Source organism: Coregonus lavaretus (assembly GCF_964263955.1).
Source record: "Coregonus lavaretus genome assembly, chromosome: 12".
Taxonomy (NCBI): Eukaryota; Metazoa; Chordata; class Actinopteri; order Salmoniformes; family Salmonidae; genus Coregonus; species Coregonus lavaretus.
Genome location: NC_139999.1, coordinates 22,622,183 through 22,694,271, shown reverse-complemented (window position 1 = coordinate 22,694,271; position 72,089 = coordinate 22,622,183). Strand labels below are relative to the sequence as shown.

The following is a 72,089-nucleotide window of genomic DNA, read 5'->3' as shown; positions in this document are numbered from 1 at the left end:
GGTCTAACTCTGTCTGACAGGCAGGCACCCCACACCAGCACCCCCCAGCACAGTCCAGCACTCCCAGGCCTGTGAGTTCAGTGGGGCTGTTGGGTTCGGGTTGGGTAATCAAAGCATCTCAGAGTGTGAGCTCAGGGGCATTTAAGCCCTGAACAGCGCCTAACAGGCAGTCCTGTCTCCCAGGCTGTGTGCCGCCCAGAAGACCAGAGCCAATCGCATGCAAGGAACAACGAGTCATCAAGTCACATTCAAACAGAGCCAGAAAGCTGAGGCCTAGAGGAAAAAAGGTAATATAGCTAGCACCTTTCAAAATTAAGGCAACTTTATACTGATATTAAATAAGACTGATTTGTTGTAGATAAGCAATATTTTTGTGTTTGTTAGCTTGCTTGCTAGCAGGGCTGCTTAGCAAGCTCACTTGGCTAGCTAGTCTTGTGAGTTAGCTAACTAGTCCGCTAGGTAGTCTTGTTAGCTAGCAAGCTAGCTACCCAGCAAATAGGGGACGTCCTGAGGACATTCAGCAATGTTCCCATTAGGTCCCTTAAGGGTTTCGGCGCAACGTTATCCCACTGACGTTTGGAGAACGCTCTAAGAACATTGCGTGATGGTCACAAGGAAATGTTCTCTCTGGGGGACTTTTGTGTAGTTCCCTGTAACTTACCAGGGTGTCACTGAGGCCATGTCAGGACCTTTTTAGGATGTTCTCAGGACTTATTTTACTAGTCCTTAGGACATTGTGTGATGGTCCCAAGGGAACGTTCTCTGGGGGACCTATTTATAGTTCCCGGTTTGTCCCGGGGATTTTTTAGGATGTCCTTGGGACATTGTGTCATGGTTCCCTGAAGTTCCCTTATATGTTCTTGGGATGTTGGTCCCCTGGAGGTCTTGTCCAGTTCACGGTTGGTCCTGGGGACGTCCCGCCCTGGTGCTGCAGACGGATATATCCGCTATTACAGGACTATTAAAGGCCCAGTGCACTACTTTTGTGAGAGAAAAAAATAGTTTTCATGGGGTGCTGCAGCACCCATACTTCCCATGGCTATGACTCCTGAATCACTGGGTGAAAAGGGTCCATATCAGGGGATATCTTTACATTACATGTTTTTGATATTCTAGAGAATACAGCCCATTTCCAATGCATATTTTGAGTTTTTGGATATGCACTATATCCTGACAAATTCTGAATCCAGATGTGTCTTTTAGACATATATGATATTTTGAGATTACTTCGAATATCACACATGGACATTTCCTCTGGTCGGATATGGACTCATTCAATATCCTGAGATATGTGACATCCTATTTTCTCTATTCATGTTGACATCGCATATCTGTGTTTTCTCAGCACATTCAAGATATTACGCTATATCGATTCCAGATATACTTCTCTTGTCTGAGGTCCATATCAGGACCTTGATATGCTTTTATCTGATTTCTGCACAAATCATTTTTGGATTCCCTCCTGAAATCATACATGGTATGGCCGGATATTGACTCATTAAATATCCTGAGATAGGCCTATGTGGACATCTTATTTTCTCTATATGATGACAAATACTGATAGTAGACATATTTTCTCAGCACATACAATGCATATGCTCTTGATTGAGGTCCATATCAGGATATCTTGATGTGCATAAATAAGGACAATCTCTGATGCTTATTTTAGTTTTTAAGGACATGCTCAATAATTTGACAAATATTAAATCCATATCATTCTTTCAGACACTACCTATAATTGTTGTATTCCCTCTGCATAAAGGCATGGTCAAACTGCAAGCTAAAAGCACTGTAACTGGTAGCCTAGCAACAAGAATAACTTATTTTCTGCTGCGCAGTTCCAACTGTAATTTTTGAATGTGAGCGCCACAAATGAGTATTTAAATGGTGTGTGGTCGAACTGACAACTGGAGAAAAAAAGAAGTGAGACGCTGTTCAGAAAATACCTGTCACGCTCTGGCTCCGGGACTTTGTATTATTGAGCCAGGGTGTGTTCATTTTTTGTGTTTGGGGATTAGTTGGGTTGTCTATGTGGTTGTTTCCTTGTTTGGTCGTGTGACTCCCAATCAGTGGTAACGAGTGTCAGCTGTCGGCTCGTTATCTCTGATTGGGAGCCATATTTAAACTGTGTGTTTTCACCTTGTGTTTGTGGGTTTTTGTTCTATGTTCAGTCGTTGTCACTGAGGACTTCATGATCGTGTTTTGTTTTGTATTTTCGTGTATTACATTAAAATCAATATGTTCGCTACCAACGCTGCGCTTTGGTCCTCCTCTCTCGTAGACGATCGTGACAGAAAAACCCACCAAGATGGGACCAAGCAGCGTGTCCAGGAGCCGTCGCCAGGGAGATCCCTCACAGATCTCCTTCGCCTCCTGGACTGGGTCAAGCCGAGTGAGGAGGAGAAGGGCTTGACACTATGGCAGAAGGGCGAGAGGCTGGCGAGGGATATGGAGACCTGGTTCACGGGTAGGAGAGACGCCCCGAAAATTTTTAGGGGGGGGGCTCACGACGTCGGACCAGCAGGAGGCCGCGATAGAGCGGCCCAGTGGGTTGCTGGAGAAGGCCGCCGGGTTACGGGGGCCACTGGTCGAAGAGGGGATGGAGGAAGTAGAGGCACGGCGAGAGGTACTGGCGTGTGTTGCCAGTCCGGTCCGGCCCGTTCCAGATCCCGGTGTAGGGCCAGTGGTGTGTGTCCCTAGTACAGTCCGGTCCATCCAAGCTTCCCGCACCAAGCCAGTGGTGTGCGTCGTCAGTCCGGCACGGCCCGTGCCTGCTCTCCGCATCAAGCCTGTGGTGCGTCTCGTCAGCCCGGCTCTGCCCGTTCCTGCTCTACGCACCAAGCCAAAGGGGTGCGTCGCCAGCCCAGCCCGGCCTGTCCCTGCTCTACGCACCAAGCCAAAGGGGTGCGTCGCCAGCCCAGCCCGGCCTGTCCCTGCTCTACGCACCAAGCCAAAGGGGTGCGTCGCCAGCCCAGCCCGGCCGGTTCCTGCTCCGCGCATCAAAACTACGGTGTGCGTCGCCGGCCCAACCCGGACTGTTCCTGCCACTCGCACCAGGCTAAGGGTGCGAGTCGTCAACCTGGGTCAGCTCGTTCCGGCTACTCGCACCAAACCAAGGGGGCGAGTCGTCAACATGGTTCAGCCTGTGCCTGCTACGCGCACCAAGCCAGGGAGGCGAGTCGTCAGCCTGAGGAGGTCCGTTCCGGCTCCACGCACCAAGCCGAGGATGCGTATCGTCAGCCAGGTCCGGTCCGTCCCTGCCTCACGCGCCAAGTTAGGGGTGCGCGTCATCAGTCCGGATCCAGCCAGCTGGGTTGGATCGGACCGGGACCATTACGGGGGGATGGATGTAGGATGGTGGTCAAGCCCGGAGCCAGAGCCGGAGCCGCCTCCGAGGAGCAACACCCACCCAGCCCTCCCCTATTTGGGTTCTTTGAGGCGCGGTCGCAGTCCGCGCCTTTAGGGGGGGGTACTGTCACGCTCTGGCTCCGGGACTTTGTATTATTGAGCCAGGGTGTGTTCATTTTTTGTGTTTGGGGATTAGTTGGGTTGTCTATGTGGTTGTTTCCTTGTTTGGTCGTGTGACTCCCAATCAGTGGTAACGAGTGTCAGCTGTCGGCTCGTTATCTCTGATTGGGAGCCATATTTAAACTGTGTGTTTTCACCTTGTGTTTGTGGGTTTTTGTTCTATGTTCAGTCGTTGTCACTGAGGACTTCATGATCGTGTTTTGTTTTGTATTTTCGTGTATTACATTAAAATCAATATGTTCGCTACCAACGCTGCGCTTTGGTCCTCCTCTCTCGTAGACGATCGTGACAATACCTCAGGTGAGTAGCTAATTTGAGATGTTTTATTTATCCTAGTAACTAGAACGTTAGCTAATTTGTCCAGCAGCCATTAGGGCCATTAGGGTTTTTACCATTCAGGTAAAAACATTTTTACAACCAATCAAGCCTTAAGGTGACAGTTAACGTTTTAAAACGTTTAGGCTTATTTTGTATTACTGGTTAATATAAGCTAGCTAGATAATTATCAACTTGGCTAGTGTTAAGTTGCGTCAATTCAAATCTGGTATAGGAACAAAAAGAGGTCAATACACGTCTTCTAAAATAGACTAGTATTTTATTTAATGCAAACACTTGAATTGGTAAATATGATGTTCGTATATACGGGCCCACTGAAAAACCACGCAGGGCAGACAGAGAACTAACTGTCCCAACCCAAAATTATTATTTTAATACTCTGACAGAGATAGTTCCTGCTCCAAGCAGGCCTATCAGAGTAGAGACTGAGCGTGGTTTAGACTTACTCAGCCTATCGTTGGCGCACAGGCTGGTCCCAGCCCCTTGGCGCTTCACTGTTGCCAGGCATTAGTTGTTATCTCCACAACTTGTCTCGAGTCAGCAACCTCAGACATAGTCTGTCCTTTAACAAAGAGGCTGTGTTTGTGTAAGTGAGTCACAAGCCTTATCTCACCCTACCCCCTAATGGTTCCTCACATTAATCACAGCTTGTTATGTTAAACAGTCTATATCAGTACAGCACAAACCTATTATATTTAATCATTAATGTATTCTTTCTAAGCTAGGCATCACATCTAGTTATAAGAAAACAGATCCCCACAATCCCCCTTTTCACACCCGCTGGGTGTGAACCCAAAATAAGAAATTTCAGGGAAATTTAGAATTCCCCCTTTTGACACCCACTAGGGTGTCACTCATTAAAATACAATACAAACAAAAATAATCACACTTTTATTAATAGGCAATAATGATAATAAAAAATAAAAACCCTCAGTCCTTCCATCTACACCTAACTTGTACTACAAACCTTCATATAAGGAAAGACAAACATTCACAATGGTTAACTTGATTAATAAAGCATTAAACATAAACAGGGAAGTACATTTTGGCCCCCTTTAGACACCCTCTAGGGTGTCACTCCACCACCTCACCAATAGCAAACCAAGGGTCATCCTTTGTCAACCCCATCTCAGTGTCTGCATCCCCTTCTTGAGCCCCTAGGAGGGGCATCATTCCAGCCGTATGCACGACATCTGCAACAGACTTTCTCAGACAAGGAATTACACAGGCAGCACAGCACATTAATATTAGAAACACAACTACTAGGGTCAGAAATCCAGTAACCACCAGTGCAGCATACTTACCAAACCACTCCCCCAACCAGGAGAACAGTCCGTTTCCCTCCATTCCAGCCATGCTCTTCATTTCAGCTGATAGTTTATCTAAACCAACTAGGGCTTTAGAGATACTCCCGTCAGGACTGGTATTGTTAGGGATAAACGTACAACAATGGCTTACCATTCTATAGACACCACCCCTTTCTGCCTGATCTAGAGCCAACCTCTTTTTACTAAGTCATAAGAGTGAGATGGCAGATAATTGTTCAAAAGATCCCTTCTGTTGCATCCCTAGTCCAGCCAATAAATCGTTGTTGGTCGTAATAGATATAATTAATCCAATTCACAATTTTGTTTATTGTCACCCACCAAAAGAACGTGGTAGTAAACCCTTCCCCTAATTGTTTCATAGCTCGGTATCCATCCGATACCCCCCTTGGTATCCCAATCACATCCATCTAAATAGGGCTATTCTCCTTCTTGTTAAAACTCCTCCTACATCTGTTTAATCCTTGGTTCCTGGTGACTAATTCTAACTAGCTGAACCAGTAGAACCAGGGTGCATGTATCTAGCCACCCTTTTTGGAATTCTCTGCCTTATACTGCCTTTACTGGCACACGCCCACCACACATCGGTTACAGGGGCTGTAAGGTTTAGAATTCTCTCCTGTGCTTCCGAACTTAAGTCTGTCACATTACTACTATCTCCAATTGATAATTGGTGATGTCTTTGTTTCTCTTTACCCCCCATCTGGATGTTCAGTCCCACCCGGTCTCATATCCCCATCCCCAAGTGTGTTTAAACACCTGAGTCTAGGAACAATCCGCCGTGGGGGCCGAACACGAATATAATGGGATTTTATAATCCCAAGCTGCTTATTGACATGTACCCCACCCATTGGCTACGTCCCTAACCCTTATTTTGAATCTGACAGTCTGCCCTTCTCTGACTCCCATTTTGTAGGCCACTTTGATGCAACTCAAGTTATCCATATTCCCAAAAAACGCCAATCCTCTCCTGTCCTCAGTCTTTCTGCTTGGTACTACCCCATACTCACACCCTGAGAACACACTACAGTGATGATAGGTCGGGATAGGAGATCTTCGTTAACAGAGGTGATCCCCAGACCCTATTGGGCCAGTTCTTCTCTCTAACTCTGCATGTGTTCAGTGGTGCTTGCATGTGTTCTTACCTTTTTGCAGTGGGTAACGTGGACCCAGGTTGCTCTTTCTGCTATTCTAATGGCAAAGGCAGTGACCAATATAACCTGATAGGGCCCTTCCCAACAGGCCTGCTTCCAGTTTTTCTTCTTTAGGGACTGGATGCTCACCAGTCACCTGGTTAGATAGAGTGGGTCACCTTCTCCTTTAGTTCACCTGTGGGGCACAAAACCTCTGACACACGGGTGTGGTTAATAAACTATCTTCACACATGTTCAGCTCTCAATTTCTATTTCTGACTGCATTCTCTTTCTAGATTGTATAAACATTTTTTTTACAAGTATTTTGTCCTCTCCTTCGTATATATTTATTATTTAATCCTACCATCTCCTATCCCCCTTTTGACACATGTTTTGCTCATGTGTCAATATTACCACCTACCTAAACAATCACTTAGGTAATATTGGTAATTTATCATCCAATTGCCATCCCTTATTTTTAAATACTGCCTAATTTTAACATAACAACCCTTTATAACCATCATACTAGGTGTGTTGTTTTTTATTTGAAAAACCCAATTTGAAAAACAACAACCACAAATAGCCAGACCCCACTTGATTTGGTAGCTCACTGCCTAACTTCACTACTGCTCCCCCTCGCTCTGGGCAACATTCCAATGAGATAAGCTAATCTCTTTCTCCTTGTTATACATTTTGTTAACCTTCAATTACCATCAGTAATCTAAAGATGGTAGTACACACACAACATGATACAGATATCCCCAGTCCTAACCCATCAATAATTGTTTGTATCAATCTAATTCCTCATTACTAATCCATAAAACCACTCAAAATTCCTCGAGTATACAATGATTATTCAATTGATTACCCTAAATCTGCTACATGTGATCTCATCTCAAATGATCCATTATCAATTATTTGATCAACCCCCTAGGAAAATCTGTCTCCCCTTTTATTGTTCCTGTCCCCCCTGTAAATGTCATATTTCATTTTTTAGCCAATACAATCACGGTTACATCAAATGTTCCCTCCTTTGGCCATTTAGTTAATATCTTTCTGGTCCTTTTTCTCATTTGTTAGAGATATTACCAATATCTTCACTATTTTCTGGGAACCTTCTCTTCATGATTGCTACTGGTGATCCTGCCATCTCTACTTCTGGTGTGGTCTAATGTCTATATTAGGGTGTAAGGTAAATTATTCCTGTTGTCTTTTTCAGCTAAACGTTTTATATCCCTCAGTTAATGGTATTTACTCCCTAATATATCTTCATACTCTGCTTCTTTCCCTAAATGAGATTTAATCCCTTGCCTTTCCTCTACTATCCTTCTATCATTACTGGATCAACGATAATAACTGTAATAACTATTAATAATAATTGTAATAACTATTTCACATTCAATTGTGCCTTTTTCTGATAATGTTATAATTGTAGCCTATTGTATTACTTTAGTTTAAAATATAAGTTTGTTTATTTAACAAATCTAGAACCCACTATAGGTTGGTGCTATTCCCTCAGCATATTAGCTAAAGCTACTCTTATCCCCTGGTCCCCGTAACGAAAATAAATTATCGTTCTAGAATTCACCAACTATTTGCATACACCACTGGTGTTAAGCAACCTATCGAATAAAGTAATAACAATTAGAATTTATTAAAGCACTGCCTTCCTGTCAAGTATTTAGACCTCTACTTGAAATCTTACAGCTCAATCTAACTCGCTTGACTGTCTCTATTTTTTTCGCTAACCAGAGCCATAAATTATTCTCCTTTGTCCTCAACTCAATTTTCACAGCTCTATCGCCATTTCAGTTCGCAATTCAATTTATTTAACTGTTCTCTCTCATTAGGCCCTAATTAATAAAACAAATACTTGCTATCGTTGATAAGCATACATTTAATGATATTCCTATCATTTAAACTATCTCTCACCCCTCCCCTTGCTCCTTCCTACACAACGGGGAAGACGCGGGGACCTTGTAACATATTTTCATAGACCTTTCTAGAATACTTCTATTTAAGCTATCTAATTCAACCTTAATCCACGTAGTAATCTAGGTCTATAGCCCCAATGTGAAAGCTTTACCCACTGTCCCTACCTGGGTTCGAACCAGGGACCCTCTACATACATTGCCAGTCACCCCACACATTCCGCGATGCTTTCAAAGTATATACTTCCAGTTCATAGAGCAAGTGATGTCACCAAATGAAAACCGCACTAGCTCTCACCTCATTCAGCAACACAAAAACTCTCTCTCTCTGCACCCATTCCCTATTGAATAAGTGAGTCTTTCTATTTAACCCCAACCATGCTACAAATCTTCCATTCAACATCAACAAACCAAATACTCAGTAGTATCCAGTCACCACCCATACCAGCCGCCGAATTCACTCATACACACAGATTTCACCTTATGCCATAGAAATGCCAAATAAACCATAATAGTTCAATGGAACCCTCTGTTGGATCTCTACTATATTATACATTACTTCTATAACCACACCAGTCATGGTCCGATCACCCATCAAACCCCATCACATGATCAAACAACGGCACAACCTTAAACTCATATGGGGCGGCAGGTAGCCCAGTAACCAAGAGCACCGTGCCAGCAACCGAGAGGTCGCCGGTTCCAATCCCCGAGCCGACCAGGCGAAAAATCTGCCGATGTGCCCCCTGAGCAAGGCACCCAACCCCAATTGCTCCTGCAAGTCGCTCTGGACAAGAGCGTCTGCTAAATGACCAAAAATGCAAATGTAAATATTCTCTACTTTCTCACCCATGATGTACATCTACGTTCGGGTGAGCAAGTTCATACGTCAATATTCTTTCCGCTTCTCCACTGGTAGTCATGTTTTTGGTTTTAATTTGTAATATTCATCCGTTATTTAATTATTTAAAGTATGTCTTTCTATTTATTTAAATCAAATTATTCCCACCTAATTAGTTAAAGTCGGTGCATATTTATATTTAAACGATAAACCTAATTATTTCAGTCTAATTATTTTACCAGTATTTTTGCAGGGTCAAACATCAAACGTTAAATTAAATAATAAACCAAATTGCTTCAACTTAATTATTTAAAACCAGTATTATGCTATGTCAAACATCAAACGTTAAATCAAATAATAAACCAAATTGCTTCAACATAATTATTTAAAACCAGTATTATGCTATGTCAAACATCAAACGTTACAGTTCAATTATATCAGTTCAAACGTTTCAGTTTAGTCATACTAGTTATTCATTATTTGTACCTTTATTTTAGAAATACAATTTTTTTAGGCTATGATTCTATGTCTCACTTTTAATATATATTTTATTTTAATTTCTCTACCCTAGTATATCTATTCCCAATTGTTATTAACGGGTTATACGGTTTAAGCAACCACAGACTTCTTTAACTCCTAATTAGTTTTCTATCAAGGTATACAGGTTTATTATTTTAATAACCCGCATTCACTCTTTTATTACACTGGGATCATTTGCACTCTCATTCATACAACACCCTATACTTTAAAGTGCTCCTCCGATCTGGGTCGTACCCCCAAGTACAACTCCCTGCCGAAGCGTAACACTATAGTGTACTTTAAAGTGCTCCTACGATCCTAGCCATACTAGTTACGGACCTTGCCGATAGCGCAACACTATCTAAAATTGTAAGTGTCCCTCTGATCCTAGCCGTACCCTCGTAGTTACGATCCTTGCCAGTAGCGCAACACTTTTAATCCAATAATTCCCTATATCCCACAGTTCCCACCCCTGGTGGTCCTAGCCTGGGGATTTCAGTATTTTCCCCGATCCTAGCCGTACCTAGCCCTCTGGTACGTGTCGGTGGAACAATACTCTATGGTACCAAGGTTTAACATCACATTCACCACAGGTTTGCATGTCACAATATGGTGCTTATCTACTCATAATAATTCGTATAATAATTCATAATTTAGTTCACTTACATCAAACAGGTGTTTCACAAAATTAATTTGGATAAAGCCAATGTGCAGAACTTTAGTTATATAACAATAGGTGTCTGCTTACCTGTTTTTAGTAGTCCGGACTCTTTGTGAAACACACCGTCCAATGACAGAGATGTCCAATGGGCCGGACAATACCCAGCGAAGTCTCTCTACCAGATCACGTTGATGGTCACCAATTGTTAAGTTGCGTCAATTCAAATCTGGTATAGGAACAAAAAGAGGTCAATACACGTCTTCTAAAATAGACTAGTATTTTATTTAATGCAAACACTTGAATTGGTAAATATGATGTTCGTATATACGGGCCCACTGAAAAACCACGCAGGGCAGACAGAGAACTAACTGTCCCAACCCAAAATTATTATTTTAATACTCTGACAGAGATAGTTCCTCCTCCATGCAGGCCTATCAGAGTAGAGACTGAGCGTGGTTTAGACTTACTCAGCCTATCTCCACAACTTGTCTCGAGTCAGCAACCTCAGACATAGTCTGTCCTTGAGCGGTTTAACAAAGAGGCTGTGTTTGTGTAAGTGAGTCACAAGCTTTATCTCACCCTACTCCCTAATGGTTCCTCACATTAATCACAGCTTGTTATGTTAAACAGTCTATATCAGTACAGCACAAACCTATTATGTTTAATCATTAATGTATTCTTTCTAAGCTAGGCATCACATCTAGTTATAAGAAAATAGATCCCACACTAGTTAGCTAGCTTGTTCCAGTTAGTTGTCTCGTCATGAATGAAGCAGGTAGAGTAGCTACTGTACCTTGGTATGGTTATGTGAAATTACAATATGTTCTTGCAATATCAACACAATTTTGATGAATTATTTATGCATTGACAGTTTGGAGTGGATCACAGACCAACACTACTGCCACGTTGGGTCTAAACTGCGAGGGACCGCCGCTGATGACCCAATCTGTACCCATTGCATCCATCGTCCATAACAAACAGGGCAGTCAGGGGTATTGAGGGTGTGCAACTTTTATCTTCTGTTAAATAAATAAAATATTTTTTTTAGCGAAGATTGGCCTACGTTGCTGATGCATATGATCCAGTGGGTGAACTCTACTCCTGCCAGGCTGATCAGATTCAATAGCAGCCTCAGAGGCTCATAAGTCAGGATGCTACCTTGTAGTCTGTTTCATGAACACATTTTTTGGCTATCCATTTGAACTGGGTCAAAACAATGTGGCATGTATTTGTGTTAAAGTTGATGTATTTATATTCTTGTTCATACGGTGCATTCGGAAAGTATTCAGACCCCTTGACTTTTTCCACATTTTGTTACGTTACAGCCTTATTCTAAAATTGATTAAATAAAAAATTTTCCTCATCAATCTACACACAATACCCCATAATGACAAAGTGAAAACAGGTTTTTGGAAATGTTTGCAAATGTATTACAAAAAAAAAACAGAACAACACCTTATTTACATAAGTATTCAGACCCTTTGCTATGAGACTCGAAATTGAGCTCAAGTGCATCCTGTTTCCATTGATCATCCTTGAGATGTTTCTACAACTTGATTGGAGTCAACCTGTGGTAAATTCAATTAATTGGATATGATTTGGTAAGGAACACATCTGTCTATATAAGGTCCCACAGTTGACAGTGCATGTCAGAGCAAAAACCAAGCCATGAGGTCGAAGGAATTGTCTGTAGAGCTCCGAGACAGGATTGTGTTGAGGCACAGATCTGGGGAAGGGTACCAAAACATTTTTGCAGCATTGAAGGTCCCCAAGAACACAGTGGCCTCCATCATTCTTAAATGGAAGAAGTTTGGAACCACCAAGACTCTTCCTAGAGCTGGCTGCCCGGCAAAACTGAGCAATCGGGGGAGAAGGGCCTTGGTCAGAGACGTGACCAAGAACCCGATGGTCACTCTGACAGAGCTCCGGAGTTCCTCTGTGGAGATGGGAGAACCTTTCAGAAGGCCAACCATCTCTGCAGCGCTCCACCAATCAGGTCTTTATGGTAGAGTGGCCAGACGAAAGCCACTCCTCAGTAAAAGGCACATTATAGCCTGCTTGGAGTTTGCCAAAAGGCACCTAAAGGACTCTCAGACCATGAGAAGCAAAATTCTCTGGTCTGATGAAATCAAGATTGAACTCTTTGGCCTGAATGCCAAGCGTCACGTCTGGAGGAAACCTGGCATCATCCCTACGGTGAAGCATGGTGGTGGCAGAATCATGCTGTGGGGATGTTTTTCAGCGGCAGGGACTGGGAGACTAGTCAGGATCGAAGGAAAGATGAACGGAGCAAAGTACAGAGAGATCCTTGATGAAAACCTGCTTCAGAGCACTCAGGACCTCAGACTGGGGCGAAGGTCCACCTTCCAACAGGACAATGACCCTAGGCACACAGCCAAGACAAAGCAGGCGTGGCTTCAGGACAAGTCTCTGAATGTCCTTGAGTGGCCCAGCCAGAGCCCAGACTTGAATCCAATCGAACATCTCTGGAGAGACCTGAAAATAGCTGTGCAGCGATGCTACCCATTCAACCTGACAGAGCTTGAGAGGATCTGCAGAGAAGAATGGAAGAAACTCCCCAAATACAGGTGTGCCAAGCTTGTAGTGTCATACCCAAGAAGACTCGAGGCTGTAATCGCTGCCAAAGGTGCTTCAAGAAAGTACTGAGTAAAGTGTCTGAATACTTATGTAAATGTGATATTTCAGAAAAAATAATAATCTAAAAACCTGTTTTTGCTTTGTCATTATGGGGTATTGTGTGTAGATTGATGAGGGGAAAAACAATTTAATCAATTTGAGAATAAGGCTGTAACATAACAACATGTGGAAAAAGTCAAGGGGTCTGAATACTTTCCGAATGCACTGTATTTGGCATTTCATCCACTAGAATGCGAAGGCGGAGTCTATGGAGAAAGAGGACAGCCACTTCTCCAGTCTGTGCAGGTCTGCCAATAACATCACTTCCCCATCTGGAGTTCAATTTTGGCAGCCTGCAGCGCCCCAGTCAACGGGACGAGGCAGTGGGGAGAGAAGGGGGAACAACTAGTCGCCCTGAGAGAGCAGAGAAGACTCAGAGGGTAGGTATCCTCTCCTTTAGACAAGATGCTGGAAACCAACTACTGTACATTAGGGCAGAGGGTTTTATATTTGTTTAATACAGAGCATAGCAGTTTTATTTTTAAGTGAACATGGCGGGCAACGGTTTTTGACAATTTTATTTGTTATTATGAAACGAAATACAGAGAAGACAATAATGACAATGACAAGACAACCATAAAAAAAAATATGTCAACTTTGTGAAGTGATGCAACCTCTCTTTCTAGAAACATGAAGAAAATCTGTATTAGAATCCTATCCTATCCCCTAACACCACTTACTGTATATTCATATGTCCTGTTGTGCTTCTCTCCAGGTTTATGTCATAGCCCCAAACCCATACCACCCTGAGGACTTCCCTGCCTTAGCTGTGGGGAGATGAGTTCTCTAACCAAGACTACAAAGGATTCCCCCTGTTTACATTTGCCTCCTGGTGAAAAGGGTTGTACCTTAACTCTTATTTAAGCACTGTTGTTTGTTTTTTTGCTATTCCAACTGGTGCTGGTGTACATTTTGGTGTTATTTCTCCTTCCGGCTTGTGTTCGGATAGAAGCACTCTGGAGGCAATGTTGAATTCGACCTGTGACAATAAATGCACTGTTGAAGATGGCTTGTCTCATTAAACTTTGTTCCCTATAAAGGACACGACAGACCAACACTAACGTCGGTCTTGCACAGCCTCAGAATATTGGCAGCCATTTTCTGATAATTTCCCAATGATTATACATGTTGAATGGCCACCATTCGTCGACACCCAGCAGGTGATCTACTGCGTTTGTGTTGGTCTGTTTTGTCCTTTACATACTTGAGTTACAGTTAAGGGGTATTCTACATTATGTACCTCAGTGGTGACATCACAGATGTACAGCTGCAGACTCTGAATATTCAGATCACTCACCACAGCACACAATAGGGCTGTGTTTAAACAGGCAGCCTAATTCTGATCTTTTGACCAATCAGATCAGATCTTTTGCCAATAATTGGGCAAAAAAATCTAAATTGGGATGCCTGTGTAAAGCCTAAGAACATGAAAAATGTACTCTCCTGTAATCAGCAACCACTATCCAGCTCCTGTTCTCAGTTGCTCTAATCTGGCACAATCAAGTGTAAAAGAAAATCATGAGTAGTGAATAGTTATAGTGAGGGGTGTCCATGAACAGAAAAGTATATTGTTTTTTGTGTAGCACATGCACAGGACATCGCCATGTTCTATACATGACAAAACGTCATAATCTGGTCCCAAGTAAATAACTGTCAAAGCAAACGGTGAGTATAAGTGGTGGTATTTTATTTTAAAAGGCTGCTCTATTCCATGTGCTCTGAGCAGATATTTAGTGCATGATAATCATAAATGAGATGAGGCCCTTTTAGGACCATTTTGTATGTAAGACTGATTACTATCTGATAGTATGGTTCATCAAAAAACGTACAAAAATATTTACAAAGTACAAATTAATTGTTTTCAGTAGATCAAATTACTTATTTACAGTTTAAGTACAGTAGCTCAATTAAAAAAGACAACTGACTAGAAGCTTCACAGGAGAATGAAAGAAAAATGAAAGAAAGCTGGGGCATATTAAGTGAAACAACATGCAGAATGTACAACGTGGACAAACCATCTATTATTCAAGAGGGTGGTATCGTATAAGTTATTCTATGCATGACATTTCTATTGGTAACATTCTGAAAGATGCTCTCAAAAGAGCATACCCTCTAGAGAAGACATTGTGCTTCTTCTAGAGGTCCGACTTGAGCTAGGCTTTTCACAAATTATTTAATCTACAAAATACCTAAACTCCCAAACTGGGCATAAATTGATTCATATCATTCAAGGGTTAAGACATCTGAACGGTGCCTAGCTCAGAAGGACCTTCATCAACAAGCAGATTGACATGTTAGTCTTACAGTTCAGGATCATTCTCGGTTGCTATGGCATCTTTCTACTAGTACGTAAACAAGCAGGCAATGAGCATCTACATCTGAAATGGCACTTTATTCCCACTACCTATGGCCAGGACTAGTTGTGCACTATACAGGGTATAGAGTGTCATTTTAAGACACACACCCTTTATGTTACACTTTTGTTCCATGATATAAACAGTGAAATATAAAAAAGTGCCTTGTGATAAAAAGGGTTGGCAAATTAATTCCAAACTAACCTAACATGGTTTACATCTTAATCATATCTGATAACTCATTCTTCCCATTCCCAGAGACATCAGATTTCCACAACATTACTTAATAAACAATTGACTGGACTGGTTCAGGTAAAATAAATCCAGTCCCTCTTAAGAAATTAAAACAAAATCTCAATTTGCTGGAGCTGTAGGTAGACTGGACTCCTGTAGAACTCCTTTAGCATTCCGGAACACCAGGCTCAGCATAGTAGAGCTCTAGCTTTGGGTATGGAGTGACTGAAGAGACAAAATGCACACAGATACACCCAGGCAGAGAGGAATGGGACATACAGATCATACACTGCATAACCTCAATAATACTACATTGTCTTCTTTTCATTAAAGACCCTAAAGAGGGATTAAGAATGACACAATATGCAAGCATTTACTATGCATGTAGTCTGTCCATTTAATCTTAATAAGAGGTTGAACCCAGAGAAAGGAGTTGAGGCAATAGATCTGCTATTGAATCTGATCAGCCTGGCTGGAATAGCGCGCACCCACTGGATCATATGCATCAGCCTATAAGGCACTTTGACTGCTAATATGCCTGCAAGGAGCTTTATTCATAAAACTGTCTACAAGGCATCCTGATTTATCAGCCTCCGAGACTGCTATGGAATCTGATCAAGCTCTGAGGCTGAAAGCTAATCTAATCAGCCTGTCAGTAATGGAGTACTGTAAAGGTAAATATTATCCACAAAATATGAAGTGTCCCTTATAATTATACACATATTAGTTATGCAAGCTAACAACCAGCATAGACAACTAGCTAGCTTGTTAGCTAGTTAGCTAATAAGACTACCTAGCTAACTAGCTAGCTCACAAGACTAGTTAGCCAAATGAGCTTGCTGGCAGCCTTGCTAGCAAGTTAGCTAACAAACACAAAAAGATTGCTCATCTACAAAAAATCTGTCTAATATAATGTTAGTGATATATCAGTATAAAGTTGCCTTAATTTTGAAAGATACAAGCTATATTATCTTTTATCCTCTAGTCTTTAGCTTTCTGTCTCTGTTTGAATGTGTCTTGATTGCTCGTTGTTCCTTGCATGCGATTGGCTTTGGTCTTGGGGGTGGCACACAGTCTGGGAGACAGGACTGCCTGTCAGGCGCTGTTCAGAGCTTAAATGCCCCACGAGCAGTGTAGAGTTGGAAGTACAGATAGGATGCGACAGGCCCTGGGTTGAACGAGTACGTATCCCAGCATGGCGCACTGCACTGCCCAGTGAGGGACCGCGCCGGACAGGAACCCACGACGACCTTTCACCTCATTTAGGAGAGGGAGCGCGGGGCTAAATGTCCCCAGGATCCAGAGGACAACAACTGGCTCAATTAAGAGGAAGTTACTTCCCACCGGAAATGACTGTAGAAGTGAGCACGTTGTGAATGGATCTGTTTTATATGCATTATACACTAGTATGGGCATTTCATGTTATATTAACAAATGAAAACAAAAGCACAAAATGAAAAGGAATGACAAATATTAAGTTACTAAAATAATTTCATTTAAAACTGCAATATGTAACTTTTTGGGACCACCAAATTCACATAGAAATTTGAGTTATAGATCTGTCATTCTTTTTGAAAGCAAGTCTAAGAAGCGGTAGATTTATTCTGTTTTGTTCGGTTTTGTACACAGACTTCAAACAGCTGAAAATACAATATTTGTGGTTATTGAAAATATATTTCACAGCGGTTTAGCTGGTACAATGATTCTCTACACATTGCTTGTTTTATCACATAAACTGAAATGAGGCGACCTATTAGAATTTTAGCATATTGCACCTTTAAGGGATTGATAGTGTACAGTGATGAATCACAGATTATTTGCGATAATAACCACATAGACACCAATTTCAAATAATAAACCTGATTAAGAATTACATGATCAAACACCCGACTATAATCCGACAAATCCTATGCAGCTGTGTTAAAGTTGATGCAGCCGCGTTACAAGTTCAAATACTTGAATTAGACCGATAGGCATAAATCCCCCCATCCAAATTAACATGAAACATGCATTAGCCTAACATCAATGGTTTGACATTTGAGAGTAGTTATTTCTAACATGGATAGAGCCTACACTTTCTAGCTCCATTTTGAGCTTCTAACACAGAAGGGATAATAAGGAAGGGAGTGGTTTGTTACACACAAGAACAGCCTCTCACCGATATCTCAGCACATACCGCAGTTACACCTCTAACACCGCCAAAACATCTGCTATGCGGATGTCGGCCAACGTTGGTTAACGCTCAATCTGATTTAATCTAGGCTTTAGTCTCCAGATGTTCCCCACATGCATACATCTGGAAGAGGCTGTTATTGGGCCCAGCATTGTGAGGGTCTGTTACCAGTTACAGTTAGCCCTCCTTTATAAGTACCACTTGAGGCCAGCCATCAGTCTGCATGAGGACTCTCAGAGCGTGCAGGACACTTCTACTTTTAAGGTGCCCTTATTGCCCATCTATGGTGTTTTAGGTAACATTCAAAATGAGATACTATTGTTTCACCCACTGGTCTACGAGCAGGCATTACAGTGGTGTTTGGAATTAGGATTGAGGTAAAAATGTATGCACACATGACTGTAAGTCGCTTTGGATAAAAGCGTCTGCTAAATGGCATATTATAGGTAGACACAGAGAGCAGACACAGGATAGGATCATGGTAGTGGAGGGCCGTTTAGGATAAATATAATTTTAAATCATTTAATAAAAGGCATTTACAACAAAGGGCAGGCAGCCAGACTGTGCTGCTTTTCAAATGCCAAACCATTCCTCAAGGTTTTATATACTCTTTAAATGAGCTTTCCAGCCATTGTACTCTGCTCCAATAACTTGCTATTAGCTTGGATATCAATCATTACAACAGTCACTAAACACCAGTTAGTGAACACAAGTAAATCACCCACCAATTCTCTATATCCACAAATGATGTGGATGTCCACTAGACACCTTTATTACATGTAGTTAGTTAATGTGTTTCATGCAGAAATTTACCCAACAACCATTACATAAACTAGACTCTATAGCCTTGCTTATACCTGGCACTACCAAGCATAATGTGTCTTGATCTTGTCCACATTCTGATTGTGCCCACATCTTCAGAAATGTGTGTATACATGGTATTAAAGTGTGTGTTTTGTCTGTCCACTGTTTCTGCATTGTGACCAGATTTTCTGGTCTCTCCCTATGCAAATTATTTGACAGATTTTAGAGGATGGGATAATGATGATTTAAATGGTTTCACTGTCCATATCCGTCTACACTTGTAAGATTTCCAGACAAGTGTGCCTGACAACCTCCAGAGGTGGTCAGGAAGATCAGATCATAATCAGATCACGATGCGTCTTTAAATTGTCTACACCTGTCTAAAAATGTGGGCACAATCAGAATCTGGATAAGATCAGGACAAAGGGTGCATTATGGGAACCAGGTATAAACGGGGCTTATATTTTAGCATATTCTGAGTGAAATTGATATTTTGATGTCAATGTAAAGTGTAATCATCACAAAACTACCTTTTATCTACAATACTATTTTCAACTATCACACTATTTTCAACTATCATGCATTCAGACGCAATTCGATTGTATCATTCAAATCAGATGCTTTTATTTACAGTGTCAAATATAACATTTCCCCGGACAGACCACAACTTGTGCCTAAAATACACCACATTCCAAAGCCCGCATTCTGTCCCGGAATCAAAGGTGACTGGGCCTTCTGGGCCCCCACAGACAACAGGGCTATCCCAACTTTTTTCCCTTGGATCACAGCCCTGTCCCAGAAGTCCATCCATGCTGATTAGATGTACAGGGAACGGGCCCCTTCCAGATCAAACGTGACCCTTGTCTTTCAGACCGGCTTTCATTTGAGTCACAGTCACCAGCCCCCCACCATCGGAACAATGTCATCAACCCGCATTGAGCGAGGGGGGAACGGCGAGGGGCGGATGAGGGGGCGACGTAGTTCAATAGCATGTGTCGCCAGGCACACAAAAAAAACATGCCAGGCATGAGGAGTGAAAAAAACAACATGTATGCACTCACTAACTGTAAGTCGCTCTGGATAAGAGCGTCTGCTAAATGACTAAAATGTAAATGTAAAATGAGTGAATAAGCACAGTAAGTGGGGGTCCATCTTGTCAGTGTCACAGAAAATAAAGATTTCCCTTGGTACAAAAGTCTTTGAACTCTGGCTGACAGAAAAATCATTATTGCTCAAATAGGTCACAGGTGCCCCGACCTCATAAGACAAGATATTGCTCAGTGATTTGTGCATTTTTATTCACTGGCAACGCCCTTTTCCGAACACCAGTTGGTGAGCTTGAGTAATGCTCTCTGTAGAGATTATTTCCTATCTAATCTATAGTAGGTGATTTGGTTAATTATAATGACCACTTCCACGTTCCTAGTGTAATTAGTGTAAAGTCAAAACCGGTAATCTGAAGGTAATCGTCTTAATTTAAGCACAGACATGTTGATGAGATTTTTAACAGGACTACAAGCTTGCCTGTGGTAGTGTAAGTGAAATGTTCACTTCACTATTAGTGTTTCCTCACAGCAATTATCTCATTTAATTAAACTATTTTTAGAAACCAGTGTCCCACAGTTTACGTTTTTTTAAGTTTTCCCCATAGGCACTAGTCCTACTGTAACTAAGATAAGCTCAAGAGTGCAGATGTTTGGCCTCTCTTCTCCATAGAGGTGCATAGAGTTCGCAACATTGTATCTGTGCCATTATGGCATCTGCATCTCCATTTTAAAGTAGTCCATTTTCTTCTGCTTTTGATGTTTGAAAAAAGTGTAAAGCTAATATTGGTAATTTACCGCCACCTGCAGTGCTGGATTCTTGAAACAAATCTTGTGTGTCATTTATTTATTGTGGCTACTAGATGGCAGTTGTATAGCTTAAAGTCATTTACAAACTAGGCTAACCAATTTGAAGAAGACAATGCTCTGATCATTGGCTGATCACTCCAAACCCATAGGAATCCCCACCCAGTTGACTACATAAAAATGGTGGAAGCCCTCAATGTCTATGCTCTTCTCTCATATGAGCTCCATTTTTCACTTTAGACAGTCATGCAATAAAACTACCTAGCTTTATGATACATAAACTAGACGATTGACTTGAAAGAAAATCAATATAAATTGATGTTTTGGAACTTAATTTGAACATAAGCACTCGTTCGTGATGGTTCATGAACATGATCTTTTACAGTAAATAATATAAATGAAAGAAACTTTTTAAGAGTACCTCTACTTCATTTTAATCGTTACCTTTCTGTGAGCTAACATAAATTCAGCAAGTTCATATAAAATTAAATATTGACATGACATTATAATGAAGTAGAAATAAATACAGATCATTACATAAATATACACAAATGTCTTTGAAACCAAAACTAATACTGCCATATAGAATGAGAGGCATAGAGTACTTTATTTCTAGAGTCCGTTGGTATCAAACACATTGTAAATGCATCATCATGCATTTTTAACTGTGTTTTGCAAGTTATTCTACAAATCAAATTATCAACATTTCCACAGTGCAATGAGACTTATGTGCATGTGGAGTTGTTTCAAGTAGTGTAAAAAGTTACTCAGTCTCTTGTTGGATTCATCATAATCAACCCAAACCTTATGCTACCTTTTCATTACTCGTATTAGAGATTGTTAAAAATTATAGTTTTCTTTAGTGAACAAGGTGTGGTGAGAAATACACTCACTGCCCGCTTGAGAGCTGTGTTAACAGGCCCTTAAAATAAGGTGTGATGTCTGCAACTTATGCACAGACATTAATGACCAGGAGGTTATAGTTAGCCTTAGGAATGACTGGGTGGGCTCCAGGCAGAGGTTGCACCTAAACCACAGATCTGGGATCAGCTTTCACTACCCCGATTTCACTCGTAGCCATTGAGGTAGAACAAAACACAGACCCTAGATCATGATGAATGTGAATGAGGATGCAGCCCTCCAGCAGGAGAGAGAAGGTGGGTGAGGAGTGATGTTAGAAGAGAATGAGGTAGAAACATACGACTGGCTCAGAGGATGAGCTCCAGGTATATAGAACACTATAAACTCTCCCTGTGGTCGCAGGCACTGACTGTGTGTTCACAAAGCTAGGACAAGGGGCATTCTCTTTGAGCTCCAACAGACAGAGGTTTGGTGGTGAATAAATGGAACACACTTAAACAATTATCTTTACCTTTTTAAAAACTACAACACATTTTCACCTAACATTACAAAAAAAATGTTTGACATAATCAATAATCAACTCTTCATGAAAAAAATGAAAAAGAATAAACATAAAAATGAATATAAACAACTACTCAAAAAACATAGTTTACATACGTGCATCTCTCTATGTCACAATAAACAGTTTATGACCTTAAGTATGAAAAAAAAACATAGTGATTCGTTGATGTTTATATCTCATTTCTCCCTTGTTTTGCAAAAGCACCATTGTAAGTATAAGTTAATGGCTAGTTGAGTTGTGTTTGTTCCAAGTGAGGTATGGTTGAGCATAGCATATTTTCACGTGTATTGAGCACTGGTGATCGCACCAAAATAAACTATTTACAAAAGCGAATATTTAGACATATCTAACATTACATAAATACACTCATATCAAGCACCTTTTGAGCAGTGGGCCTTGGACCTACTGGTTGGGCTGGGTTCTTATGTCTGTGCTAGTTAAAAGGAGGGAATCTGGGTCAGGACTTCAAACTGTGGTAAAATGACTATTACCCCGAAGAATCACATAATTGATCAAATAATACAGCTGTCACTTTATTCTACAGTTCTATTTCAGCTGGTGTTGACTTAGTCTTTACTTAAAGACTATTGTTTCTTTTTAAGAATTTAGCATAATTGGTAACTACCCGGCATTTACATTATTAAAAAGTAATTATTAGGTAATTATCATGTAATTACCATTTACAATGACATTTCTGAGTAAATACCAGGTAAATAGTGGACTGTAAAATAAGGCGTAAACATACGATGATTAGTAACTTCTCTATAAAAACTGCATGTGCCTTAAAGGGGCAATCTGCGATTGCTACATCCATCTTTTAAAAATGTTTATTCATTATATATAGCTATTGATTCTTGAAGAATATAACTTATATTAATTTAGAAGCTTAGTTTAACTGTCTAACCCAATCAGAACCCAAAATATAACCTTTATTTACTTCTTTGTTCGTAAACAATGTAATTGTAAACAAAACACTGTATAGCCTCAAAACATGGTTCAAACTATAATTTTCATTTCATGGATGGTCAGTCCTTGCATCCATAGCTCTGTCTATGCATTTAAGAGTGGTTACATTTATCCAGCTCCACCCCTTAGCTGTTTACCGAAAATGTGGTGGGGTGACGCTTTGTTATTGTTTGAACTGCATATTACACCCTTTAAGACACATTTAATTTTTACAGTTATGATGGCCAATAAAGCTTTAGCATCAGAATGATGTATCCATCTCTAGAGTACATAAAAACTATTTCCAGGTCATTTTCTTTGCCACATGTATGAATAGCAACAACACCCGAGTGTATGTCCATTATTTGGGTGTTAACAAAAAAGAAACAAGGCATTTTAAACTCCTGATATACAGAAACATTAATCAATATTTGCATATGAACAACGATTGACTAAGTGTGCGAATACAAAGAGCTATAACAGAAACGTTGGAGGTTTGTATATACATAGGAAACAAAGAAGAAAATCTCTTAAGTAATAAATTATCTTTTAAAACAATATTTTACAAACTAGCTTTGATTCTGATACAAACTGATCCTGAATTTTGAACACTAAGACTGATAACAGAGAAAGTGTTCTTATGGTCACAACTGTCAATGAAGCTTTTCATATGTTGTACTTTTTGGTTTGTTGTGTGTATCCTGTCTCTTAAGTGCAACATAAATCAATTCCCAACTGTCTCTAGAAGGATGACCAGTCTCAGGCACCAAGGGAAGGGTAAAGGTGAAATGGAAAGTGGAGTTTCCAGCATTTAAGCGCCACAGAAACACCCTGCTCTCTCAAGTTTGATTGTTTGTTTGTCAAACTCTGTGTGGTGAAATGAGAGGACTGTTAAAAAAGATGGGGGAAGAAAACGTTTATATTTACGAGCGTACCGAGCTCCATGGGTCTGTGCTCCAGTGGGGGTTAGACGGGCACGACTGAGTATTGCACTGCTCACGGTCGGGCGGTTTGTCTAGAATCTCACAGCTCAGATCGTTAAAGCGCTCTCCGTTGGGCCTCTGACACGCCACCAGCCGCGTCTTTATTCCTCCCCCACACGGCTTGGTGCACTGCAGGACAGAGCAGAGGAAAGAAGAGTGTGTACACAGAGTCAGGACAGTTGATTCATTCCATTGTTTATCCAACCTATGTCATCCCCATACAAAATACAGTTATCGATGACCTCTGGCCCCTAATCTCTAACCTTTAACCCCTCACCCCCAGCACAACCCAGGAGGTACATGACGACATACAGCCCAGCAAAGCAATTTCAGAAGAATGGAATTGCAGAATAATAACCTCTGTGATAACAATGAGGTGATGTCATCAAAGTGCGACTAAACCCCCACAGTGTATCAGTGCTGTAGGGCGGCTTGGGTTCTCTCACCTCTCCCCAGTTCCCGTAGACCCACTGTGGACAGGGTCCGGACTCACAGGAGCGCTGCTCGATGGGTTTGGAGCGATCTTCACAGTTGTTGGCAGCATAACCATTCTCATCCTGGCACACCACCACACGCCTCTGGAAGCCACCCGCACATGTGCTCGAGCACTGACGTCACAGGGAGGAGAACACAGTGAGATAGATGGGTCACACACTCTCACACGTACAGGTATGTATGCACTAACTCAGAGACAGGCAAGTAGACATTCAAACACTAATACACATACATGTATGAGCATGTATGGACACAATGACAAAAACATGATCAAACACGTCCATGCAAATGTATGGTGCTCATCTATGCACACACACCTCACTCAAACAAGGGGTTACAGCAATAATACATTTACCAAGAATCACAGTGTCACATATTGTAGACCTTTGCAAATACACACATCAGCTACAATGAAACAAGTGCACATATAAACACCATTAATAAATACAAACACTAACACACTAACCTACAGTATGTGCAAAAAGGCACCCATTGACAGACAAATATAAAAAAGCACACATACATCATTCTGGCAAGAGTCCGATTGACCGCAGAGACTATGTGCTTTAGGAAACTGGATCGATATATTAAAACACATATCCTCAGGAAGAGATCCCGAAAATAACCCTTGCTATTTCCCATGTTCCTTTAAATAACACCAGCTATTTGGGGACACAGACTGTTGTGCAACCGTTTTTAATAACAGCTGTACAATAGGCTAATAACCGCCAAAACCATCAGCACAACTCATTGACCTAAGTCAGGGGTAGGCAATTAGATTCAGCCGCGGGCCGTTTTTTGTTGGAGCGGATGGTTGGGGGCCCGGAACATAATTATAATAATTTGTACAAAGGGATTATATTTGAAAATAACAATCATTTCATACCTTGATTACATTGAGACATGATCATATATGTGAATACTTGGGAACAGATTTCCTAAATTAAACACATTTTAAAGTATATTCCTGGTGATTTTACTGTCTTTTTTGACCAAAAACGAATATCTCTCCCCTCCCAGAAAATCAGTGAGGGACAGTTTTGGCCCACGGGCCGCCTGTTGCCAACCCCTGATATAGGTTGTATGCATTAATTCAATGTTAAGGACCCTAGGACTGCAAGATGATTGTAAATGGTGTATAAGATATTTACCGCTCCCCAGGGTCCTGTCCTCCATTGGTGGGCCTGGGTTCGTCCTCCGCTACGTCCGTCGGCAGCCGTGGGCAGGTTGTTGCGGACGCCCCCGCTGGGCGAGGGGAAGGGTCGAGGATCACTGGAGCGGACAAAAGGGCACTGGGACATGGCACACTCCTGCTCTGTGGCTGGACGGTCGTCAGGGTCACACTCCACCACGTCCACTATCTGGTCACTGAGGTTCAAACACACCACCTGGCGAGTGGTAGTCCCCTGCCCGCAGGATACAGAGCACTGTGCACACACACACACACACACACACACACACACACACACACACACACACACACACACACACACACACACACACAAACACAGGCACACACAGTAAGACACACAGCATACAAACACAAACAAAACATGCTGTAGCAGCTCAGGTCAGTGTCTTGTCTCTTTAAACATGGCTGACACAAACAGATAGTGTAGTTACAGTACTTTAAGGGACCCAGTTTGTCAGATCAGTGGAACTTTTAACAGGCCCTGTATAGGCCTACAGTGGCTTGCGAAAGTATTCACCCCCTTTGGCATTTTTCCTATTTTGTTGCCTTACAACCTGGAATTAAAATTGATTTTTTGGCGAACACCAAAAGTGTTTGCTTATTTTTTTGGGGCGGCCCTCTCTTGGCAGGTTTGTTGTGGTGACATATTCTTTAAATTTTTTAATAATGGATTTAATTGTGCTCCGTGGGATGTTCAAAGTTTTGGATATTTTTTTAGAACCCAACCCAACCCTGTTCTGTACTTCTTCACAACTTTTTCCCTGACCTGTTTGGAGAGCTCCTTGGTCTTCTGGGGCCTTTCAGAACAGGTGTATATATACTGAGATCATGTGACAGATCATGTGACACTTAGATTGCACACAGGTGGACTTTATTTAGCTAATTATGTGACTTCTGAAGGTAATTGGTTGCACCAGATCTTATTTAGGGGCTTCATAGCAAAGGGGTTGAATACCTATGCACGCACCACTTTTCCGTTATTTATTGTTTAGAATGATTTGAAACAAGTAATTTCTTTCATTTCACTTCACCAATTTGGACTACTTTGTGTATGTCCATTACATGAAATCCCCCTGTATTTAAATTACAGGTTGTAATGCAACAAAATAGGAAAAACACCAAGGGGGATGAATAATTTTGCAAGGCACTGTAAATAAACCTCAGATATTATAGGCCACTGAGTTGGTTAATGAACAGTGCAGAGAGAGAGCATATAATGGTAGTCAGATTTCCCTCTAGAAGAACTGTTCACAATGGAACTGTTCACAAAGGTTAAAGACATTAGCAATGGAGGAAAACAACATATACTTAGCCACAAGACCCTCTAGTAATGTCAAATATTAAGTAGATATTGTATATATTCAATATATTTTAAGTATACACAGAGCATTTAACATGGTGGTTGATTGAAAGACAGTAGTTACTTACTGATGTCCATTCTAGGACCTTCCACTGTCCGCAGTGCACTACAGTGCACCCGTCCCTGGCCGGGGGCTTGGCCAGGTGGGAGCAGGCAGAATCCTCCGCAACCCCACCCTGGTTGTCACGGCAACTAACGTAGCGCATCCGTGTCCCTTTGCCGCAGGTGGCGCTACACTGTGGTGAAGAAGGAAGCAATCAGTACAGTACAGCAAAGTACAGTACAGTGTAACACACACAGTATTTGATTGCTACAGCGAGTGGTAGCGCAACCAATAAAACCAACCTGTGTCCAAGAGCCGAACCTCCACTGGGTTTTGTGTGAGAGGTGTGAGGGCACTTTGGTCCCAGGGGGAACCGGGTGGCTGACAGGACACTGGGCCAGTTCACAGTCCTACAGGGACAAACATACACATCCATCAAACCAATCACACTGACAGAAACACACCATACAGTACTACACTTTCATCTACTTACTGGACAACCTGTACAGCACTGACAGAAGTGTACCCACCAGACTAAAAGTAACAGTTACTCTGACAGATCCCAGAAACACACAACGTTAAGCCCCTCCACATGAGGCCAACCTTCTGAATAACCTGATGCCTGTCATAACGTGTCACAGTGGAGTTGTATCCCAGTCTCCAATGCCAACACAGGCATGTTACTGGGCTCCTTCCCCACCTTCCGCCCTGCTCTACTCCCCGGGTGCCCTCTCATGACCTTTGAACCCAGGTTAACTCAGGTTTAGCAGGGCCATAGAGGGCTCCACATTCCACACTCTGAGTCCTCTGAGTGGAAACAAACAGGACCCTGGCAGACAGCCAGGCAGACAGCCAGCCAGGCAGGCAGGCAGGGGGAACACAGCCTCCACAGCCTCACACTCAAGCAGTAAAACACACTGTAAAACATGGTTGTGGTGGTGGTGGGAGAAATAGAAGAGAAAGAAAGAAGGAGGTGAAACATGAAAAGGTACTCTGGTTCTAAAGGCAGCCAAGGCCTGTCTATGACGCTGTGGGTGTGTGTTGATGTATGTTGTGTACACGTCTGTGGGTAGGTGTGTAGGAGGCAAGTGTTAAGTCGTCGTTATGTATTTTTTGGTTTTCTCTTCTCCTTCTCGCTGGTCAACTCAGGTAGAGATAGGCGTCCTGAAACATAAGCTCCGTTCTTTTCTCTTTCCCCCTTTTCCAGCCCTGGAGTAGTTTAGGGTGGGCGATCTCAGAGCAGACTTCACGGATGACTGGCTGGAATCACAGGGAGGTGAAGTGACTGATTCAGGGTCACCAGGCCTGACGGCTGAGTCGGGAATTAAGGCCGGGACCAGGGGGGCCTCCCTGGGACCGGAGTCTCAGTCTGTGTTTATGGCCCAGCCCACCGCTCCACACCCTACCCTGACCTGCCCACCCCATGCCCCAGGAAAACAGACCATTCTGCCTTCCAACTATTAGCACGGAGAGAGAACGAAACAAGCTCTAATAAACTAAACCAATGCATGGGGAGAGGTCCATAAAAGTAGAGGTTCATGAAATGTGTGACGATTAGTCAGCAACTGTATGAATGTGAGTTTGGGTTCACTGTCTATGTGTTGGTCATTTTCGACAGAGCAGGAATTGTTTTACTGAAGAGATTTTCAGATAGGTTCACATAAGGTGGAGAGAACCAGCCTACACACATTCCATGTCGTTCATTATTTTCCATAGAATGCATCGAGCCACGAGTTGATTATCCCTTTTATGTGTTCAACATCCACTGAAGTAGCTAGCAAGTTTACTAGATAGGGACAATAGTTGCCTTGGTAACCAAACAAACAGACTTGCTAGTTTAGCTAACCAAACCATTCGTCCTAGCTTGTTATTATTAACATTGAATTCAACAATGCCAATAATGTTTTCAATTTGACTTTTGCTTTCAAAAGTAGCTCAAACTATAGCCATTGAAATCTACCGTGCAAATATACAGTGCGTTATATGGAAATAATGCACACTCTAGAATGCCCTTCAAGTCAATCAGAAACGAGTATTCAACAATTGTATTATTTTATTTTTATTTGACCTTTATTTAACCAGGTAAGCCAGTTGAGAACAAGTTCTCATTTACAACTGCAACCTGGCCAAGATAAAGCAAAGCAGTGCGATAAAAACAACAACAGAGTTACATATGAGGTAAAACAAAACATAAAGTCAAAAATACCACAGAAAATATATATACAGTGTGTGCAAATGTAGCAAGTTATGGAGGTAAGGCAATAAATAGGCCATAGTGCAAAATAATTACAATTAGTATTAACACTGGAATGATAGATGTGCAAAAGATTATGTGCAAATAGAGATACTGGGGTGCAAATGAGCAAAATAAATAACAATATGGGGATGAGGTAGTTGAGTGGGCTAATTTCAGAAGGGCTGTGTACAGGTGCAGTGATCGGTAAGGTGCTCTGACAATTGATGCTTAAAGTTAGTGAGGGAGATAAAAGTCTCCAGCTTCAGAGATTTTTGCAGTTCGTTCCAGTCATTGGCAGCAGAGAACTGGAAGGAATGGCGGCCAAAGGAGGTGTTGGCTTTGGGGATGACCAGTGAGATATACCTGCTGGAGCGCATACTACGGGTGGGTGTTGCTATGGTGACCAATGAGCTAAGATAAGGCGGAGATTTGCCTAGCAGTGATTTATAGATGGCCTGGAGCCAGTGGGTTTGGCAATGAATATGTAGTGAGGACCAGCCAAGAAGAGCGTACAGGTCACAGTTGTGGGTAGTATATGGGGCTTTGGTGACAAAACGGATGGCACTGTGTTCGACTACAGTACATCCAGTTTGCTGAGTAGAGTGTTGGAGGCTATTTTGTAAATGACATCGCCGAAGTCAAGGATCGGTAGGATAGTCAGTTTTACGAGGGCATGTTTGGCAGCATGAGTGAAGGAGGCTTTGTTGCGAAATAGGAAGCCGATTCTAGATTTAACTTTGGATTGGAGATGCCATGGTATAAACTACAGTACAAGACTGTTAACGGACAGACATTAAGGTGGGAAACTAGACTATTACACTACAGTACAAGACTCTTAACAGACAAACGATACCCCTGGCAGACTGTAGGTGTGACTTACATAATAACCAAGGTGAGGACAGTTTCCAAGAATAATCCAGGAATGTTTTGCCCCATCACCAGCCCTGCCCCGTGGCTGGGTTTCTGGGGTTAGAGCCAGCTCCCCCTCCATCACCCACCCCCAGACCCCCTCCTGTGCGCCCCCTGCCGTGGAAAGGCCCTCTCTCCTGCTCCTTCATGCTTCGTAAGGAGGCAGACTGCTGGAGGGAGACAATCCTGTGTCTCCGTCTGGGGGTAAGAGCGGCCTGGCACAGCCCCCCTCTGAACACCCTTTAGACAACAAGGCCTTATTGAGTCCAGGTGGTAATGGACTGGGTCACAATGTGCCATTGACTGTACCTGTGTCACAGCCTGCACAGGAAAAAAAACTTTCCTCACTATAAAATTGAACACCATTCTTCAACTGCAGGGGATGGGGAAAGTCACATGGTCAGCTCTCAACTAAGCATTCAAGTAGTGTGTCAGGAACGGGTTAGGGTGTTTGCGTGTTCTACTGAGTCTGACAAATCAAGCCCTGGGTGGTCTAATACTGAGAAAATTGCATATAGGCCTCACTTCATGTTATATCCTCACAAATGTCACTTGAAAACAGAGTAGTATCCAAGGGCAGTAGCCAAAGGTATCTTCACAAAATGAGAAGGCATCCACCAAACTGCTTTCACTCTCTCCAGATCAGTGCAGAGGAGATGGGGTACGTACAGAGATGTTGAGATGGGTATTAGTGGACTGTGTCCTTACCTGAGTGTCAGTGGGCCGTGTGGCCGCGTTACATTCAGTGTCGTCCATGACAGACCCATATGACCCCACAACGCACTTCACCGCCCGCATCTGGTAGCCTGGTCCACACAAGGTTGTGCACTGTGTTCACCAAAGAGAGAACAAGAGAAAAGAGCGACTTAAAGAAAGAGAGAGGTAGAGATAAAGAGAAAAAAAGTGACAGAGAGAAAGTCAGAGAGGGACAAAAAAAAGCCTACATACCAAATCATAATGCATGAGTAATTAATCTACTTTCCACTGCTTTTTCCCCCACTGTATCTAAGTCAGTGGGTACACACACCACACTCTCTTCTACCTTACTGACTCCAATGAAACGAGGTCAAACTTGTGTGGCAGTAACTTTAAACAATCTTTATTAAGAGCTGTCATTTTATTGTGAGGAACTTAAGTTTTATCAGAATTTTTTTCTGTTTTGGCCAATTCCATGGTATAGGATCATCTAATCTCCATCACACATTTAGGCTTACAGGCAGTTTGCTGTGTTAAGTACCTAGTTTTGATTTGCAAAATGTTGCAATACCTTTTTAGGCTAGAGCCTAAGGGTTGCTACAAAGCAGCTGTTTTTCATCCTGAGAGATCTACACTGATTATGCTTTAGCAAGCATAAAGATTGTGTACAGATTGTGTATGCTTATTTTGGTATGGTCAGCAATGTGCCTAAACAACAGAGTGAATGGGGGATAGACTAAATGAGTGGCTTAGCTTATCTTTCTTCTGTCAATGCTCTACATCTGGAGAAAGTATAGTATAGCCTCATGTCCAATTGGACAGAGTTCCAAATAGCTAAAACTCTGAAGCAAAATCGGTTTCATTATGATAGATACAGTAGTATAAATTTCTGTTTCATTGGGTCATATTCTAATATTTGAAACAGTTGGACACGTTTGGAATGACACAATAAGTCCACAAGACATGCCACCAGAGGTCTCTTCACAGTCCCCAAGTCCAGAACAGACAATGGGATGTGCACAGTACTACATAGAGCCATGACTACAAGGAACTCTATTCCACATCAGGTAACTGATGCAAGCAGTAGAATCACATTTAAAAAACAGATAAAAATACACTTTATGGAACAGCGGGGACTGTGAAGAGACACACACACAGGTACAGACACACGCATACGCACACACATGCTAGCACACGCACTCTACACACACGTACATTCTAATATTGTTGTATGCCGGTATTATACATTTTGTATTATAGATATGTAGTGGTGCAATAATGTTATATGATGTACTGTTTTATCTTTTGTTTTATGTGTTTTATGTGTGATGTATGTGCTTTAATGTTTTGGACCCCTCGGCAGCAGCTAATGGGGATCCCTAATAAATACAAATACATAATCGTTAGCTGTTGCAAGACACAACACTACAGTCTTTGAGGAACAGTTGGTAAGCCACAGATGTCACTTGGCAAAGATGTCACAGTGTGTGCCACCTGGCAAACATATCATAATATTACCTGGCACAAAGCTATGTCACCACTCTCATAAACATGTCACTGTACTGTATGTCAACTGTCCAACAGGTGTAACTCACCTGTCCCCAAGGTCCGACCTGCCACGAGGCACAGTCCTGCTGCTGACACGTCTGGACCGACTCAGGCTTGGACGCAGAGTCACAGAAGCGGTCGTCCCGTCGATCCTCTGCAAACTGGCACCATGTCTGCCGGTGCTTGTACCCTTTCCCACACGTCACCGGGCACTGCAAGAACAGTCAACAGGCACAATGAGAAACATGGGCACACATAGCATAAAGCCAGGACAATCAGGACAACAGTGTGTGTGCATATAACAGTAGCTTTGACATGTACAGTAGGTTAGCTATGTGTGTACAGTATGTGTTTGTTTGGGATATTTAAGCAATAAGGCCAGAGGGGGTGTGGTATATGGCCAATATACCACGGCTAAAGGCTGTTCTTATGCACGATGCAACGCGGAGTGCCTGGATACAGCCTTTAGCCGTGGTATATTGGCCATATACCACAAACCCTGAGGTGCCTTATTTCTATTATAAACTGGTTACCAATGTAATTAGAACGGTAAACAAGTCATTTTGCGTCATACCCATGGTATATTGTCTGATATACTGTACCACAGCTTTCAGCCAATCAGCATCCAGGACCCAAACTACCCGGTTTATAATATAAAACATTTGTGGAATGTGACTCATAGTATTTTGAGCTGCTTGGACAGAATGTGTAAACTATGCAATAAAGCTAGTTATTGCCCCACATAGTGCACCATACATGACAAGACATAACAAGGACATTATTAACATTTGGATTTGATCTTTGACCCACTTCACTGGCGCCCTGTCATTTTTACATCTTTAACAACAAACTGGTCGTAGCGTAAAAAGGCCACCTGGGTTCTAAATTCCTAAATTCATTTCAAGTGATAACCATCATTTCCAAAGCGTAGTCCAAACATTCTCCATAGAACTGACCTCAGACCAGTCTCCGGTCTTCCACGCGGGACACAGGAACTCATTGCAGTTCTGGACGGTGGTGAGCTTGTCTCGCTGGCTGCACTTACTCTCATCACTTTCTGCCTCAGAGGACTTCCCACACACGGCCGCACGACGCCGGGACCCTCCGCCACAGCTTTTGGAGCACTGAAACACACGTACGCGTATTCAACCATTTTCCTTCTGTTTTGCCTTCTCTTTTTCTTAGCCCCCCGAAAAACAGGCGGTCTCACCTCTGACCAAGAAGAGTACTCCCAACCGGCCGGGTTACAGTCTCCATGGCAACTCTCCTTGTCCTCAGGTTTACGTTGACTGCTGCAGTAACGCTCGTCCACCTTCTGGGTCTTTCCGTCGGTACGTCTGAGTTTGGCGCAATAGATCTCCAGCGTACGATATCCCACTCCACACGGGACTGTACACTCACTCTTCTGTGCCACATGCCACCTGTACAGACAGGAAAGGTCATAGGTGAGAGACGCTGACAGGAAACAACTTCATAATTTTATATCATACAGCATACAGATCACAGATATAAAGATAGTGATGAAGAATCTGTGATATGGACAGATGGAGAGTGGTTTAGGTAGTACCTGATTTCACACTCTGCGTTGCAGGGTTCTGTGACCATGGCTGGTCTGGCAGCCCCATGGCATCTCTGGTCTGAGACCACCACACGGTCCGACTCTCTACTACACAGGATCTTCCTCTTACGCTCTCCTGATGGGGTGTGAGAGAAGGTTTAGTTCCTTGGTCATGGTCCTACTGCTTTTGGTTTCTCCCTGGGATTGAATCGATTGGCTGGAAAGTCCATGCGCGCTTGGATTCTTTGAAGTCTAAATCAGACACTTGTCAAAAGGCAAGAATGAAAACCAGCAGGAGTGTGTTCCTCCAAGAGTCACGTTTGACGTACATGGTTTAAATCATTGCAAAATCAATTCAAAAAGTATTCCCAGAAACCTTACCTTCTGTTCTCAATTTTTATAACCAAACATTAAGAGCAGTAAATCAGTAAATCTTCATAGATAAATAGAAATGTGACGTTGACACTGAAGAGCGCCCGTGACGTCGACATTTCTCTCCATTGCATATTTACATTTAAAATGTTTGTCCTTTTTAGTATGAATTGTCCTGAAGAAATTTTGAAAATCCTGCACAAACATGACAATTACTGCAGGAATCCTGCAGGACCGAAACCTGCAGGATTTGGATATTCCTGCAGGATATGGCAATTCCTGCATGACCAAGTACATTCCTGCAGGTATCCTGCAGGACTGAAACCTGCAGGATTTTGATATTCCTGCAGGATATGGCAATTCCTGCAGGACCAAGTAAATTCCAGCACCAATCCTGCAGGATTTTGATATTCCTGCAGGACCAATTCCAGCACGAATCTTGCAGGATTTTGATATTACTAGGGCCATATCGGATAGTCAAACTGCTGAAGGAGAAGATCAAATGTGTGCGGAGGTGAGTGCACATTATTTTGTATATAGCTAGCTAGTTTTCTATTCCAAAGAGACGTGTTTTTAACTCTCCTTTACAATTTACATTAGATTTACATTTTGGTCATTTAGACGAACAAGAAGATGAACAGTCATGTGACATCTTGGTCACCATAGCAACAGTTGACAGTTGGAAGTTGAGGAAATGGCTGCCAGGCAGTTTAGCTAGTTCAGATACTGCTAATATTACAATATTTTTTGACAGGTATGGGGTCAGAGAAACATACTAAAACTACAACAAATGTTTATATAAACATGTTAGGAGGTGGCATAGGTCGGTTTTAAAGTGTTGTGTTTGTAGAATATTTTGTATGAGTAAATTAGCTAGCTTAGCTAGCATGTTCTCTGCCACTGGCTGCTACCTAGCTAGCTTTGACAAAAAAAAACATTAAAAACTTTTGCTTCCATGGAAAGTGACAAATGAGGTTTGATATACCTCTTGCTATGTCTCTTTAGTACTGTTATCACAAGTTAGGCTTTAATTTTTAAGTCTATTGAAATGGGGTGATAGATTAGATTTTTTGAATGACTAGGCTAATGGCTCCTTGGCTAGCATTTGAAAACAGTAACTAAGTCAGATGACCGATCCTGACCTGTCATAAATAAGGAAGTGATTGCATTTTAAATAGTAAAGAGGGGTTTAAAACAATGGTTATCTATGAAATATCACTTTATTTTCAATGAAATAAGGTCACAATTGAATAAACTAATTGTTTGATTTAAAAAGAAATGTATAATTTTAACATCACTTTCTCTCTGCTTTACTTCTAGCTTGCTTGGACAGTTTCCCCACCTCCACCATGTGAGTTCTCTTCTTTTCCCTTACAGCTTAGACTACAGGGAGCACAGAAACATACACACACCTAGCATTTCACTGTAATTCTTGACCTTGACTACCTGTGCTAATTAGAGTAGTTAGTGTCTATGAATGGGCTAGTCTGCGCTCAACTCCGTGGAGGAGTTGAGGTACTTGGCTATTTTAGCGCCAAACTCAGATTGTAATGGTTGTTAGTGTTGCTAACGTTTTCAAGCAAATTCCTAATGCTAAAGAAGTCCCACAGTTGTTATAGAAAAGGTCACACGCTAGTAGGGTTGCAAAGGGAGGGTATATTACTGGAAACTTTCTAAGCTTACCAGTAAACTACCAGAATTTTGGTATCTTTCAAGGATTTTATGTCATCGATCACAATACATCTAGTGTCCCGTGTAGCTCAGTTGGTAGAGCATGGCGTTTGCAACGCCAGGGTTGTGGGTTTGATTCCCACGGGGGGCCAGTATGAAAAAAATAATAATAATGTATGCACTCACTCACTGTAAGTCGCTCTGGATAAGAGCGTCTGCTAAATGACTAAAATGTAGTGGCCCTTCTGGGTACTTCATATTATCACAGGTGTCTGTAATAATCTCTGGCCTTCTGTGTGGCCTTATTACATATGAAATAATTGTATGAAATTATTTTAAAATAATAGATAGAATGACAAAGCTGTAAAACATTATCCTAAATATAAACCATCAATTTAGTGAATACCATTGGTGTTAAATATGAGGGGTTCAGCATGAAATATCCTTTATATATTTTTTTTTATTATGTCAATATGTATTTGTTGTCAATGTTTTGGCGTCAATCTGGTGGCAGTTGTGAAAAAAGTAAATAGTTGAAGAGTTGCTGTTAATTGAAAAGAATACCATTGTTGATTAGATGCTGTTTTCATTAATTAGGCTATTTTCTCTCCCTCTCACCCTCCCCTCCCGGAGGACCTGAGCCCTAGGACCATGCCTCAGGACTACCTGGCCTGATGACTCCTTGCTGTCCCCAGTCCACCTGGTCGTGCTGCTGCTCCAGTTTGAACTCTTCTGCATGCGGCTATCCCTGACCTGTCCCTGACCTGTTCACCGGACGTGCTACCTTGTCCCAGACCCAACGTTTCTCTCTACTGCACCTGCTATTTCAACCTCTAAATGCCCGGCTATGAAAAGCCAAGTGACATTTACTCCTGATGTACTAACCTATTGCAACCTCTACAACCACTATGATTATTATTTGACCCTGCTGGTCATCTATGAACGTTTGAACATCTTGGAGAAAAATCTGGCCTTAATGGCCATGTACTGTTATAATCTCCACCGGGCACAGCCAGAAGGCCCTCAGAGCCTGGTTCCTCTCTAGGTTTCTTCCTAGGTTTCTGCCTTTCTAGGGAGTTTTTCCTAGCCACCGTGCTTCTACATCTGCATTGCTTGCTGTTTGGGGTTTTAGGCTGGGTTTCTGTATAGCACTTTGTGACATCTGCTGATGTAAAAAGGGCTTTATAAATACATTTGATTGATTGATTGATTTCTCTTAAACCATATGTTCTATCTACTAGAAACTCATGCACAATATGGAAACATATATAATAAATTAATACTATATATGAATAAATTTTTTACAAGTTATTCAAGCATAAATTACCAAAGAATCTTACTGAAGATTCCGGTAACCTTGGTAAATTACCGGTAGCTTTGCAAGCGTACACGCAAGTAGAAATGTTTATTAAGAAGTTAAGTTCCATTTGTATCCCTGAGCTGTACTTACCACCGTAGGTTGTTTACTGATTTGGAGAGACCGCGGCAGCCGCTCATGTGTGCATAGTTATCCAGCAGGTTGGCGCGCACAGTAATTACAATGGGAGAATCTCAATAGCATTTCCTTGATTCCTCTGGGACCTCTGACCTCCTCATCCAATGGGTTTTGAGAAGGAGGCGAGGAGAGAGCACCCGAGGAATCAAGGAAATACTATTGAGATTCTCCAAATGTTCTATGTCGAGGGGTGTTTTCCTAATAATAGCCTATCTACAGTATATTAGTTTAACGTTAATGTGATACAGTATTTTGTCCTGAAATGTTTAAATGTATTATGGATTGGTCATTGATAAGATAACTATTGAGAAGTACTGATTGTAAAGGGAATTATTAGGCTAATGATAATTGATGAAATACCTGTTTAGGTGCATTCTGTATTATCTCAGTGTTACAGGTTAGGCTTCAGGTGCCCATTTTCAGGAGAGCATAGGCTGGAGTGACATGTTATCCAATGCTCTAGTCTAGGCCTACTAAACACAGCTGTGTGCAATCATTGACGCTTTATCAAAGTTATAGGCGCTCTGCCTAGTTTAAAGGTGCTCTTTCTTAGAAGCTAATTGTAGCTTCAGTATATTGACCATTTAGTTTATCTGTATAAGTCAGAATCTGTCAACGTCTTGTCATAGATCCAGCTCACCTTCTGCACCTGTTAATAAATACCACAATTTTGCACCTGAATTCCATGTTTCACACACCCTGACAAGACTGTAGGGTACAGCATTCTACACTATTTAATGAGAAATGTCTACTTTTCTACTTTCTAGAAAACGCTTGGTTGCAGGAGCTTTTTTCGTGTTGGAGACGAGGACTTCATGGTTGTCAGATACAACCACATACAGCCTCAACTCCTCTCTCCCCTGATCTTTCACCTCCTTTCCCACACCCCATCACCTTTCCCACACTCCTCCACAATCTTCTCTTTACCCCCCTAACCCCTACACCCCTTCCCCTCTGTTCCCTTCACATCCCTCCCCCAACCCTCACCTTGGCAGGGCCTGCTGCACTCCTGCCAGGGCCCGTAGGCGTCCCAGACGAACTGCTGGGTTTTATCCTCGATGGGGATGTTATAGGAGTACCTGACGTCTGGGTTGTACAAGTTACCTACAGAAAGCACCTGCGGAGTGAGAGGGGGGCAGAGGAACAGAACGATCCGTACAGTTCCACTGTTCCATTTGCATCACAACCATTTTACTGTGTCACATTCTCAACAGTTAGGTAAGGAGTCATTACCTGGACAATGATCTCCTCTTCGATACGGTCAGTGCAATTGATTCTCTCGATGACGTGGTCAGATCCGCTGTACTCGATGATGGCGTTGCCCAGTTTGATTTCCCTTTTAAACATGCTAACCACAAACTCGCCATTGAGCAGATACTCCCCACGGCTGTTTGAAACAGCTACATAAAAAGAGAGAGGAGGTGACACTGACATGAATAAATAGGATGTCATAAGAGTTTGAAAGTACAGTATGGGACAGGGTGAGAAACCACAAGTGTCTGATGAGCTCAGCTAAAGTCATTTTTCCTTTTGTTGAGGAAATCAAACAGTGTTTACATGGGAATACTATAGAGTTGGCTGAGTGTTTACATGGACATACTGTAGAGTTGGCTGAGTGTTTACATGGACATAATGTAGAGTTGGCTGAGTGTACATAGACATACTGTAGAGTTGGCTGAGTGTTTACATGGACATACTGTAGAGTGTCTGCTAAATGACGTAAATGTAAAATGTAAATGTAGAGTTGGCTGAGTGTTTACATAGACATACTGTAGAGTTGGCTGAGTGTTTACATAGACATACTGTAGAGTTGGCTGAGTGTTTACATGGACATAATGTAGAGTTGGCTGAGTGTTTACATAGACATACTGTAGAGTTGGCTGAGTGTTTACATGGACATACTGTAGAGTTGGCTGAGTGTTTACATGGACATACTGTAGAGTTGGCTGAGTGTTTACATGGACATACTGTAGAGTTGGCTGAGTGTTTACATGGACATACTGTAGAGTTGGCTGAGTGTTTACATGGACATACTGTAGAGTTGGCTGAGTGTTTACATAGACATACTGTAGAGTTGGCTGAGTGTTTACATGGACATAATGTAGAGTTGGCTGAGTGTTTACATATACATACTGTAGAGTTGGCTGAGTGTTTACATGGACATACTGTAGAGTTGGCTGAGTGTTTACATGGACATACTGTAGAGATGGCTGAGTGTTTACATGGACATAATGTAGAGTTGGCTGAGTGTTTACATAGACATACTGTAGAGTTGGCTGAGTGTTTACATGGACATAATGTAGAGTTGGCTGAGTGTTTACATAGACATACTGTAGAGTTGGCTGAGAGTTTACATGGACATACTGTAGAGTTGGCTGAGTGTTTACATGGACATACTGTAGAGTTGGCTGAGTGTTTACATGGACATAATGTAGAGTTGGCTGAGTGTTTACATAGACATAATGTAGAGTTGGCTGAGTGTTTACATGGACATACTGTAGAGTTGGCTGAGTGTTTACATGGACATACTGTAGAGTTGGCTGAGTGTTTACATGGACATAATGTAGAGTTGGCTGAGTGTTTACATAGACATACTGTAGAGTTGGCTGAGTGTTTACATGGACATACTGTAGAGTTGGCTGAGTGTTTACATGGACATACTGTAGAGTTGGCTGAGTGTTTACATGGACATAATGTAGAGTTGGCTGAGTGTTTACATAGACATACTGTAGAGTTGGCTGAGTGTTTACATGTACATAATGTAGAGTTGGCTGAGTGTTTACATAGACATACTGTAGAGTTGGCTGAGTGTTTACATGGACATAATGTAGAGTTGGCTGAGTGTTTACATAGACATACTGTAGAGTTGGCTGAGTGTTTACATGGACATACTGTAGAGTTGGCTGAGTGTTTACATGGACATAATGTAGAGTTGGCTGAGTGTTTACATAGACATACTGTAGAGTTGGCTGAGTGTTTACATGGACATACTGTAGAGTTGGCTGAGTGTTTACATGGACATACTGTAGAGTTGGCTGAGTGTTTACATGGACATACTGTAGAGTTGGCTGAGTGTTTACATGGACATACTGTAGAGTTGGCTGAGTGTTTACATAGACATACTGTAGAGTTGTCTACTCTGAAAAGAGAGTTGGTCAACTGTAAACAAACTCTCACTTAACTCAGTGATTAAAAAAAGAGCAGCAAAACAGCTGATGTTTTAATTTACAGTAAGGCCTGCAACAGAGAGCAGATAAACCTAATTGGGGTCAAAGAATCCTGCATTCCTCCTGGAGGAATCTCAGTCCTCCTGTTCTGTTCATCAGTCTGTCTGCTGCACACATACACACTAATACGATTATGGAGCTAATTTCCTGAGTTACTTTCCTCGCCATTTCACACATCACAGTTATGTGGCCGCAGAGACCGGCCCACTTCCCGCAAGCCCTCTTACCCCCTGTTCCCACTCAAGCCCCAGCACACCCGCAGAGACAGTCACACACACACACACAGACACACACACACACACAGACACACACACACAAAGAAACACAAACATAGCGACCTTTACGAGCAGCACAGAGAGAAGGCCCCAGCGCACCCGCAGAGACAGTCATGCACACACACACAGACACACACACACAAACACACACACACACACAAAGAAACACAAGCATAGTGACCTTTACGAGCAGCACAGAGAGAATGAAATGGACCCCAGAGGGCTATATGAGTTCTGGATCATTAACGCGTTAGCATGTGTGCCCTAAACTCTCGTACAGGCCAGGTTCAATGGGCCCGCCAAAGCTCTCAGCTGAAGACAAGCAGAACACTACAGTATCACCACCAACCATAAATCAAATCAAATCCAATTTTATTTGTCAAATGCGCCAAATACGACAGGTGTAGACCTTACCGTGAAATGCTTACTTACAAGCCCTTAACCAACAATGCAGTATGAAAAAATAACAAAATTATAATGTATGCACTCACTAACTGTAAGTCGCTCTGGATAAGAGCGTCTGCTAAATGACTAAAATGTAAATGTTAAGAAAAATAAGAGTAAAGAAAATATTTACTAAATAAACTAAAGTAAAAAGAAAGTAACACAATAAAATAACAATAACGAGGCCATATACAGGGGGTACCGGTACCGAGTCAATGTGCGGGGGTACAGGTTAGTCGAGGTAATTGAGGTAATATGTACATGTAGGTAGGGGAAAGTGATTATGCATAGATAATAAACAGCGAGTAGCAGCAGCGTAAAAAAACAGGGGGTCAATGCAAATAGTCAGAGCAGCCATTTGATTAACTGTTCAGCAGTCTTATGGCTTGGGGGTAGCAGCTGTTAAGGAACCTTTTGGACCTAGACTTGGCGCTCCGGTACAGCTTGCCGTGCAGTAGCAGAGAGAACAGTCTATGACTAGGGTGGCCATTTTTTTCGCCTTCCTCTGACACCGCCTGGTATAGAGGTCCTGGATCACAGGAAGCTTGGCCCCAGTGATGTACTGGGCCGTACGCACTACCCTCTGTAGCGCCTTGCGGTTGGATGCCGAGCAGTTGCCATACCAGGCGGTGATGCAACCAGTCAGGATGCTCTCGATGGTGTAACTGTATAACTTTTTTGAGGATCTGAGGACCAATGACAAATCTTTTCAGACTCCTGAGGGGGAAAAGGCATTGTCGTGCCCTCTTCATGACTGTCTTGGTGTGTTTGGACCATAATAGTTTGTTGGTGATGTGGACACCAAGAAACTTGAAGCTCTCGAGCTGCTCCACTACAGCCCCGTCGATGTGAATGGGGCGTGGTCAGCCCTCCTTTTCCTGTAGTCCACAATCATCTCATTTGTCTTCATCACGGTGAGGGAGAGGTTGTTGTCCTGGCACCACACTACCAGGTCTCTGACCTCCTCCCTATAGGCTGTCTCATCGTTGTTGGTGATCAGGCCTACCACCTTTGTGTTGTCTGTAAACTTAATGGTGGTGTTGGAGTCATGCTTGACCACGCAGTTGTGGGTGAACAGGGAGTACAGGAGGGAACTGAGCCCCTGAGGGGCCCCCGTGTTGAGGATCAGCGTGGCAAATGTGTTGTTGCCTACCCTTACCACCTGGGGGTGGCCCATCAGGAATTACAGGATCCAGTTGCAGAGGGAGGTGTTTAGTCCCAGGGTCCTTAGCTTAGTGATGAGCTTTGAGGGCACTATGGTGTTGAACGCTGAGCTGTAGTCAATGAACAGCATTCTGACGTAGGTGTTCCTTTTGTGTAGGTGGTAAAGGGCAGTGTGGAGTGCAATAGAGATTGCGTCATCTGTGGATCTGTTGGGGCGGTATTTGAATTGGAGTGGGTCTAGGGTTTCTGGGATGATGGTGTTGATGTGAGCCATGACCAGCCTTTCAAAGCACTTCGTGGCTACAGACGTGAGTGCTACAGGTCTGTAGTCATTTAGGCAGGTTTTCTTGGCGTACTTGGGCACAGGGACTATGGTGGTCTGCTTGGAACATGTAGGTATTACAGACTCTGTCAGGGACAGGTTGACAATGTCAGTGAAGACACTTGCCAGTTGGTCAGCGCATGCTCTGAGTACACGTCCTGGTAATCCGTCTGGCCCTGCGGCCTTGTGAATGTTGACCTGTTTAAAGGTCTTACTCATATCGGCTACGGAGAGCGTGATCACACAGTTGTCCACAACAGCTGGTGCTCTCATGCATGCTTCAGTGTTGCTTGCCTTGAAGCGTGCATAGAAGTGATTTAGCTCGTCTGGTAGGCTCGTGTCACTGGGGAGCTCGCAGCTGGGCTTCCCTTTGTAATCCTTAATAGTTTGCGAGCCCTGCCACATCCGGTGAGCGTCAGAGCCGGTGTAGTAGGATTCAAACTTAGTCCTGTATTGACGCTTTGCCTGTTTGATGGTTCATCGGACGACATAGCGGGATTTCTTATAAGCGTCCGGGTTAGAGTCCCTCTCCTTGAAAGCGGCAGCTCTACCCTTTAGCTCAGTGCGGATGTTGCCTGTAATCCATAGCTTCTGGTTGGGGTATTGTGCAAGTTCTCCCACTTAAAAAGATGAGAGAGGCCTGTAATTTTCATCATAGGTACACGTCAACTATGACAGACAAAATGAGGAAAGAAAATCCAGAAAATCACATTGTGGTGGAAAATAAGTATTTGGTCAATAACAAAAGTTTCTCAATACTTTGTTATATACCCTTTGTTGGCAATGACACAGGTCAAACGTTTTTTGTAAGTCTTCAAGGTTTTCACACACTGTTGCTGGTATTTTGGCCCATTCCTCCATGCAGATCTCCTCTAGAGCAGTGATGTTTTGGGGCTGTCGCTGGGCAACACGGACTTTCAACTCCCTCCAAAGATTTTCTATGGGGTTGAGATCTGGAGACTGGCTAGGCCACTCCAGGACCTTGAGATGCTTCTTACGAAGCCACTCCTTCGTTGCCCCGGCGGTGTGTTTGGGATCATTGTCATGCTGAAAGACTCAGCCACGTTTCATCTTCAATGCCCTTGCTGATGGAAGGAGGTTTTCACTCAAAATCTCACGATACATGGCCCCATTCATTCTTTCCTTTACACGGATCAGTCGTCCTGGTCCCTTTGCAGAAAAACAGCCCCAAAGCATGATGTTTCCACCCCCATGCTTCACAGTAGGTATGGTGTTCTTTGGATGCAACTCAGCATTCTTTGTCCTCCAAACACGACGAGTTGAGTTTTTATCAAAAAGTTATATTTTGGTTTCATCTGACCATATGACATTCTCCCAATCCTCTTCTAGATCATCCAAATGCACTCTAGCAAACTTCAGACGGGCCTGGACATGTACTGGCTTAAGCAGGGGGACACGTCTGGCACTGCAGGATTTGAGTCCCTGGCGGCGTAGTGTGTTACTGATGGTAGGCTTTGTTACTTTGGTCCCAGCTCTCTGCAGGTCATTCACTAGGTCCCCCCGTGTGGTTCTGGGAATTTTGCTCACCGTTCTTGTGATCATTTTGACCCCACGGGGTGAGATCTTGCGTGGAGCCCCAGATCGAGGGAGATTATCAGTGGTCTTGTATGTCTTCCATTTCCTAATAATTGCTCCCACAGTTGATTTCTTAAAACCAAGCTGCTTACCTATTGCAGATTCAGTCTTCCCAGCCTGGTGCAGGTCTACAATTTTGTTTCTGGTGTCCTTTGACAGCTCTTTGGTCTTGGCCATAGTGGAGTTTGGAGTGTGACTGTTTGAGGTTGTGGACAGGTGTCTTTTATACTGATAACAAGTTCAAACAGGTGCCATTAATACAGGTAACGAGTGGAGGACAGAGGAGCCTCTTAAAGAAGAAGTTACAGGTCTGTGAGAGCCAGAAATCTTGCTTGTTTGTAGGTGACCAAATACTTATTTTCCACCATAATTTGCAAATAAATTCATTAAAAATCCTACAATGTGATTTTCTGGAATTTCTTTCCTCAATTTGTCTGTCATAGTTGACGTGTACATATGATGAAAATTACAGGCCTCTCTCATCTTTTTAAGTGGGAGAACTTGCACAATTGGTGGCTGACTAAATACTTTTTTTCCCTACTGTATGTACGGTCACTGTGGGGACGACGTCATCGATGCACGGTGACTGATGTGGTATACTCTTCAATGCCATCGGATGAATCCCAGGAACATTTTCCTGTCTGTGCTAGGAAAGCTGTTCTGTAGCTTAGCATCTGCGTCATCTGACCACTTCGGTATTGAGCGAGTCACTGGTACTTCCTGCTTTATTTTTTGCTTGTAAGCAGGAATCAGGAGGATAGAACACATCTCTGTGTGTGGAGTAAAGATAGTCTAGAGTTTTTTTTCTTCCTCTGTTTGCACGTTGCATGCTGGTAGACATTTGGTAAAACTGATTTTAGTTTTCCTGCATTAAAGTCCCCGGCCACTAGGAGCGCCGCCTCTGGATGAGCATTTTCTTGTTTGCTAATGGCCTTATACAGCTTGTTGAGTGCAGTCTTAGTGTCAGCATCGGTTTGTGGTGGTAAATAGACAGCTATGAAAAATATAGATTAAAACTCTCTTGGTAAATAGTGTGGTCTTCAGCTTATCATGAGGTACTTTACCTCAGGCTAGCAAAACCTCAAGACTTCTTTAATATTAGATTTCGCGCACCAGCTTTTATTGACAAATAGACACAGACCACCACCCCTCGTCTTACCGGAGGTAACTGTTCTGTCTTGCTGATGCACGGAAAACCCAGCCAACTGTATATTATACATGTCGTCATTCAGCCATGACTGAAACATAAGATATTACTTTTTTTAATGTCCCATTGGTAGGATAGTCTCAAACGGAGCTCATCCAGTTTATGCTTCAATGATTGCACGTTGGCCAATAGGATGGATGGTAGAGGCGGGTTACCCACTCGCCGGCAAATTCTCACAAGGCACCTGGATCTGCATTCCCTGTATCGGTGGTGTCTCTTCATATGAATGACGGGGATTTGGGCCTGGTCTGGTAGCAGCAGTAAATCCTTCCCGTCTGACTCATTGAAGAAAAAATCTTTGTCCAGTTCGTGGTGAGTAATTGCTGTTCTGATATCCAGAATCTCTTTTCGGTCATAAGAGACACTGGCAGAAACATTATGTATAAAATACACAAAATAGCACAATTGTTTAGGAGCCCGTAAAACGGCAGCCATCCCCTCTGGCGCCATTGAACCATCTCATATCTGCTCAAGAAGAGAATACTAAACCTTTTGACAACTCTGAATGGTAGACATCCTGAACTATGATATGACGGACAGTGACAAATAAAATGCCCCAGCTAATGTTTAAATTCAACAGCCAACAAGACCCTAAAATAGTGTTTTGATAGTGAGTTTGAGTCTTACCGAGGTAGTTATCGTCCTCTGGTTTCCCTGAGTAGCTGTGTTGACGCACATCAATATTTGTAGCACCACTGGGTATTCTCACCACTTCGTTGTACCCTGCAGCACAACAAGCAGAAGAGAACTCAACGTCTCTGAGTGGACATGACTGAGTCAGTGGTCATTATAAACTGGGTGGTTCAAGCCCTGAATGCTAATTGGCTGAAAGCCATGGTATATCAGACCGTATATAATTAAGTTGGTAACCAGTTTATAATAGCAATAAGGCACCTCAGGGGTTTGTGATATATGGCCAATATACCGCGGCTAAGGGCTGTGTTCAGGCACTCCGCATTGCGTCGTGCGTAAGAACAGCCCTTAGCCGTGGTATTTTGGCCATATACCACACCTCCTCCGGCCTTATTGCTTAAGTATTTAATGGGCTAGTGAATGACCCTTTTCAGTCATTGTGATGACACATAGTTTGAACACCACGACTGGCCCTAGGCTCACCGTATCGCACCATGTTGAAGGTGCCTGCCACGGTCTTGCACGAGGAGTTGTCACCGCCACACACACCACACTTATCTCTCCTCGCCTTGGAATTCAACACATGGTCACATCCCGCTTGCTGCACAGGGATGAGAAGGAGAAAATAGAGGAGGTGGTTAATGAGGGAAAGGAAGTGGAGGAGGAAGAGGAGAAGGCAGATGATGAGGGGGAGGGAAAGGGGGGTATAGGACATGGAAGGATAAATATCCAACTAGTGCTACAACATAAAACTCATCACTCTCACATTAATTTGCTTGGCAGATTCATATTAATAAACATTGATGCAGCTAAGATTTTAGTATTTGTGAGATAATGTAATTAAAGTAGTGGCATTCTTATGAAATCCTGTACTGTGCTCTGCAACAGGGATAAAAACCATATGACCTAAGAAAATAGTTGCTTAATACACAGAACCTAACCTGGTTAAGTGTGTTAAGTCCATATCACTGTAACACATCTGACAGGAAATCTCTATCGTAAACAGCACCAAAGTGAAACTCTATTCAGGTATAGTTGGGTTTAGTTCGAGTTGCCTCTAATAGGGAGTACAGTAAAATGAAGAAACACACCTCCTCTGTGAACAATATTCTTCTCATTTTAAAATAATACCATTATTATCTTATGACAGTTATGAATGGCATATTAGGTTAGCTGTCAGGCTGAAGCTGTTAAAGGCTGTGTGTCAGTCTCACCCTGCACAGGCCCTGCACACAGATGTCATTGGTGTCGGGGCCACATGGCGTGCCGTCGATGACCCGATCCCTGAGCTGATAGTAGGCGGTGCTGCCAGCCACCCTGCAAAACAGCTTACAGCGATCCTTCATCTGAACTACAGGACAGGAGAGGAAGGTTGAATGGTGAAAACAGTCCACTGACCACATTAAAGGGGCTAATGAATTCAACCATATGGATGCTCTAACAAGTTGACTTAGTGTCCTCATGCTGTATCACATTGATTCACTGAGCACTCAGAGTGCTTTGTGCACATCTACAGGAAGCCTTAGTTTGCTTACAATGGCACAATTTCTAACGGCCTAAACAGTCCAGTACATAGATTTTTCTCTGTATTAGTAAAATGCAAAACCCAGAAGGCGTCAAGAGAAAGAAGATGTTCTTACTTCCGCTGTATTTGGGTACCCAGCGCACATTAGGAGGTAGACCGTTGATGTTGAAGTGCCGGCCATCGAAGGCCGCACACTGCTCCTCTCTGAAGTCTCTCTTCTGCTTGGAGCAGGGCTCTGAGTTACACGAGCGGAACTTCATCCTGCGCCCCACACAGTACTTCCCCCCGTTCTTGGGCCTGGATGAAGGTGGTAAATAAATACATCGTCAAATCTTGTACTTTAGGATTGATATGTAAAGAATTCATTTAAGGAGGCTTGATGGTATGGAACATTGACCACGGCAGCTCCAAGGGAGACACAGTCCAGTAGACTTGCATGACTACAAAGGCTGTGCTTACATGGGTTGGTTGCACTCGCGGTTGCCGATTTTGATGCCCCCGCCACACGTCCGCGAGCAGGAGCCAAACGGAGACCAGCCTCCCCACGCCCCCTCCACGGGCGTGACATCATGCTCCTTGGTAATGCACTGGCCATGTTTACAGTGCTGGAGAGAGAGAGAGAGAGAGAGAGAGAGAGAGAGAGAGAGAGAGAGAGAGAGAGAGAGAGAGAGAGAGAGAGAGAGAGAGAGAGAGAGAGAGAGAGAGAGAGAGAGAGAGAGAGAGAGAGAGAGAGAGAGAGAGAGAATGAAACCTTAGCCTGCACACTGGCAACACATGTCTCCCGAGTGGCGCAGTGGTCTAAGGCACTGCATCGCAGTGCTAGCTGTGCCACTAGAGATCCTGGTTCGAATCCAGGCTCTGGTTCGTAGCCGGCCGCGACCGGGAGACCCATGGGGCGGCGCACAAGTCGTCCAGGGTAGGGGAGGGAATGGCCGGCAGAGGGATGTAGCTCAGTTGGTAGAGCATGGCGTTTGCAACGCCATTGTTGTGGGTTCGTTTCCCACGGGGGGCCAGTATTATTTTATTTTATTTTTTTAAATAAAACATTGTATGCACTCACTAACTGTAAGTCGCTCTGGATAAGAGCGTCTGCTAAATGACAAAAAATATAAATAATTGAAAGCACTTCACAACCTCCTTTGATGTTAATCTGGGAAAAATTACCAAACGAATGGAAAAAGACAGAACCCAAAAAGGCACCCATTACAAATGTGTCTGTCTGAGGGTAAGTGAACACAAAGGGGAAGATATGTTTCAGGTTATAACGGAGGATCCATTTTCGTTGGCGTCAACGACTGCATTGTAAAAGGCGGCAGCCTCGGTGTTGAAGGGTTGAGCTTGGCATGGGCTTGGCATGAGGTTGGTTGGTTTGTATGCAGGAATACAATGTGTAAACAGAGCAGGCTCTGAACATGTGTGCTGTGGGACCTCAGCAGGCCGGCCCGGCCACCCCACATCTCTTTTATGTCAGACAGACAGCCAGGAAGTGAAGAGTTTGGTAGAGGGCCTAATTAGAAGCTACACTAAACCAGTAATGTAGAGGGAAATCTCCACAAGCCTCTATTCACAGCTCCACCATAAGCCTATTACTGCCTCATAATAATACAGGCTCTGGAGAAAACAAAACCATCCTAACCCAAGTTCCAAATATGTTTAAACAAATGGAGGGATTTGGAGCAACTGCCACGTGTGCCCCACTCATGTTCAATTATGTGTTTATATTGAGTTGTCATTGGTAAATTGATTTTGTGGCAGGCTTCTCTGAACTTGTTGTTTTGTTTTGTCATTTTGCTTTTGATTAAATAAAGCCTGACAGATGTTATAGTCATGAGTCATTCAAATAGCAGCTGAAACAAAGAAAGTTCAAATCAAAGTTTCCTTTGTGGTTATTTATGGGGTGTTTTTTGGCAGTTCATATCATTGAACATTTCCAATATGCTCCAGCATAGTGATTAAGCTGGCTTGGGGTGTATGTGTTTGTATGTTCATGCACAGATTAATGATACTATTTGATTCTCTCTCTCTCTCTCTCTCTCTCTCTCTCTCTCTCTCTCTCTCTCTCTCTCTCTCTCTCTCTCTCTCTCTCTCTCTCTCTCTCTCTCTCTCTCTCTCTCTCTCTCTCTCTCTCTCTCTCTCTCTCTCTCTCTCTCTCTCTCTCTCTCTCTCTCTCTCTCTCTCTCTCTCTCTCTCTCTCTCTCTCTCTCTCTCTGTGTGTACACACTACATAAGTATCTGGTGCTAGTCCCTCTTATTCTCTCACTTTTAATTGTATCTTTCTCTTTATCTCACCCTCTCCAATTATCACAATCTGTCCATTTCCTTCCTTCTCCCTGTCAGATCCCTATATATTGCGGTACATCTCTCTGGTACTTACCTTTCCTGGAGAGCACTCTGTTCCGTCGGCCCAGGGCATGTGTTGGGTCCTGCAGCCCCTCTGGGCCCCCTCTGGGCTGGTGCACCACAGCCTGCGGCACTGGACCTGGAGAACACACACACACTGTTACCATTCCCCTGTCTGAGCCCCATCCACAGACATTACTGTATACTCTTGTATCTCTTACAAGGTGTGTTCCCTTTAAACAAAGCCTGGAGCTAAGCCAGGGCTACACAGGAGGTGTAGCATGTAAACAAATTATTTAACGCATACAGAAGGCCTAGCTGAGAGATTACTGGGGCAGCTATTGGATATTACATAACAGATTAAGGTGACTCTAGTATAGAATGTCTGGAGCCATAGACTACAGTAATGTAGGACTAGACAGTGAACTGAGTGTCTGGGTACTTCCTGTGTCTTTGACAGACCAATGTGCAAAACATGACATTTTAATTGCGCATGGTTCATTCTCTTACCATATATGGGCACACCTGTGTCCCCGGCCCAAATATCAATTCACATTGTTTATTGACATTGTATATCCGTCCAGGCAGCTGCTGCGACAGACTGTATGGCCTAGAAATGGGCTCATCAAGTAAGCACTCGCCATACCCTGTGCTATTAAGAAATAAAAATAAAATGACTTAAAGAAAAAACAAAAAAAAACAAAGACACAAACAGACAGAAAACACACTCAGTACAGGTGGACAGGCAGTATTCTGTACAATATCAGAACCACTACTAATACCTGGAGCTCTATTCAATCAAACAAACATATCTGGAAGTATTACACATTCCAAACAGATACTGACAACATTGAAGTAATGTTGTTTCCCTTTAACCCAGAAATGTCCAGATACCAGTTTTGATTGAATAGCTGACTGGTCATTTAACCCTTACTGCGATAAGAGCGTGGTGCTACTAATGCTAACGACAATAACACTTCTCCATAATGACATGAATGTCTATACTAGAAAACAATACATACTCAAGGAACTCCGTGATGTATTTCCTGCTACACTTGGACCACATCCAGGGATTAGTGTAGTGGTTGAGTGTGGGTGCCATCACATGCTGCTGTATTTTAACCCCCTCCTCTTTGCACTTGTTGCTGTCATCATGGGGCATGTTGAATCTGTCAGGGGGCCAAACAACAAGTGAGAACATACAGTGCCTTGCAAAAGTATTCATCCCCCTTGGCGTTTTTACAATTTTGTTGCATTACAACCTGTAATTTAAATTTATTTTTATTTGGATTTCATGTAATGCACATACACAAAATAGTCCAAATTGGTGAAGTGAAATGAAAAAAAAAAACTTGTTTAAAATAATTCTAAACAATAAATAACGGAAAAGTGGTGCGTGCATATGTATTCACCCCCTTTGCTATGAAGCCCACATAATTAGTTAAATAAAGTCCACCTGTGTGCAATCTAAGTGTCACATGATCTGTCACATGATCTCAGTATATATACACCTGTTCTGAAAGGCCCCAGAGTCTGCAACACCACTAAGCAAGGGGCACCACCAAGCAAGCGGCACCCTGAAGACCAAGGAGCTCTCCAAACAGGTCGGGGACAAAGTTGTGGAGAAGTACAGATCAGGGTTGGGTTATAAAAAAATATCCCAAACTTTGAACATCCCACGGAGCACCATTAAATCCATTATTAAAAAATGGAAAGAATATGGCACCACAACAAACCTGCCAAGAGAGGGCCGCCCACCAAAACTCACGGACCAGGCAAGGAGGGCATTAATCAGAGAGGCAACAAAGAGACCAAAGATAACCCTGAAGGAGCTGCAAAGCTCCACAGCGGAGATTGGAGTATCTGTACATAGGACAACTTTAAGCTGTACACTCCACAGAGCTGGGCTTTACGGAAGAGTGGCCAGAAAAAAAGCCATTGCTTAAAGAAACAAATAAGCAAACACGTTTGGTGTTTGCCAAAAGGCATGTGGGAGACTCCCCAAACATATGGAAGAAGGTACTCTGGTCAGATGAGACTAAAATTTAGCTTTTTGGCCATCAAGGAAAACGCTATGTCTGGCGCAAACCCAACACCTCTCATCACCCCGAGAACACCATCCCCACAGTGAAGCATGGTGGTGGCAGCATCATGCTGTGGAGATGTTTTTCATTGGCAGGGACTGGGAAACTGGTCAGAATTGAAGGAATGATGGATGGCACTAAATACAGGGAAATTCTTGAGGGAAACCTGTTTCATTCTTCCAGAGATTTGAGACTGGGATGGAGGTTCACCTTCCAGCAGGACAATGACCCTAAGCATACTGCTAAAGCAACACTTGAGTAGTTTAAGGGGAAACATTTAAATGTCTTGGAATGGCCTAGTCAAAGCCCAGACCTCAATCCAATTGAGAATCTGTGGCATGACTTAAAGATTGCTGTACACCAGCGGAACCCATCCAACTTGAAGGAGCTGGAGCAGTTTTGCCTTGAAGAATGGGCAAAAATCCCAGTGGCTAGATGTGCCAAGCTTATAGAGACATACCCCAAGAGACTTGCAGCTGTAATTGCTGCAAAAGGTGGCTCTACAAAGTATTGACTTTAGAGGGGTGAATAGTTATGCACGCTCAAGTTTTCTGTTTTTTTTTGTCTTATTTCTTGTTTGTTTCACAATAAAAAATATCATCTTCAAAGTGGTAGGCATGTTGTGTAAATCAAATGATACAAACCCCCAAAAAATCAAATTTAATTCCAGTTGTAAGGCAAGAAAATAGGAAAAATCCCAATGGGGGTGAATACTTTCGCAAGCCACTGTATATTCACCACAACACACAGGTCTAACCCTCTAACACACCATCAATAAACCTACATGTTGGGCTGATTGCTAAGCTAACCACTAAAGGACCAGTTTTGGGAGATTTGTTTTACTGTGATAAATAAAACCTCATCCTTTAGGCAGCAGACTGGTAACACACAGGGTTAACTGACTGGGCTGGTTGGGGTTAACATTAGCAGCCGGTCTGTGCCGGGGCCAGTGTCTTGGAGAGTAGGGTCACAGGGGATACGTATTATATAGTATGGTAGTTCTCTCCTATGGTACTGTACTGTACTGTACTGTATGGCACCTCTATGGTACAATATGACAGGTACTGCATTCCACCGAGCTTTGACGCTAAGCAGACTTCAGCAGCGGTGTCACCACAATCCCACCTTTTGTGTGTGTGGCGAAAAAATGGTATTTGTCTAAGACACGAGGGTTGTTAAAGTCTGTAACAGTCTCCAATGTAGTGGCCTGGAGTTGTTTGGCCAAGCTGGATGAAGGCTGGCTGGCTGGCGCATGCTGACTTGGGACTTTGTACATGCAGACTTAGGTCTTGGAGCTTGGAAAGATTTTGAGAGCAAAACCAGGGCCACATAAGACATTTGCCTGAGATAGCATGACAAACTAATACAGCTGCAACATTTTGATTACATGAAATCAATCAGAGTATAGAGAGCATGCAGTACTCACACATGGCCTAGTTCATGGGCGATAGTGAACGCAGTGCTGAGTCCATTGTCCTCACTAATACTGCAACTTCTGTATGGATCACACACTGTACCCAGCTCTGCAAGCCCTGCAAACCAAGAGTATAATAATCATCATCATCATCATATTTGTTATTAGAGCATCGTCATCACCATCATCACCTTCATCATCATTACATTGTCATCAGCCCCATCAAAAGCAGCATCATTATAAGTACATCAATATTATTATGAAACTGTCATCAATCAAACGTTATGTTGTACAGTCTGTATTGCATGTGTATTGAGAGCTCCTCTTACCTAAAGTGTCACACTTATCCCGCGCTCGGCAGATGTCCTGCCTGTGAAGAACACACAGATGGAAGTTATGTCACTGGTTTCACACCCCAGAATCCCATTGTACTGTTCCACCAGAGAATAAACAAAAGACAACATATTACAGCGAATTCTGGGGGTAGACCCAACCGTGGCTCGAACCTAGGACTGTCAACACAACACTTTAGCCGTTACCCCAAGAGATGGTGATGAGAATGGTTGTGTGGTGGTAGGAGAGACAGTGTACCTGGTGATGAGAATGGCTGTGTCGTGGTAGGAGTGATGGTTCTCATCTTGGTGATTTTGCCTCTGTTGCCAGATACAGAAGTTCTTTAAAGTGGTCTGTGCATTGAAGGAAATGGTAGGGCCATCCTACAGTAGAGAGAACAAGGGAGAGGTTTACAGTACTGTACTGTGCTTCTGGGGCTGATGAATGAATGCAATGCATTGTATTTCTCTGAAAAGGATTAGGATTAGAGTTAGTGTTGTAATCTTACCAGCTCATTGTTAATTATGACTAACTTGACAATCACAATGTTAATCAGATTTCCGATGCTGGGATCCTTGTAGATGGAAGACACCTGAAGGAAAAGATTATAGACAGAAAAATCACCCGTTTTTTTTAAACATCAATATATTTCAGTAGCCAACATACATCAAACCCTTTAGGAGTGTACTCAATCAGCGGTTCAGACATTCTAAATCAACATGCAGTTTTAAGGGAAGAAAACATGTTCTCGTTGTCCTGTTTGAGAGGTTTATTATGGCTGCAGTTAGATCCTGTAGGGAATGCAGACTACCAGGATCAGAATATAGGCCAGGTTAGCTACTCCCTAGGCTCTCAGCCACAGACACCGGAGGAAGCCTTTATATGAAGTGGGCAGGAGTATGCCATCTATGCGACATACCAGAGCTTATTTTTTCACTTTCATCAAAGCTGTCAGACAGGTACACATCATGCTGCCCCTTTCATGACCGTTCAAAAATGTTTGTTTACTCCTGCCATGGGCTGCCCTTTCCCTCTGAGCCCTCTGAGCCCTCTGACCCCTCCGCCTGCCTGCCTGCCTGCCTGCCTGCCTGCTGCCGATGGCCCGGGACACAACAGAATACAGCCCCACTCCCCTACAATCAAAGAGGCTGGCTAACTGGCTGGCGGTCGGGTGGTTAACTGAGCAGAACTTACGATGGACATTAACGTGAGAATGTAGTGCTGAAGGTTGCTCCCGTGATGTTCCACCATCTTGCTGTCTGCCACCACCATGACTTCTACAAAGCGGGGATAGGAGAGGAAGCGCTTTGATCTCCTGTGAGGTACTGAGTCACTGCTGCTGTCATTAGCCGGCCGTCTGCTGCTCTCTCTCTCTGATCTGGAGAAGGGATTGGCAGTCAGGCCTGCAGACAGGCTCTCCAGGTCATTCAGCATGCCGCTGCTGCTGCTGCTGGCCATCGGATGTCTCCTCACCTTGTCCCTGTTCCTCTTGTGTCTGTGTTTATGTCCTGGAAAAGAGATGGTCAAATGAATATAATACTCTCAATATAAAACACAAGCTTATACTGCAAGCTTGTATGACAGGCTATTGCATTTATCATACCATCAACTGTCATTCTTTCTTTCATGAAAGTATGGTTCGGCGGTATCCAGATTTTCATAACTTTATACCGTTCCTGGACCATACCAGGATATACTGTATTACCGGCAGTGCACACAAGGGGCGGTATTTCTTTCCAAGCGTAATTTGTTTTGATGCACCAAAAAAATGTAGGCAGCAGGGATCTTGATCCAGGAGGGGATTGATTGTCTCTGCTGTAACCAAGAAGCTTGATCTGGAAAGCTAGCCATTTAACTAGCAAGTTAGCAAACCAAATACATAGCTGGAGCCCTGAGCAGGAGATAATTTATTTGGCAAATCTTAGATAGTTAACTTATAGTTATAAGCAGTGGTGTAGCACGCATCCCCGAGCTTTCGGGGACCCCCAACCATAAAAAATAAAAATAATAATAATATTTTGACAGTATTGAAAATCATACTGTCAGTATTTCAAAATACACCAGTATACAGTATACACAGTATACCGCTCAAGCCTACTTGAAAGCACTGTTTTTCTGCTACTGCCAGGTAATGCTTGTGAATGCATACAAAGTGAATATGCTGCTGCTCTTCTTTGCATATTATTGCTAAAAGAATTAGTCAAAACGAAAGTGTTGCGGTCCAAGGGCCTGGAGAGAGAAGGAGTGGGGAGGAGAGGAGGAGAGATGAGGGCGTGGGTTGCGTTCACTTTAGGTAAGTCTGGCACTCGGCCACACACCAAAGATGGAGCAAAGCCCCAACATCTCAAGGAGGAGCACCAGGGATGACTCAGGGTGACTTCTGAGTCTGATTTTAATCTTGAAATGACAACCAAATGCAATGGAGTAGCACAAGTACCACTCCACTCTTCTTTTCGACCCCGTCTCCAGCACAAAAGTTGAGCTGTTTCTGCTACCCATGATTCTATTCAGACTGAAACATATTCCCTTGAAAATCCAGAGCTACAAAGGTTACCTGTAAAAGCCTGCACAATGTCTTATATGCATCCCAACTTTTTCAAAAATCTATTGAACTCAAATTAATTTTTAGGTCATCAAATCTGAGATGTAACATACACAAACACACACACACACCTATGAGTAGTGAAATGTTTTGCATATTACTCTACTCAATATCATTCAGATTTATTTTCATAGTAATTCATACTTAAATGTTTGAAGTTGGCATCACTTTCCTACAATACAATTTACACAGTGTCTTCATGGTAGTGTGCCTATCGTGTTTTCTTATCAAATGATCACAGGAAGTGCAAGAGTCAACAGGAACTTGTAGCAATAAACAGAGATTCGGCGATACTAGGAAGAACTTCCAAAATGGTTGTCCTGTGCATGAGCTGAAAAAGTACCCAGTTATAGTAGAACTTGCTAGGGAAATTAGAGGTAAGATGCATGCATATTCTGCCCTTTGCTCTTGAAAACTTGAATAACCTCTGACCTTTTGCACATACTGCATTGTAGGGTGCATAGCATCTGCATACACCTCTGTGTAATCAGTTGTTCAAGTGAAATTGCTGTGCCACAATGTGTTTGCCTGAAGGATGGTGAGATCATAAGAATGACTGGTTACAGTTATATTGTCTTTCAGATACTGTATGTCAGTCACTAAAGAACCACTCATAACTTGTTATATCTGCCTTACAACATTCATTCACAACTTCAATTTTTTTTACTGTATTTCCTCAGTTCTATGAGCAAAATGATGCCACTGCTTTACACCAAAGTCTAAACAAGACAGCACAGTAGCATGGTCATTGGTCATGACTATAATTGTAAAATTACTATAATAAGTTCAATTGCGAATCATATAGTGGAGTTTTGGGATATAATACTGTATATGAGAGACAATGATTATCCTTCCTTGCTTACGTCTGTGTGAACTTGTTAAAGGCTGGTTAACGAGGGGCGTGTTATCAGGGAGACTGAGACACACACACACACACACATTTGTTTACACATGTAGCAGCTCTGACAGGGAGTCCCATCCTCTCTCTTCTCCTCTCCACTCAGAGCCATCAGACACCAGGTGAAGGTTGAAACTGTCAGCGGACGCAATGAAACTGACACAGCTCTCTCGCTCGTTCTCTCTCTCTTTCTCACAAAAAAAATAAAAAATAAAAATATCAGACCAAAAATCTCCATTGCATCTCTCCTCTCATTATTTCATTGTACCTGATGTGTCACAAGCAGTGTCCTCCCCGGCTGCCTCTTTCTTGGGGGCCTTCTTCCTGTACACAATATGAGGTTTGGTGTGTTCTTCTTCATAGTGCTCTCCATTGTAGCTGTGAAGGGGCTCCACAAAAAACTCCCCTTCTGGTGACCTGAAAGTGCCAAGCTGAGAGGGAGAAAACAGGAGGAAACAGAATTGTTTGAAATAACTGCAGTAACATTGGAGTGTGGATTCGTATTGCATGGACACACTCAAAATATTAGTTGAAATGCTCCTTGTCAGGGCCCCCACTGGCTTTTATACACAGCTATTCATGTGATGAGAATGTGTTGAAATACATGTATTTGCATGCATATTAGTAAAATGGTCCCTGCAAAAGAGAGGAAAAAGGAGAAGAATGAGTCCTATGATACCTATCAGAAAACAATGCAACTCTTTTTGTTTGTTTCTTGGCACAGTTGGCAGACTTGGTGGAAGCCTTGTTGCATTTCATAAAGCACAGGCTGTACTACTAGTTAACTTGGAGGTCAAAGATACACCAGACAAGCAAAGTGCAAAGCTAAGCAATGTGGAAACAGCACTCATTTCTAATTTAGATTGAGTTGGACAATGCTGCACTGGGCAATGTTACAGACCAATAGGGTGGCCCAGAGTGAACCTAATTCACCATGAAAATGTATTTCATTGCTTATGTATGAGATTGAAACCACCTCAAACTAGGGAAAAAGGCATATCATATACTGTAGGTCTGCTGTATGCAAAATGTAATGACCATTGGGAATATTCACCATTGTACTCACATGCAAACAAGATACTGTATAATGACAACACCAAGTATTGATTTAGTTGTGGGAGCCCCTCTCATTATGACTGAGGATGATGACTCACGTAATTTAAATTACAAAGTGGAATTGAAATGAGAAAGTGGTTAATTCATGGTAAGTGGATATGATTCATAATATATCAGTGTGCATATACCTACTTCTGACCGTTTCCCTGTGAATAGGTCCAGAGCAAGTTACAAGTCCTTGGATGTATGAATAAATAGCCTATAAATGCTTGATCATTTTCACTTTTTAATAGTGCATTTTATTGGCATGAATCACACCCATAGACCAACATTAACTTTGTTTTATTTTAATGTCAAATGATATCCACAAGCAAGCTAACTAGGCCTATAGTACAGGTCCCCCTGTAGGTCAGTTGGTAGAGCATGGCACTTGCAACGCCAGGGTTGTGGGTTCGATTCCTACGCGGGGCCAGTAAGAAAAAAAACATGTATGCACTCACTAACTGTAAATCGCTCTGGATAAGAGCGTCTGCTAAAAATGACTAAAATGTAAAAAAAAAAAAAAAAAAAAAACCATTTGTTTGATTTGTGATGACCTCAAAGATGTTCGCAGTTAGTTAATAATTGTTATCAATACAATCTGTAAGTATCCCTAGGGAATTTCTACTCCACAACGTCATGCATGAATGGATATTATGTTCTTGTCCGAGACTGAATCGTGATGACGTCAGCACCACTGGCGCTCCCTCTGCACTAATGTGCGTAGGACGTCACCAGCGACCGGAGGAGCATGCATCCAGAGTGAATGATGGATGAAGTGGAGGAGGACAAGAGAGAGGACATCTAGGCACAAAGTTATTTATCTTAGCAGCTCGTTTTAGATTGTCAGGGATACAAGAGCTAACATAATGTCTGTCTCTCATTAACAGTCACCACTTGCATGTTGAACACAAATGCACAAGGCTGGAAAGGCGCGCTTTGTGCAGAGGTAAAAATGCACTCCGTTGCCAGGTAAGGTTCCCCTAATGTTCTCATGTTGCCATAGTATTATTATGTGAACAGCTGCATAGTAAACAATTGGTATTACAGTTTCATATCTAGTCATATAACACGTGCGCCTATCATAGTGCAGACTAGAGAAACATTGTAGAACACTGTATCAAGGGAGGGCTACTCAAAGTGCTTGGACTCACCAATCCAGAGCAGAGACTGATGACTGCGGTGTGCTCCGTTTGAGCATTCACATGTCCTTTATAGAAGCAGTGCTGATACTCCGTATCCTCCTCCGCCTCCTCCTCCAGGGTGAAATCCGTTATGTTACCTCTGGTAGGTGCTCCTAGTACTGTCACTGTGTATAGCGGAGCGATAAATCCGGACTCGAGTGTCAGGTTGAGGTGATAGCTCTGTCCGAACGCAGATATTTTGAAATGGATTGTTGGAGAGGCCCATTGATCGGAGGAGTTGCCAGGGACACCGTCCACACTCCGCCTTTTCCTTTTGAAGTGCACGCTCGTGGGAAAGTTGTCACCGGCTTCATTCACTCGCGCCGGAGTTACAATCTCGTATGCGCCAAGCTGTTTAGGCACTTTAGCTGGTGAAGAAAGCCATGGTATAACGGCTATATCATAAGCAATGATAATACATAATTATAATAATAATAACTATAATAATAATAATGTTATATGAGTTAATTACGTTTGCCCTGTGAAATGAAGTAATTCAAAAACATAAGACCATTATAAATGTATAAATGCATTGCAAGTCATGTGTTTTGCTGATCCTGAAAAAAGTCATTCATTCTCTGCATACCGGTTACAAAATAACACATCACATGGTAAAACATTTTTTGGGCAGGTCGAAATACTTTACCTTTTCTTGAATTCAATAGCGATCTCTCCGTGGATAACACTACATTCAAAACGTCTGGGAGAAATAGCAGAAACCCTAGTCCCCAAAACAGCACATGCATGATTGTCCACGTTAAGTAGAGAGCAGCACCACCGAATACAAGTATGCCTCTTGCACAGCTGCTCCGGTCACTCGGGCTTTCCAACCTATTCCAACTCTTAAGTGCTTGCGCGTCTGCCACATTCAAATCGATTATGCTTGACTCTTGGCTGGGGGGTTTCTCACCAGTAACGTGCGTTGGGTCGTGAGCGGTTCGCGGATCCCCTGGAGAACATGCATACTGCAGAGAGAGGGGCCGGTTGTAGGCTACAAACAGATAACTATTGTGGGCTACACTGCAGGCACCAGACTGCTGATTTCGGGGGCGCGCTTAGTGAAAAGGTAGGCTACATTAATGGGCACGCCCCTCAACCAAGCCACTCCCATTTCTTAGAGAGGGACTTGACAGACAGAATAAACGTATTATTGTGGCAGCACTGCAATTACTTGAGAAACATCTTCAATTAGGATTGCTGGCGGTGGTGGAGCTGTTCTCCATGAAGAAACCATGAAGGTAGTAGCTGGATAAGCAATGAGAAATGTCAACATTTGAGTTATAAAGACATTATAATGGCATTGTTTAATGTTACTGATAATCGCTTTATTAGGCTACATCCTCCTCCTGACATTAGCCTACATGGGGTCCTTTGTATAGACACTGCAGTTAAGTTCAAAGGGTTTCAAGCTACTCCACATTTAGCCTACTCAGCTATTATACTGATTCTACCTCATTCACTGTGTCTTCACAAATGAGGATTTGGGGGATCTTTACATTTAGAAAGTCATTGAGTTCCTTTAAATGTATCCCCCAACTCTCTCTCTCTCTCTCTCTCTCTCTCTCTCTCTCTCTCTCTCTCTCTCTCTCTCTCTCTCTCTCTCTCTCTCTTCTCTCTCTCTCTCTCTCTCTCTCTCTCTCTCTCTCTCTCTCTCTCTCGCTCTCTCTCCCTCCCTCCCTCCCTCCCTCCCTCCCTCCCTCCCTCCCTCCCTCCCTCCCTCCCTCCCTCCCTCCCTCCCACACACACATACACATCATCATATTATGCAAAGACACAGTTTGTTCTTCAATATTATCATATGTGAAAGATAAGTAGCCTAGAAGGCTCTGTCAAGAAAACAGGACATGAAGAAATACATTTTCACCAGGCAGTCATGTTCTTGAGATTAAAACTAGTCTAAATATCCTTGTTACTACACAGACCAGGGCTAGAAGGAATCATGTCACTGTTAGTCTACACCTGTTGTTTACGAAGCATGTGACAAATACAGTTTTATTTTATTTTATTTAGAATAGTTTAGTTGAACCTGTGACATACTGTAGATGCTGCTAAGCACTCCTAAAACACTCCCTTGGTTTGATGTGTCATCACTGCAACCAATGCACCACAACACTAGACGCCTGGTCTCCTCCCCAGAGACCTTATGTAGTGATAAATGCTAGCAGATGGGACGTTACAGCTAATTTGTTTGGTACAATCAACAAACATCACCATTAGAACCATTAACATGGTTTGCAGGTGCACACCTAAAACAATAGCCCCATAGGAAATGGCCGTGGTGGGCTCAGAAAAAAACACATTATAGCCTAAGCACAAGGGATTTTTCGAAGGAAAACAGGCAAACAAAATTATGATAGCCAACCAGCTTGTACAAAATTTGTATTGGTTAAAACATGAAGTTCAAGCCTCTATTGATTAATTTTATAAATCAGTACTTTTTGTCTTCTAAATGATGACAAAATCTGTTTGATAATCTGACTCAATAGAGCTCAACTTCCATCATTCGATACTATAGACGTCATGCTTTGTTAAGCCAATCTGGGACCAAACTCAAAGGCATTTACATATATTATCTTACCCCTAAACAAAACAATCCATTTTTTTTCCTCAAATGCTTGTTTTCCACAGTATCAATAACATCACATTAATTAATTAAATAAACTATGATGGCAAACTAGTCAAAAAACTAAAAATGTATTCTACCCACTACCTTGCAAAATTAACTGTTGTTAACTGCAGATTTGTTTAAAATACCTACAATCTCTCCAAACATGCAGTAGTCATGTCAGTCTGGCACCGATGTGGATGTGATGAGGAGTCAGGCGCAGGACACAGAGGTTTAGTCCAACAAACTTTACTATAGTAAAGTGAACAATAATCACTACACGACCTCGAAATACAGAGGCGAGAACAGTACGCAACATGCGTAAAACAAAACATGTAGAGCGCAAAACACGCAGCTCAAACGACACGCGGACAACAACACACAATATAACTAACACAAAACAGGGAACTTATAGGACACGTAATTAGGACACAAACAGACACAGGTGTACCAGACAGACCAAAGCAATCAACACACGAAACATACAACGGTGGCAGCTAGTATTCCGGGGACGGCGAACGCCGAAGCCTGCCCGAACCAGGAGGAGGAGCAGCCTCGGCCGAAACCGTGACAGTACCCCCCCCTTGACGCGCGGCTCCAGCCGTGCGCCGACCCCGGTCTCGGGGACGGCCAGGAGGACGCGGACCCGGGCGCGTGGGATGCCCACGGTGGAACTCTGTCAGGAGGGATGGGTCGAGGATGTCCCTCCTAGGCACCCAGCACCGTTCCTCCGGACCGTACCCCTCCCACTCCACGAGATACTGGAGACCACTCCTCCGGCGCCTCGAGTCCAATATAGTCCGGACCCTGTACGCCGGTGCCCCCTCGATGTCCAAAGGGGGTGGAGAGGTCTCTCCTATCTCCTCCTCTTGGAGTGGACCAGCTACCACCGGCCTGAGAAGAGACACATGGAACGAGGGGTTAATATTTTTGTACTCAATAGGCAGTTGTAATCTGTAACACACCTCGTTCAATCTTCTCAGGACTTTGAAGGGCCCCACAAACCGCCGACCCAGCTTCCGGCAGGGCAGGCGGAGGGGCAGGTTTCGAGTCGAGAGCCAGACTCGATCTCCCGGTGCGTACACCGGCCCCTCACTGCGGTGGCGATCGGCGCTCGCCTTGTGTTGACGGATGGCACGCTGCAGATGGACATGGGCAGCGTCCCACGTCTCCTCCGAGCGCCGAATCCACTCGTCCACCGCAGGGGCCTCGGTCTGGCTCTCGTGCCACGGTGCCAGGACCGGCTGATACCCTAAAATACACTGGAAAGGTGTTAATCCGGTGGAGGAGTGGCGGAGAGAGTTCTGGGCCATCTCTGCCCAGGGGATATACCTCGACCACTCCTCCGGCCGGTCCCGGCAATAGGACCTCAAAAACCTACCCACATCCTGGTTCACACGTTCAACCTGCCCATTGCTCTCTGGGTGGTACCCCGAGGTAAGGCTAACCGAGACCCCCAGGCGTTCCATGAACGCCCCCCAGACTCTGGAGGTGAACTGGGGACCTCGGTCGGACACAATATCCTCGGGGACCCCATAGTGCCGGAACACGTGGGTAAAGAGGGCCTCGGCGGTCTGTAGGGCAGTAGGGAGACCCGGCAGTGGGAGGAGACGACAGGCCTTAGAAAACCGATCCACAACGACCAAAATGGTGGTATTACCCTGGGAAGGGGGTAGATCGGTCACAAAATCCACCGAGAGATGGGACCATGGTCGTTGTGGAACGGGCAGAGGATGTAACTTACCCCTGGGCAAATGTCTAGGTGCCTTACACTGGGCACACACCGGGCAGGAGGAGACATAAACCCTCACATCCCTGGCTAACGTTGGCCACCAGTATTTCACGCTAAGGCAGTGCACCGTCCGACCAATACCAGGATGTCCAGAGGAGGGTGATGTATGAGCCCAAGAAATAAGCCGATCACGAACCTCGAGCGGAACGTACGTCCGCCCCACAGGACACTCGGGGGGAGTAGGGTCGGTACGCAGCGCCCGCTCGATTTCCGTATCGACCTCCCATACTACCGGAGCCACCAGACAAGACTCCGGCAGTATGGAAGTAGGCTCAATGGACCTCTCCTCTGTGTCATACTGCCGGGACAGGGCGTCTGCCTTACCGTTCTGGGACCCAGGGATGTATGTGATCTTAAAAACAAACCGGGTCAGGAACATGTTCCACCTAGCCTGACGAGGGTTCAATCTCCTAGCTGCCCGGATGTACTCCAGGTTACGGTGATCAGTCAGAATGAGGAAAGGGTGTTGAGCCCCCTCAAGCCAATGCCTCCACACCTTTAGGGCCTGGACTACAGCTAACAGCTCCCTGTCCCCAACGTCATAATTGCGCTCCGCCGAGCTGAGCTTCTTAGAGTAGAACGCACAGGGGCGGAGCTTAGGTGGCGTGCCGGACCGTTGTGACAGGACTGCCCCAATACCGGTCTCGGACGCGTCCACCTCTACTTGGAAAGGCAAATAGGGATCCGGATGCGCCAGCACCGGGGCCGAGACGAACAGGTTCTTCAGCTTGACAAATGCCCTGTCCGCCTCAGCTGACCACCGCAAGCGCACCGGACCCCCCTTTAGCAGGGACGTAATGGGAGCTGCAACCTGTCCAAAGCCCCGGATAAACCTCCGGTAGTAATTAGCAAAACCCAAGAACCGCTGCACCTCTTTTACGGTGGTTGGAGTTTGCCAATTACGCACAGCCGCTACCCGATCTACCTCTATCTCCACGCCAGACGCGGACAACCGATAACCCAAAAAGGAGACGGACTCCTGGAAGAACAGGCATTTCTCTGCCTTGACATACAAGTCATGCTCCAACAGTCGTCTCAATACTCGGCGCACCTGGGCTACATGCTCGGCTCGTGTAGAAGAATACACTAGAATGTCGTCAATGTACACCACTACACCCTGCCCATGCATGTCCCGGAAAATCTCGTCAACAAAGGATTGGAAGACTGAAGGAGCATTCATTAACCCGTATGGCATGACGAGATACTCGTAATGACCCGAGGTGGTGCTAAATGCTGTTTTCCATTAATCCCCCTCCCTAATGCGCACCAAATTGTACGCGCTCCTGAGATCCAACTTTGTGAAGAACCGCGCTCCGCGTAATGACTCCGTCATCGTCGCAATCAGTGGAAGTGGGTAACTGTATTTTACTGTGATCTGATTGAGACTACGGTAATCAATACACGGGCGCAATCCCCCGTCCTTCTTCTTCACAAAGAAGAAACTCGAGGAGACCGGAGAAGTAGAGGACCGTATGTATCCCTGTGCCAAGGACTCGGCTATGTAAGTCTCCATAGCCGCAGTTTCCTCTTGAGACAGGGGATACACATGACTCCTGGGAAGAGCTGCTCCGGTCTGGAGATTTATCGCACAGTCCCCCTGTCTATGAGGAGGTAGCCGTGCTGCCCTCGATTTGCTAAACGCTAGTGCTAAATCCTCATACTCGGGGGGAATGCGCAGTGCGGGCACTTGGTTCGGACTCTCTACCGAGGTCGCCCCTATGGAAACACCTAGACATCTCCCTACACACTGGGCAGACCACTCCATAAGAGCCCTCTGTTGCCACGCTATGGTAGGATCGTGGGTGCTTAACCAGGGAAGCCCCAACACCACTGGGTACGCAGGAGAGTCAATCAGATAGAACTGAATGATTTCCTCATGACCCCCCTGCGTCGTCATCGTCAGCGGTGCTGTGACATCCCTGATCAGACCCGACCCCAACGGCCGGCTGTCTAATGCGTGGACAGGGAATGGAACTTCTACCGGCCGAAGGGGAATTCCTAACCTAGCACAAAATGCCCGATCAATAAAGTTCCCAGCTGCGCCTGAATCTACTAGCGCCTTATGCTGGGAATGAGGTGCCACCTGTGGAAAACGCACAGGAATACTCATGTGACCAACAGAGAGCTCTGGGTAAGTGGGGCGCCTACTCACCTGAAATGACTCCCCAGTGCGTGACCTGTTGTCCCCTCTCTCAGAAGACCCTCCCCAGCACCTGGCCGCGGTGTGTCCTCCACGGCCACAGTTGGTGCAGGGGGTGGCCCCCCTCGGGTTCTCCCTCCTCCTCTCTCTAGCGCCAGCACCCCCGAGCTCCATAGGAATTGGCTCGGAGGTGCTGGAGGATGGAATGGACGACCCCCACTCGGGACGTCCGCGGGTGGCCAGCAGGGTGTCAAGCCGGATGGAGATGTCCACCAGCTGGTCGAAGCATAGGTTGGTGTCCCTGCAGGCCAGCTCACGACGAACGTCCTCTCGCAGGCTACACCGGTACTGGTCGATGAGGGCCCTCTCATTCCATCCTGCATCCGCAGCTAACGTCCGGAACTCCAGTGCGAACTCCTGTGCGCTCCTCTTCTCCTGTCGGAGGTAGAACAGACGCTCCCCCGCTGCCTTCCCTTCAGGTGGGTGATCGAAGACTGCCCGGAAGCGGCGGGAGAACTCAGCGTAGGTGATGGTAGCTGCATCTATTCTCCTCCATTCGGCGTTGGCCCACTCCAACGCCTTTCCGGATAGACAGGAGATGAGGGCGGAGACGCTCTCGTATCCCGAGGGCGCTGGGTGTATAGTAGCCAGGTATAGTTCTACCTGCAGGAGGAACCCCTGACACCCGGCTGCAGAACCGTCATATGCCCTCGGGAGAGAGAGCCGAATACCACTGGGTTCCGGCGCTGAGAGAGGAGGACTGACCGGTGGTGATGGGATGGTGTATGAGGACGTGGGCACCTCTCCATTAACCAACCGGTGCAGAGTGTTGGACACCTCGCCCAGAACGGCCTCCAGTTGCCGGATCATGGAGTCCTGCTGACTGAGCCGTTCTTCTAGCGACCAGGTTGTCGTCGCTGATCCTGCTGACTCCATAGAAGTTGTGTTGTTCTGTCAGTCTGGCACCGATGTGGATGTGATGAGGAGTCAGGCGCAGGACACAGAGGTTTAGTCCAACAAACTTTACTATAGTAAAGTGAACAATAATCACTACACGACCTCGAAATACAGAGGCGAGAACAGTACGCAACATGCGTAAAACAAAACATGTAGAGCGCAAAACACGCAGCTCAAACGACACGCGGACAACAACACACAATATAACTAACACAAAACAGGGAACTTATAGGACACGTAATTAGGACACAAACAGACACAGGTGTACCAGACAGACCAAAGCAATCAACACACGAAACATACAACGGTGGCAGCTAGTATTCCGGGGACGGCGAACGCCGAAGCCTGCCCGAACCAGGAGGAGGAGCAGCCTCGGCCGAAACCGTGACAAGTCAGACAGGAACCATGTATGAAAATGTATGCACTCACTAACTGGAAGTCTGCTAAATGACTCAAATGTAAATGTAAATGAACCATGCTCCCTCTAGATCTTCTTGCAGTTTTGGACTTATGAACAGACAGTAAAACACACTGTCAGTAAAACGCACTGTGGGCCTAGTAAAGTGGTGGATTCTACATCCAGTAACCTTAGCCCCTTTAAATGTAACCCATCAGGTACAATTATCCGTTTCCCAGAACTCTCCATAAACCTTTTTACAACGGGGGTCTTGGGGAAGATACAAATACCTAGATAAACATTGCCACAAGGCAATGATTTTGTGTTTGTCATTGTGCTGTTCTGAAGAGGCTGTTTAGCTACTGTTGGCCTCACTCAACAGACTAGTACATTTTTACATTTTATTCATTTAGCAGACGCTCTTATCCAGAGCGACTTACAGTTAGTGAATACATATTTTTTATACTGGCCCCCCGTGGGAATCGAACCCACAACCCTGGCATTGCAAACGCCATGCTCTATCAACTGAGCTACATCCCTGCCGGCCATTCCCTCCCCTACCCTGGACGACGCTGGGCCAATTGTGCGCCGCCCATGAGTCTCCCGGTCGCGGCCGGCTGCGACAGAGCCTGGATTCGAACCAGGATCTCTAGTGGCACAGTTAGCACTGCGATGCAGTGCCTTAGACCACTGCGCCACTCAGGAGACCAGTAGACCATTAGTAGTCACAGACCCTGTGGTTATTCTCAATGCACAGTCAGTGGACTGTCACTGAGGTCAATGGAGCCTGGCCTGGCCTGGCCTGCAGGGACAGTAACAGGCATCTGACAGCATACCGAGGGCGGCCTCCTCGTGACCTTGTAAACTTCACTTCCCCTCCAGTTCTGATGACGGCCGATAAGGACTGGAAAGCTTGAATGGAGGCTAAATCCTGGCCTGGGGTTTCAAAGAGAGAAACATAATTGCTATGCTTTTATCATCCCCTCCCTCCCCTTATGACTAACTTCCTTGGTGTACTGAACTTGTCTTAATTATTGGGCGAGGTCCATGTGTGCTGTGTTGTGATTTGTCATCCATAGTATTCAGTGCTTAGCAGGTCTTCTGTGCTTTGGTTCTATACAACTATGGCTGATAGGAGAATATATACTTTTTATTCACATGCATTGACAACTGGCTATATGTTGCTGCCTACATTACATCTTTGAATGAGACACAAGGCTCTAACCTCAGTGGCCTTGTTGTCCTTTCCAGCTGGGATCCTGTCAGGGGACAGTTGTTAAGAAATACACTGGTCTCTCTTTACTACTGTGACACATCGGGGGATATTTACTTTTTCACATGATATTATTCTCTATGAGAAAATGCTCAATTGCCTTTCCTTGCAAAAAGTCATGAACTTAAGGGAATTTCTTTTTTTTTTCACCCAATTTTTAACTTAAATCCAATGACATGGGGACATTTGTTGTTGATTTCACATTGAATTCACGTTAGTTGACAGCTCAACCAAATGTAAATTAAAACTAGACGTTGAAACTACGTCTACGGGGGGCCAGTATGAAAAATGTATGCACTCACTAATTGTAAATCGCTCTGGATAAGAGTGTCTGCTAAATTACTAAAATGTCAATTGGATCACTAAAAATGTCAATGTGCCACACACTAAGAAAGCCTCCAGCTGTGTAGTCTCCAACTTCCAAAAACCTCTCAACACTTCCACCAAATCCTCTGTTTACATGTCCAGTAGGGCAAATGAAGACTTAGTGAGTCATTCTTCTCCTGCTGAAGGTTTCAGAGGGCATGTATTCTTTCATAACATCATAACATGGACACGGTGGACTGTGGAGCTGTGGTGTGGTGGTGGTGGTGGTGACAGGAGGCGGGGAGGGGTGTAACACTGCAGTTTGGAGACAGACACCCAAGCACCCCATTTGACTCGAAATGGATGTGACAGACCATTTTGGGGAAAGTAGTAATATCAGTTCTCTGAGTCTGTATGTCATCAGTTAGCAGCACTGGGCCTGTTACCCCTCTTACTTGTCGTCCCGTGCTTAACAAAAGGACAACACGATGACCTAATCACTCTCAACTGTGAGAGAAATTGAAAAGATAACCCAAAAGATAACCCTTTCCAGCCCAAGCCAGTGGATTGATATGAGGCAGCTGTTGAAGGAGTGCGAGTGTAAGAGAAAGAGAGAGGGAGTAGGGGGAGGCGTGGGGTTATCAGCACCTTTCCTCTAGCTCAAAAACAGCCTTTATTTTAGATTCCTTACTCCAAAAATGCTGGATGTCACGAGGAGTAAAAGGAATACAGCAGAAACAGTGTTATTTTTCTCTGATCCTTTGATTGGGCGCCAACATGGGACTGCAGAAGGAAATGAGATGCTAGCTAAATTTGGTACAATGCAAATTCTCTCAAGTGTACTGAGACTAATGTTTTTGTTGAACATTGTCCCTGCTCAAATAAACTTAATAAATAAATAAAATAAATACAGTGTGATAATTTGTCATAAATTAATTATCATTGTGAGCATGCCAGGTCATCAAAGTAGAGTAGTTAATAGGACCACTTCACTTTATTCATATCCTTCTTAACCTCAATAATGTAACTTCATAATACAGAAGCGATGCTTCTACACTGTAAAAATGCATTGTAGTGTCTAACACATCATGTAAAATCCAGGGTCTCTTGAATGACCTTAACGAGATGAAGACAGCACAGACCTGAACTGAGCATCACAATAAACAGGGTGTGTACAGTACAGGAGCGGTTGAAGGGGCACAGGGTTCTCTTTAAACCCACCAATCTTGCTTAATTTGTTTCCCCTCTGCTCCAGCTGCCTGGGCCCTGCTCCTTTGTCATAATAGATATAGTTTAGTGTTCTGGGTCAGGGGCTCTATTCTGTAGCTGTCAAGGCCTGGAGAATAAGCTGGCCTGGGTCCCGCTGGCAGCCCCACTGAGTCAGGGGCCGAAAGGGACCGCCAGGGGCCGACAGGGACCACCAGGGACCGACAGGCTTAGTGCAGATGACAGGTGCACAGCAGTGTGCACGGGGCCCCCGTTGGATGGGAGGGAACAAAACACATCAATGACGACCTTTCCAAGTCCAACCAACGCTCATGTCACACTTAGAGCGTTCACTTAAAAGTAGAAAAAAAGTTTCCGGTATGTAGTATAGCTGCACATTAAGCATTTTCACTGTTGATGGCTTGAACACTTTTGACCTTGTGCAAGACTTGTAATTGTAATAGTCGTAACAGTCTTAAAAAACAACAAAATTGAGCTCAATAGTGTCAACTGGATGGGAGACATTGATGGGAAGAGTAGCCCCATAGACAGTCTGTTGAAGTGGGCAGGGATACCCTGTCTTAGCCTAATCTTTCAGAGCGCCCACAGGATCTGCTGAATTACTGCCAAATCAGACTTTCTGAATTCAATGTGGCCTGATAATGTAATTATATATATTAACCCAGCACAGTGAGTGGCTCCAATTGACGGCTGTGACTGACAGCGTGAAACTCCCTAACATGTATTACTGTCACAACCAACTCCACAGACTGCCAGGAACCTGGGGGAAGGGCTAACAGCCCACTGGTAATGCTGTATCTGTAATGCAATTTCTTTATAGTTCAACAGACTAGAATTAAGTCAAAATGAAGTTTGGCACAATCACTTTGAAGTTGTGTCTGATGACAATGCATTGATGCAACGTGGGGGGTAATTGTTTCATTGGATGGAAGAAATGATAAGAGAACAAGGATGCTATTGGTCAAAACCATGCAGTATTTGAATGTTAAACAGTTTTTCATTCCATGGAGGTGATGAACCACAAAGATTTCCCTCTTAAACTATAACCAGTACAGCTTGGCATAGACAAAAAAGCATAGATGTTTGGCCTGTCCCAGGCACGTGCACAGATAGAGGTGCACCTACCCTTTTGCCCTTCTATAAGAAAGGTGCCCTTTCAGATTGGTTGTGTTTTTTTAAGTAGTCTAATACATTTTGATTTTACTTTTGGTCTCTCTTTTTTCTCTTATTTTAAATGTTAAGAATTGCCCTTCTAGCGACTTTCTCATTGTTTAATCTAGGAAAATTCCCCCCGAAAATTCCGCTGCAGGTTTTTTAACCTTTCAAAAACAATGGTGCTAATAACACAAAGTTTGGTTTGATATAAAGGCCAAATGTCACCTAACTGCTAAAAGATGAATCTAACATTCCTGCACCCCCAATAACATTGTCGCCGTGGAGGGCTTACCGAGGAGGGCTTGCCGAGGGCCTTCTCACACCGCTGAGGTGTACGGTTATTCCCTGACAATGCACAGTCTGTCGTGTGTTAATGCTTTCATATTGTCTCTGTGCATGGTCCAGTGCAGTGAGTCACCTCTATAATCACTTCAGGCTGAACTCAAACAAAGACAACACATCTTAAATATAGTACAGTATCCTACCTCTGCCTCTGTACTGTAGCTGACTGCCCTCATAGACCTGCATTCAATTTATACTCAGTGTGAAACGACCTTGAACATCACACAGCAAAACATCAAA

At 43.7% G+C, this 72,089-nt stretch overlaps 1 protein-coding gene across 1 annotated transcript; it reads right to left on the bottom strand.

Moving 5' to 3' along the window:
- Positions 1-23,557: 23,557 nt before the first annotated feature.
- adamts9 (ADAM metallopeptidase with thrombospondin type 1 motif, 9) lies at positions 23,558-60,593 on the bottom strand. Its single transcript, XM_084173914.1, has 28 exons — positions 60,302-60,593; positions 59,626-60,023; positions 57,645-57,807; positions 55,071-55,384; positions 54,385-54,468; positions 54,135-54,259; positions 53,873-53,913; positions 53,556-53,661; positions 51,068-51,214; positions 50,556-50,697; positions 50,080-50,184; positions 48,165-48,310; positions 47,821-48,002; positions 47,395-47,531; positions 46,664-46,781; positions 46,175-46,270; positions 38,546-38,712; positions 38,300-38,429; positions 33,784-33,910; positions 33,427-33,637; positions 33,173-33,340; positions 32,264-32,428; positions 30,681-30,800; positions 27,130-27,237; positions 26,853-27,020; positions 25,384-25,659; positions 24,184-24,345; positions 23,558-23,866 (listed from the first exon to the last, which is right to left on the bottom strand). The coding sequence occupies exons 1-28, from the start codon at positions 60,399-60,401 to the stop codon at positions 23,678-23,680; spliced, it is 4,395 nt and encodes a 1,464-aa protein (XP_084030040.1). The 5' UTR covers positions 60,402-60,593; the 3' UTR covers positions 23,558-23,677.
- Between the last annotated feature and the right edge of the window lie 11,496 nt (positions 60,594-72,089).

What these genes read in the sequence shown, in the direction of transcription:
- adamts9 (XM_084173914.1), bottom strand. Translation starts at nt 60,401, where the DNA reads ATGCATGTGCTGTTTTGGGGACTAGGGTTTCTGCTATTTCTCCCAGAC. An exon ending in TTCTCACGTTAATGTCCATC is followed by an intron (nt 54,469 to 55,070) that starts GTAAGTTCTGCT and finishes CTTTTCCTTCAG; the next exon opens with GTGTCTTCCATCTACAAGGA. An exon ending in AGGTCCTAGAATGGACATCA is followed by an intron (nt 25,660 to 26,852) that starts GTAAGTAACTAC and finishes GTGTGTGCACAG; the next exon opens with TGCTCTGTATCCTGCGGGCA.